This window comes from Dipteris shenzhenensis, chromosome 29 (genome assembly GCF_047967505.1).
Source record: "Dipteris shenzhenensis isolate YYH24624 ecotype China chromosome 29, Dip_SZ_1.0, whole genome shotgun sequence".
NCBI classification, from domain to species: domain Eukaryota; kingdom Viridiplantae; phylum Streptophyta; class Polypodiopsida; order Gleicheniales; family Dipteridaceae; genus Dipteris; species Dipteris shenzhenensis.
This window is the reverse complement of record NC_141624.1, coordinates 2,155,900-2,227,988: the sequence shown is the minus strand read 5'-3', so window position 1 is coordinate 2,227,988 and position 72,089 is coordinate 2,155,900. Positions and strand designations below refer to the sequence as shown.

Below are 72,089 nucleotides of genomic sequence, written 5' to 3'. Positions count from 1 at the left end.
TGAGAGAGAGGGAGAGCTAGAAGAGACACCCACAAGTTTTTGTGGGTGAATAACACCCTAATCTTCTATGTCATCCATATATATATGTGTCTGAGTATTGCACATAATTGGAGTTAAGGTACAGTCGCTTGTAACCCCCATAGTGAAGGCAATGGCTGTACATCACATCAAAATGTAGGTGGGGGGGAGTGGATTAGTGAGGTCGAGATGGTACTGGATAGAGGTAGCCCTAAGTATATTAAAGTGAAAGTGGAAGGTTTCTTAGATTATGCGAGGCTCTAGGTCATGTGTGCTTAGGTCACCGGAGGCAACTAGACCGTCTCGTACTCCACTTCCTTTGGGCTATTGAGCTCGATCTCCTCCGTCTGCTGTGTTCTTGCCACTGTGAGATGGTAGTACAATTGGTTGTACTTTTCCAACAGTTCTAATGTGTTCTACCCATTGAGATGCGGCCTTGGAGTTTTCTTGCTGATTCCAATACTCTTCTTGCTCTGCGATGGTTGAGAGAGGTGGAACTAGACTTGGTGTTGGCCGGGCATGGCAAAGTGCCACCCCATAGTGATTTTCTAGCTAGTTGGGCTTTATGAGATGCTTGAAAAAGGGCATAAAGAGCATGGGGTTGCATATTTTCCACAGTGGTTTGTGACATTGAAGGTACATCTCTTTGTAGAAATAATCTACCTAGTTGGTGTGAAACTGCATCAGATCAAGGAGGCAGAGAAGCAAGTTTGCCACATGACCGCATTGTGACGGTCGAACATGTCAACATTTGTCAAAAATCGGAGCACCCTGGCTAGCTTTACGAAATCTTTTTCCTTGATTTAATCAAAAGGGATGCCTCCCTTGTGGCACCAATTGTCCCAATCCACCAGCGGGGTAGATTTTTCTCGAGGTGCCATACTTTGGCAAAGGGCTCAGTCATTACTAGAAACCTAAAAACAACCCTAATGACATCGATACTTAGCTTGAAGTGATGTGTTGATTTGTCAAAAAACTAACTTTGGTCGTGTATTTATAGTTTTCCACAAACTGACTAACCAAATTCAGGTCAAGGTAGCATGACTGATGATCAACGAGGGACATGAGCCAAATAGCTTCCAGGTATGGCTTCACCTCTAGATTGTGGCATGCCTGAAAGACAGATATGTTGGGGTAAAGGGCAGTGTGCCCACCCACTTGTACAGTGCCCATGTATACTCATATATATATGATAGAGGAATAAGCTGGAGTAGCTTTTGCTCCACCACTTTTGGTGTCTCCTTATCCCGTTGTGTGTGCTCTCCTCTCCCACAACTGGTATCAGAGCCCATGGCGTTCGATCTACGAGGAGCTCGGTGAGAGGAGAACGAGAACTGCTTCGAGAGATCTACTGGGAGCTTGGAGATGGGTGTGGCATTGTATGCGTTGCCTGTTGCATGAAGATGGAGGTAGCTCAGCTTGGTGCTTAGTCAGCTGGCACCTGGGATATGCAATTGCGTTGGGCATTGTGGAGAGGACAACTGCAAATGCGCATTGCTTTGGTGGGCTAGAAGTTCAAGGCTGTTCGAATATTGTTTGCTCGTTGCTGGCTGACCAATGGTGGCTTTGGATGCATCGTGCATTGAGGTCATTCCAGCCATGAAGATGTCAACTGAAGGTGCAAATCATGAAGGCCTCTTGTGGTCGCTGCTGGGAGTATGTCGCTATAGTCCCGTCGCTACAGAAAACTCTATGGTTGTGGCGTTGAGCATTGGATCAGCCAATTTATTTGGAGACCTGATTGGTCTGGACAACACTATATTTTTTTGTCATTTGGGTTGCCTATTGCACTATACTGCTCTTTGGTTGTGACCTATTGTGCCACAGATATGGCATCTACAGCTAGTAGTGCCCTCTTTGATATTGAGAGGTTGGATGGATCAAACTTTCAGTATTGGAAAGAGCAGATTTATGATGTGTTAGTGCAGAAGAGGCAACATAAGCCCATTCAATGCAAAGGTGTCAAGCCTAATAGCATTAAACAGAGTGATTGGGATGACATGGATGAGCAAGCATGCTCTATCATTCAGTCATCACTCTCGAAGTCAGTCTACTTGCAGGTACAGGATGGTGTACAGGGTATATATTGCCATGCATATGAGTTCTATACTCGTATATGCCGGATGTATGACCATGATAGTGTTATGTTACATCATGATGGGCTGAAATGTCCTGATGGGCTGAAATACAGCCTTGATATGCACTCCAAAGGTCGACCAATTGGTAGAAACAGGTCATGTTCAAGGGGGAATTCCAGGAGCAAGTCTAGCTCTCGGACTTGTGTTAGATGTTTCTATTGTGGAAAGTATGGCAACATGAAAAAGTATTGCTGGAAATGGCTGAGAAAATACAAGAAGAAGAGCAAGGTTGAGAATGACAGGAAGAAGGAGAAGAAGCATGTTGAGCTTCAAGGCGTGGATGCCAGGGTTTCCACTAACAGTAGCAGTGATGAAGGCATTCTTTTGTCTATGTCTGACACCTCCTTCTTGGCCACTGATGTACCCATTCTTGGTGATTGGATGTTAGATCCATGTGCTTCATGTCATATGACCCCTCATAGGTCATGGTTCAGTGCATATCAGGAATGCATTGTGGAGAGTGGTTTGATGGGCATTGATCATTCTATGGATGTCTATGGTTATGGGGATGTCCACCTTGTTATGCCTAGTGGCTCTATTCTTGTTCTACAGAGGGTTAGACATATACCAGGACTTGCTACGAGCAAGATCAGTACTGGACAGTTGGTTGAGGCAGGTTATCATGTCTCTTTGGGTGATCATGCATGGAAGATTGCTAAAGGCAATCTGGTTATGGCTAGGGGATCACGGGTTGGATTCTCTGATGCATTGCATGTATTAGGTGTCCAGGATAAGATGCTTATGATTAGTAAGCAGCCATTAGCTAGTTTATGGTATGCCAGACTTGGACATATGTCTACTGCAGGTATGGAAGCCCTTATAACATTGAGATACATTCCTGTTATGGATGTCTCTCAAATTTTATGTCATGATTATGATGATGGTCAGCAGTCAGGATCCTCCTTTGTGAGGAAGACAGTCAGTGAGAGGTATCTTGAGCCATTGCAGTTGGTTCATAGTGCAGTTTGTGGGCCTATGCCTACCGTTTCACTGGGTGGCGCCTCTTACTTTGTGACATTTATTGATGCTGCTACAAAGTACATATGGGTATATCCGATTCGGCAGAAGCATGATGTATATGATACATTTCAGCGCTTCTTGGGTAATGCTGAAAATCAGTCAGGAAAGAAGCTATTGAGCTTGATGACTGATGGTGATGCAGAGTTTACCTCTTCTAGATTTCAGCATCTATGTGATACACTTGGTATCAGGAGGGTGTTGACCACTCCTCATCTTTCTGCTCACAATGCCTTAGCAGAAGGCATAAATCGGATTCTATTGGACAAGATTGGTAGCATGCTACGGTATGCAGGTCTTACCGAATGATATTGGGCTGAGGCATGTAAGACAGCTGCATACTTGCTTAACAGGTCACCCAGGAGATCTCTGAATGGTAGAGTGCCATTTGACTTCTTGACAGGCAGGGCACCATGTTATGAGCATTTACGTGTGTTTGGCTGCGAGGCTTATGCTCATGGTTCCCGATCGAGGAGGTGTATCTTCCTTGGATACAGTGAGTCTAGTAGGGACTACAGGTTATGGGATTCTTCAACTAGAGAGTTGATACGCAGCCATAATGTCTATTTTAGAGAGGATGCTATGTTTAGACAGCCCAGGACTGTGGATAGCAGGAGAGTGGTGTTCCAGGAGGGTGTAAGTGCACTGATACCTCCGAATTCTATGCAGGGACAGCCCATATCCCTTGGAGTGGGAGGTTTTTCCCACGGTGAGCAGGTTATAAAGTTGGGACAGCCACGATTACTTCCTGATTTTGGTCAGAGACGGTCAGATGTCTCTAGTATTCCACAGGTTTATACTCCTATGGAGATTGTTGATGCATCTTCTATGGACAGTTACAGTTTACTCCCAGGATGCAGAGTGCCTCTTGCAGATGAGGATGAGGCTATGCATGGTGAGGAGGATACCTTGGCTAATGATGCCCGGTATGATCCATTGGCTGGTTATGCCAGGACAGATGTGGTTTCTGCAGTTATTGACTCGGGTCATATTGCGCATGGGCAGGAATCATTGATATGTTTGCTTCGTAAGTGCCTTCATGGCCAGAGGCAATCCCCTCGAGCTTGGCTTCATAGGTTTGATACCGTTATGAGAGCTCAGGATGTGATGCGCAATGAGACAGGTTATGGTCTTAGTATTCAGGAGGTTGCTATCCTTCTGAGGTTACTTGCCATATGGTTCCTTATGGACAGGGATGCTTTGCAGTGGGAGCTGCATGGTCTTGATGATGTTTGTCAGATACTTGGTTGTTTCAGTATGGAGAGGGGGAAGTTACTGAGTACTCCATTGCCTGTATTGGCTCCATACTTGAAACACAGTAGGTTTGACGATCACAGATCAGTTGAGCAGCAAGTTATGGTTGATATGGCAGCCATAGTACTTCATGCATCCATGACTGTGTTGAGACTTGGTTCTCACATGTTTGCCATTGGGGCTACACTTCCAGTTCTTGCTTTCGTTGCAATGGGAGTTGGTAGCATGATTATGGTAGATTTTGGCAGTAGGGAAGCGGTTGTGGACATCAGGTCCTTATGCTTCCAGGAGCAGCATGCAGGTGATGCAGGTTGGGTAGACCAGCAGAGGTCTATTGTAGGTTATGTGCTTATGGTCACAGGTGGTATAGAGACATTTTCTCTGCACAGTGACAGTTCGAGTGCTATGGACTTAGCACAGGAGCACGTGGTGGTGAGAGTTCACTCTCCCAGTGAGATCTGGCATGAGATCTTGGTTGACAGGCATCTACAGCTTGTCATTTTCTATCCTGCAAACCTGATGTTTGCTAGCAGCTTATCCTCTATGCACTTTGCACATTGTAAAGTGCCGATGGGCATAGGATGACGGTCTGGTCATCTTGTTTTTCAGCCTATGGCTGATTGTATTATATGTGTACCATACTCCCTTAAAGGCACACTGCCTTTAAGTGGGAGGTTGTTGGGGTAAAGGGCAGTGTGCCCACCCACTTGTACAGTGCCCATGTATACTCATATATATATGATAGAGGAATAAGCTGGAGTAGCTTTTGCTCCACCACTTTTGGTGTCTCCTTATCCCGTTGTGTGTGCTCTCCTCTCCCACAAGATAGTTGATAGGAGAGGTGAAAGTCAAGTTTTGGCTTGTAGTGGAAAGAGGAGTGGATGGACAAGCCTTGCATTGCATCAAGTCATTGGTGTCCCAAGGGGGACACATTTGTTGTTGTGATAGAATGCTCTATGCAAAGGGGAGCCGGTGGAATCCATTTCCTTCTCTTTACTGGTTTGGAGGTGGAAGTTTGTTTGGAATCTTGAGGATGGGGATGGGGTTCGTTTTTTGCTATTACCTTCTCATCATCGGTAATGGGACCCGAGAGGTAGAGAGATAGAGGGAGTGATTGATGGGGTGAGGAGGGGAGAGGTGGGAGGAGTTGGGGTGGAGAGGTTGGTGGATGGGGTGGCAAGGCTAGGTGTCTCTGCGTGGGAGAGGATGGAATCCATGGGACAAATGAATAATAGATTGGAAATAGGTCATTGAGGGATTTGTCTGAGCTTTCTGAGCTTGAACTCATGCAGATGGGGCAAGCTAAGGGGGCTAGAAGTTAGTTTGGAGGATGTGGAAATTTTTGGGGAAATGTTGGCAGAGTTTTGTTAAAAATGTTAACGTAGCAAATTTTTTCCCAGGGGGTCCCCTTATATAGAAAAGTAATGTAGTGTGCACTGCATTAACTATCTCATCATGCACTATGCTAATATCCTATGTGTTGCATTACTGGAAGCGCTAACTTAGTGGTGTGAATTTGGGAATTTGGGAATTTTCATATAGTTTGGGAATTCTACACATGGTTAAGATCTAGCCATATGGTTAAATGTTAACCTACTCATTGGAAATGGAATCCACCCTAAAAACTATATTAGGAATGCTCCCAGGTCCAACTTTGAAATAAGTGGCCAAGATTTGGCAACATGGTCATATCTTAACCCATTATTTGAAAGTGGGACTTGGGAGATTCCCAAATTATCTAATATAGTGTTATTAAATAAAAGTTGACAAAATATGAAGAGGGGAGAGGAGGAGTGGAGATGAGGAGAGAGGGCATAGCTAGAGAGCACACCACAAATGACTAACTGTACACTAGATTAAGTTTTAAAAATAGAATATATACAAACCCATTTAGGGTTAGGGTTAGGGGATCTAACCCTTTCCTTTATAGCACTCTATAAGGTTAGTGCTATGCACATATGATCACATGATGGTGCTATGCACACGTGATCACATGATGTTGGGCGTGAACTCTCAACACCTTCCCTCAAGATCAACATCATGAAGTAGGCCTTCCCTCAAGATGATGATTCTGGGGAATCAAAGAAGGACTGTCATTACATTCCATCACACCCCTTTAATGGGAATGTCCTTCCTCTGGGTCAAACCAAGAGCTAGTCAGTGTTTCTCGAATAGCTCTTTACTGAGTGGTTTGGTAAAGATGTCTGCAACATTCTCTTTGCTATCACAATGCTGCAGTATGATGTCACCAAGTAACACTCTTTCTCTGATGAAGTGCTCTCTGAAATCAATGTGCTTTGTCCTGGAGTGATATATTGGATTCTTGGCCAATGCTTGAGCCGATTGATTATCATAGTATATTGTTGTTGGCTTTGACTCATCAAAGTAGTCTGTTTCTAACAATAGTCTTCTGAGTCATATAGCCTCAAATGCACCTATAGTGAGTGCTCTATATTCTGCTTCAGTCAAAGACAAAGAAACAGTTGGCTATTTGTTTTGACAACCATGATATAGCACCTTAACCAAGGAAAAATGCATGTCCCTGTGTCGATCTCCTGGTCTCATGATCTCCGACATAGTCACTGTCACAGTATCCATGCAACCATGGATGACATCCTCTGTATTCTATACCAAACTCTCTTATACCTCTGATGTATCTCAAGACTCTTTTGGCTGCATTCCAGTGAGACTGTTTTGGATTTGCCATAAATTGTGCTAGTGAGCTTACTACATAACAAATATCTGGCCCAGTGATAGTCAGATATATAAGGGATCCGATGACCTGCCTATAGTACTTGTCATTGATTGTAGGCTTTTCTGAATCTTTAGTAAGTTTCAAACTGTGTTCCATGGGTGTGGCTGCAATCTTGCAATATGCCATATGAAACTTCTTCAGGAGACTGCCAACATACTTGAGCTGACTCATGAATGTGCTATTTGAATCTCTCCAGAATTCAATTCCAAGACAGTAGTGCATAAGTCCAAGATCTTTCATGTCGAACTTTGCAGATAAGCCTTGTTTTAATTTTTTGATGAAGCTATCCTTGCTTCCTGTCACAATCAGGTCATCTATGTACAAAAGTGAGACCATATTGCTGTGCAAATCCTTTTGCAACTAGTCTAGATTTGTATCTTTGAATACTGCCATCTGGATTGTACTTCACTTTGTATACCCATTTTTTTGCTATGGCCTTCTTTCCTGGTGGAAGATCGCATAATTCCCAAGTATTATTCTTATACAAAGCATCCATTTCTTCATTCATAGCAGTTTGCCATTCTGGCTTGTCTACTACGTCTTCGAAGTACACTGGATCTTTTGTAGCCATGATGGTAGTCATAAGAGCATAGTTGGTGGTTTCCACCTGAATTGCTTTGCCTTTTTGAGCATATGTCAATCTGGCTGGAGGTCTGCTTTCCCTAGTAGACCATCTGAGCTGCTGTGGCTCTACTTGGGGTGTTGTTGGCAAGTCTTGCTCTTCTTCATCAACTTGTTCTGTAGATGACTGTGAAGTCGATGCTTTTCCATTCTAATTCCTCTTACATCTCTGGAGATAATGACTTTGTGATTGATGGGATCATATAATTTATATGCTTTTCTTTCTTCACTGTAGCCAACCATGATGCATTTGCATGACTTCGCATCCAATTTTCTGTGATGATCATCATGTATGTGAGCATATGCTATGCAACCAAATATGCGGAGATGCCCAATGTGTGGCTTGTGTGCAGTGAATGCTTCATAAGGAGTCATACCCTGTATCGGTTCGTCGGTAGGAAGCCGATTAAGCAAGTAGTTTGTTGTAGCTATTGCTTCTGCCCAATATTGATTTGGAAGATGCTTTTCGCTAAGCATTGCTCTAGCACTATCTGCTAAAGTCCCATTCTTCCTTTCAGCTCTTGCATTCTGCTGAGGAGTATCTGCACATGTGAATTGTCTTCGAATCCTGTGATTTTTGCAAAAGTTCATGAATGCTAAAGACATGTATTCACCTCCTCTATCTGATCTCATGACCTTGATCTTTCTGCCCATCTGGTTTTCTACCATGGCTTTAATTCTTGAAACCTAGAAAACACTTCAGATTTCTCTTTTAGAAAGTAGACCCAACAATATATGGTATAGTCGTCGATGAAAGTCAAGTAATAAGGTGAACCATTGATGCTGTGGATCTGGGCATAACACCATACATCTGTATGAATTAAATCAAGAATACCTTGTGCACGAGAGGTACTTCTACCAAAGTTGGTTCACATTTGTTTGCCAAAGCAGCATGCTTCGCAAACTTTTCGAAGAAACTGTAGCTTTGCAATCCCAATTGCCATATTCTGATTCTTGAGATCTAACAAGTATTTGAAGTTGACATGACCATATCTCTTGTGCCATTTTGCAGATAGTGGCATCTGTTGCGATTGAGCTAACATGGCATGCTTATCTGGTACTGTAGCTAGCATTCTCTATAAGCATCCTTCCTTGACACCTTTTGCTTACGGTTGTGGAGGAAATCACCGGATCGTAGAGTGCCCTCATCATGGTAGCCCAGCTACTTTCCAACCACTCTACAGAGATTGTGGCATAGGACAAGCGTGCATGGATTGTCCCATGAAAAATAAGATCCCAGAACAAACAAAGGTTAAGCCTGACGTCCCCATTGGCATCATTGGGGTGGACCATCAAAGTCTAGGTCCGGCAAGTGTAAAGTCACAACCTGTCAATGTAATTACACGCCAACAGAAAGAGGCCACCAAGGACCCTAACATTCCAATCCAACCAAAGCGACTTCTGAAAAAGAAAGCACAAGTGCCTCCACCTCCGCCAAGCAATGAGCAGCTGAGCTCATCCACATCAACTCCCGAGCCTCAAATAAAAGAATCTCCATATCCGAATGCAGAGGTGGAGAAGGCTCGTTTTCAGGTACTTCAACAATGGGTCCAAAATGAACAAGCTCAATTTGAGGCTGAGAAATAAGCTCAAGACCCAATCCATGACTTGCCCCCACAAAGTAATGATACTATACTCGAGCCTTTATTCCAACAACAGACTCCACAACAAAATGTACCACCATGTCAACTTGAAGGAGCCGCACTCTCTAGCATCCTGAGTTGCCCTATATCAATTCCCATCGAAATCCTCTTATGAAATTGTCCCAATCTCTTGGAGAGTTTCAAAGGATGGGTTGAACTTGCAAATCCCCCTCCACCTATGAATGACATTGAAGATATCCCTGTGCGGGTGGGTGAGAGAGATGACATACGCAACATTACTATGCCTTTTATCCACAAGGCATATAATGAAGTCCAAGCCATAGTGGATGGTGGAGCAGGTGTAAATGTCCTATCCAAGGAGCTCTACGAAGAATGGGGTCTCCCACCAATGCAAAAGGCTGATTTTAACATACGCCTTGCCGATGATTCACGGGCTAAACCCTTGGGAATAGTAAATGGCATGTCCACAAAGATCGCAGGAGTCCGCTTTTTCCTTCAATTCACAATCTTGGATCTCCCCAAAAACCGTAGTCGGTTAGGCTCAATTGGGTGACCAACCCAGTCCGCCCAAAACAGTCGACTGGGGGTCGTAGGCCACCGACCATACGATAGAACCGGTGCGTAAAACAGAGCAACTGACCTATGGTCGCCGTTCAGCCCAGAGCCATCCGGGATCATCTGAGGCTCCAAATGGGCCCCGCAACCCGAGAGTGGGCTGCCCCGAAAAATGCTCCGTCTACCCTTAGTGCACAATCAGTCAGGGGATGCCTTCCCGCACTTGCATGTAGCCTAGTTGGCGGTGTGCCAACTCTATCTAAATCCATCCAGCCATCAGGCCACACATGGCCCCCATCTGGTGTCCAAACCAGGACCTACCAGATAACCGAGCTACTCAAATGCCTTCTCCTCATATGGGGGGCTTACAAGTAGAGTTAGCTGGTTCCCGAGTAGTTACATGAGAGTGGAGCATTGATATCTAACAATGATACCTTTACATTGGTCAAAATGGTGCACTTACCTTTGTTGCTTAATTGTAGATCAAAGTAACTCCCATGGCTCTCTTGGCTTCCTATTGTTTGATCTTTGTATTTGGTGCTATCCCTTTTTTCTTTGCTTTATCTTGTGCCTCCGTTTTTGGTTTCATTCTTCTTTGGTCACCATGTCCTAGTGCTCCGAGTGCTCATTTAAGGCTTTTAGTTGATTGAGTTGATCACCTATTTGATGAGGTTCTCTAATCGTTGAGTTCGAAATCTCACAACATGCTTTGCATTATGACCACCATCATACAAATGTGAACTAAATGGAATACTTTTTCGAACATAAAAATTTGAGACTTTTTCAAAATTCATAGTAGTTAAACACACTATTGCACACTATTACTATGAAAAAAAAAGCATGCAAAAGCAAGGCCTAAACTTAAGAGTACTTTTACATCAATTTTTAAAATTGTCAACATTTACATAGTTTTGAAAAACACAATGCATAGTCCTTATGGTTTGCCAACATTAGTCAAAGAAATTGAACAATTTTTTGGTACAATGAGATTCCAAAAAAGTTAAACTTTTTGGTATAGCTAGACAACCAAAAAGTATACATGCACTCTCTCATTATATGAGTGTATGCCCTTCTATATCAACACAAGAGTTTAATCATGATCAAGGTCATTGCCATCGTTGGATGAAAAAAAAGGTTGATAATCTATCCTCCTTGGTACTATCACCAAAAAGATTCTTTTCATCCTTGTGTGTCAATCTAAAGGAGGAGCCAACAAGAGGTGTGGCATGAGGTAACCTTCGCAAAGAGGATATCTATCATCTTATTCTTTAGGCATCCATCATTTGTAAGTTGAGAACCATATACAAATATGTTTACTTCTTCACAAGAACACCCAATCGTGGTGGTTGGTTCTTAGACCATAAAAAATATTTCTACTTCTTCAAGAGTAAGAATACCCAATCATGGCTCTGGTTCTTAGACTCCTTCTTGCCCTTTACGTTTTTGGGCATGCAAATAATTCAAGAACATATTTTCCTTCCAATGAATTAGTATGTGAATTCCTAAACCATTGCACAACAATGAAATTTAATTGCCCTTGTACATACTTTTGAATTTCTACCACTTTTGGAATCCAAAATGGATCTGTGAGAGAGTCCTTTAGACAAGAGTTGAAATCATGGATCCAACCTTCAAATCTTGTATGAAACTTGCCCACATTTTAGTAACCTCTTCTTGTCTTTGGCGAGATTTTCATGCACAGTGTTATATCTCTCGCGCATGTATATTGATTAAGCTTCTACCTCAAGTGATAGAGGTTTGCACAAAGGAGGAGAAGATGTTGCCCATACAAAGGGAGTGCACAAAGTAGTAGGATTACTCTTGGACCACTCAAGGATGAGGGCTTGGTCTTCAAAGAAAGTATCCACAACACTCCGATATCTTCACTTCTAGAGTATATTTTTTCCTTCTCAATCAATCTTTTCCTAGGCATGCACCTTTAATAGTCAAAATCCTATCCTTGAGATTGTGCTTGCTTCACCTCAATATCCATCACTAGAGGTTCTTGCACTAAATATTAAATTTCACAAACTAGAACCAAGGATAAAAATGTGTGTGAGCCATTTATGGGCACCCAATCTACCATATAGATACGTTCCTTGATCTTCTTTCATCTTTAAGAGAAATTGATGCTGAAAAGCTCGTCATTCGATTTCTTGAAAACATTCCTCACCTTCTTCACCTTGAATAATTCTCCTAAAATCATAAGAATCTTTTAGTGATACACCTCAGACCATGGAGCGCAAGGTTTTCACAAGATTTATCATCTCTATCAATGTGAATGCATCATTTCTTCCAGGCTTCTTGAAGACTGTAGTGAACATTTGATCTATTTGATCATGAGTATTACAAACTTTGATCTTATCAAAGCAATTGTCTTATCCACAAGCATACATATCTACCAATAATAATTCATCATTTCTTCCAAGCTTCTTGGAGACTATATTGAACATTTGATCTATTTGATCGTGAGTATGACCAAGAACATGGAATTCAACTTTGATCTCATCAAAAATTGCCTTATCCAGAAGCACACACACGTACACAAGAACTCTTTGATTTCTATTTTTAGTTACTGTATTGTTGAACTAGATACATAGCATTCTTGGACGAGGGCCTAGGGCCTTCCCACGATGTGATGATACATTGAGCTATGATCATTGTGCAAATTTGGAAATTTTAAAATGCCTTACCTTGGAGCTTTCTTTGATACAAAGGGCATCTCACAAGATGCATTTGCACAAATATTTCTTACTTCACACATTTTGGAACTCTCGCAAACTGTGGCGAGTAGGTTTTCATTTGATACATACCATCCATAAATATCCCAAGGTACTTATCCATATCCTTCAAGCACTTTCTTCTATGCTTCATCAACTTTGAGTGTTCTTTTGCTTGTTGCTTCTTATGGTGCTTAAGAGCAGTATTTATTTGAGATGTTATGTCAAAACACATAGAAATTATTAAGCATACTGAAAAGCTTTTAGAGAATCCACATGTACATGTAAAACAATTGGTACTTGATTTGCTTGATGCTTCTTTTCCTTCGTTGCTGACTCTTGATGTTCGAAAATATACTATGTACTCCCTTTCTTACTTTTTGGGTATCTTCACATTATTAAAGAAGTTTTTCTACAATCTACTAGCATGACTATATCTAGATAACTTCCACCAAATTCTAACATATCCTCCTTGTATAATGTATAAACCTCAAATCTTGTGTAGTCATCCATCCATTGCACTTTCCCTATTAGGAGCATCACTTCTTGATTCATGGCAAAGTGGCTTTCCATCCAAGATATGGCCATATGTCCAATAAGACCTAGAAGATGTGGATTCCTAATGCACCTTATTCTCTTTTGCACATGTGCTAGCCAAGCTATGAATGTTTTCAAAGGCTGATCTACAAATCTACATACTCCCTAAATGAGACTCTAACTTCTCATTCATCCAAGGGATAATTGTTGCATTCAAGTAATAATCTTATTCCTCAGGCGTCAAACCAGGTTCAGTGTCCTCACAACTCTTAACTTTCTCATGCCTTTTCTCTTAAACAATTCTGAACACAATGCATGGTAGTGCATATTTCCATTAGCTGAGCCTCAAATATTAAGAATTCCATCCTCCTCCCTTAATTCATGAATCTTTTGTCAATGTGCAACATTTTGTTTCCTAGGTTCTTTGATTGAGTAGGTACATTGATACATTCATTGCTCCATTTTTTATTATCTCTATTTTCCCATAGGAGGTCAAGGAACGTGTGCAAATTGACATAATCACATGTGAAAATGTTCCATTCATAGCCCAAGTGGAAGTAGATCATACATTAGACTTGCCTTTGCAGCTTCAAAGCTCATGCATTGCATTGCATAAATCCCTCTAAATTACTGAAGTTCATATGAGGATACCAAAAGATCCACTGGCATGCTAATAGGTTCATAAAGGCTCTTGGAGAGTGATGAAGCTTACACTAAGAGATGACATCGAGAAAGATGCACTCACAGGATCACTTCCTACTATGCGTCTGTACATAGTAGGGTCTTCCAGAAGCTCACCTGCATCTGTGCTCAGCTTCACATTCTGCTCCAAAGGAACTGAAATAGGCTTACAGCCTGTCATCCCATATTTGTGAATAGCATGTCCAATCCATACTACCTCTGCAAGAGCTGTATCCCACTTGGTGATCTAATCACCTCAATGCCCAAGAAATAACGCAGCTCTCCCAAATCCTTCATCTCAAACTTCTGCCTCAATAGCATTTTCACATGAAGGATATCTTCATCACTATCACCTGTGATGATCAAATCATCAACATAAATGACCAGCAGCATAATCCCTTTCTCTGTTTTTCTCACATAGAGTGAGAAATCTGCCTTGGAAATCTGAAAGCCAATAGTGACAAGATATTGTCCTATCTTGTCAGACCATGCTCTAGGTGCTTGCTTCAAGCCATACAAGGCTTTCTTCAACCTGCAAACAAACTCAGGATGAGTAGCATGAACATAACCTGCTGGCTGCTCCATAAAGACCTCTTCTTGCAAATCACCATGCAAGAAGGCATTCTTTACATCCATCTGATGTAAAGACCATCCCTTTGATGCAGCCATAGCAATGGCTGCTCTTACGGTTGCCATCCTTGCAACCGAGCTGAAAGTTTCTTCATAATCAATGCCATATGTCTGTGCATACCCCTTGACAACTAATCTTGCCTTGTATCTATTCACAGAACCATCTGCATTGTGCTTGATCTTATAAACCCACTTACAACCAATTGCATTCTTGCCTTTAGGCAAAGGCACCAATTCCCATGTAGCATTAGCATCCAAGGCATCCATTTCTTCATCCATGGCTTTCTCCCATTTTTCATTTCCCATGGCTTGCTCAAAAGAAGTGGGTTCTGGTTCTTGTATCACTTTGACCATATAGGCATAGTGAATGGCTGTAAATCCATCATATTTCAGCCTATCCATAGGACACCTAACCCTGGTAGACCTGCACAAAATAGGCTCACTTCCAGGTGCTCTCAAAACATCCCTGGTCTTCCTTACTCCAGGTGTAACAATAGAAGGAATACCCAACTCATCATCAATGCTCTGTTCTGAGCCACTGGATTCACCATCCACATAAGAGTGACCTGCATTCACATCAAACATGGGCTGATCTACCTTCTCTTTTCCTTTTCGTGATACCTGCACACCACTCTCTGCATTGCTTTGAGGAGATTCTCCTGATCTCAATCTGCCTGTCCATGGCGAAGTATGTGAACCACTGCTAGAGGACACTCCAGGTCCACTGATGTTTTGTGATTGCTGTTGTGAATTCTGTGCAGCATTACCATTCTGTGCATCTACATCAATCATCACATTTACTGGTTTATACCAGCTGCTCATCTCATCAAACACAACATCTCTGCTCACTGTAAACTTACGAGTAGAAGGGTTATAGCATCTATACCCTTTCTACTGCAGAGAATAACCAATAAAGATGCACTTCTCAGCTTTTGGATCCAACTTGGACCTCAACTCATCTGGCACATGGACATAGGCAATGCAACCAAAAATTTTCAAATGAGAAATATCTGGTTTCCTACCAGTATACATCTCTTCTAGCGTCATGCCATGTATTGCTGTAGTGGGAGTCCTGTTCATTATATATACTGCTGTAGCAACTGCTTCAGCCCAATAAAAATCTGGTAGATCTTTTTCATTTAGCATAGCCCGAGATACCTCTCCAATATGCCTGTTTTTCCTCAATTCCATTTTGCTGTGGGGTATGACTGCATGAATATTGCTGCTTTATACCATGCTCCTGCAAGAACCTTGCAAACTCATTTGAGAGGTACTCTCCCCCTCCATCTGACCTTAGGCATTTTATTTGCAGGCCTGTTTCTTTTTCAACCATAGCTTTGAAAGCTTTGAAGTGCCCAAACACTTCACTTTTCTTTTTCATAAAATACACCCAAAGTTTTCTGCTGAAGTCATCAATAAATGTGACAAAATAGTGACAGCCACCAATAGATGCAGCTTTAGTAGTCCACACATCAGAGTGGATTAATTCCAATGGCTTTTTACTCTCTTGAGCATGCCTAGGAAAAGGTTTCCTTGCCTGTTTCCCAAATTGACAGGCTTCACAAACCTTGTGCATTTCTGCAACCTTGAATTTAGGCAATCTTGCAACAATATTTTGGGCTTGCATTGATTTAAGTCGCTGTATATTAACATGACCAATGCGTTTGTGCCAGATATCAATATCTGCAACTACACCGGTCCCATGTGCAAACATTACTGCACTCAATTCAGGCATGTCCGCATCCAACGTAAACATCTTGCCCTTCTTCTTTCCTTTTGCTATCAAGCGACCATTATTTTTCATATCCTCAACAAAGCATCCATGAGGATTAAATCTGACCTCCTGCAAGCCCTGCTCAACCATCTGACCAACAGAAACCAGGTTCTTGGTGATGTTCGGGACATGAAATACATCAGACAAGTATTTCTTTTTCCCATCCTGCATAGACAAAGGAATTTTGCCAATCTGCACAATAGGATGTGCAGTATCATCACCAATCTCCACAAATCCTGGTTTTTCCATTTTCCTTGCATCCTGCATCCATTCAGCATGACCTGTCATGTGGTTTAACGCACCTGAGTCAACATACCACACATCATTGCTTTCTTCTGCACTTGTTACAGAATTTGTCATATGCTGCACCATAAACAAATGCTCATTTCTGTCATCACCCTGTCTACTAGAGGATGCATAATTGCCTTCATTCTGCTTTTTATAGCAGTCCTTAGCCATATGACCCATTTTGCCACAATAGTAGCATTCAATATTGCTGTTTGCATTTTGGCCTCTCTGCCATCCACCACGGCATCTTTGGCTCCCCCTGCCTCTAGAGTTACCACGTCCTCCTGCATAGGACTAGTTTTCTTGCGTTTGCTGCATATTCTGATTTCTACCACGGCCTGCAAATCGGCCTCCTCTACCTCTGCCTCTACCTCTGCCAGCATTTGAGTAGAAGACAGTTTCTTTTGAAGTTCCTGCTGAAGAAGATGCACCCCCATTTCTCTGCTCTTCAGAAATTAGAAGAGCAATCAACTCCTCAAAATCTGGAAATTTTTCACGGACGGCAATGGATGTCCGGAATTGTGCATAATCCTTTCCTAGACCATTCAAGGTCACAGAAACCAAATCGTCATCATCCACTGGCGACCCAATGGAAGCAAGTGCATCCGCAATTTTCTTCACCTTCATGTGGTAGTCATTGATGCTCATGTTTTCTCTCTGCACATTGTTCCTGCTTGAGCTGCATTTTCCTGGCTTGCGTATTTGTGCTGTACATTTTTGCCAAAGTATCCCATGCCTCCTTTGGCGTATTTGCATCCTGAATATGCACAATCATGGAGTCCGAAATACTGATAGACAGCCAGTACAACAGATCAAAGTGGCAAAGGAACACGAGTTGCTAGACAATGCGGGGTACCCCAAGGGAAAGCATCCATACCCATGAGGTTTTTGTGGCTAGCAACTCAGTTTATGGCCTTCGGATTCACCGATCTATTCAAGTACGTGGGCATGCTAGAGTTATGGCCTTCGGACCAGGGTCGACCAAGCAACATCGAGTATCTTACATTGTCCTCCATTTGGAGGATGACAAAATTGACTTAGAGGACCATTCCTTGAATACGGATTAATTGATTCCGAAGGATGCAGACTGGTTAAATATGCCTTTGATCTCTGCCATTTTGACTTGAAATGGTGTAGGTTCCAAATGGAATAGAGATCGGATAATTCCGAAGGATGCCTCTGTTAAGTATGTGGGCATGCTAGAGTTTTTCTATGACCAAGCTCCAAAGAGCATGAGGGCGTGGGGATTTTGCAAAGCTGGGATTATTTCTAAGCAGCGTGCTTTTACTAGCTACTGGCTGTGCTGAATGTGCTCAACTTGGGGCTTTGCCTCCTGTGCGCACACTGGTACACATACAAACCCACGAGCAAAATAGGCACAATGGATAGTCATCTAATCACCAAGCAGCCAAAACACTTCCTTCACAAGATCTTCTTTCAACAACGTATCACTCTTCTCTTTGGCGCAGACCAGCTTACTGAGATTATGGCCTCTGCTGATCCTTTCCTTCTCCCTATGCTTGAGTACAACATCACTTGGGATGTTACCATCTTCATTCTCATCTAAGGGAGGAAAGTATGGTGTGGTCTCTTGGTATAAAAGCTTCTTTTTAATGTCCCTTTCCCAGATGTCACATCTTTTGGTGGAGACGCCGGGCACGTTTGGTATTGGATTCATCCCACCTTACTAAATGGTCTCAGGTATACTTTGATTGCATGTTATGCCTAGTATAGACATGTGTTTTTTAATGTAATAAAGAAGATGCCTGAAAGAACTCCGTTAGAAGAGATTGCAACCCGTTTAAGAGAACTAGAAGATTGTGAAGGTGATGCTCAAGCTATTCACACGGTCATTATGATCATATCCTTTATGTTTACACTTTTGAATATGTTGGTGAATCGACAACGCCGACAGCAGACACAATGATAGATTCATGCACTGGCAGCTTGGTGTGAAGAAGAGTTGAGTCTTTGGGTAGTTTTTGACTATAACAGTGGAGTGGTGACTCTCAATGCTTTCAACTTCTTTTGCTATGCAAATGATGAAGAGTACAATATCTTGAAGCTGTTATGTGCACTTCCAATTATGAGAAGGTGATTCTTGAATGCATGTATATACAATGTTTTCATGGTGCTGGTTGGTCACTTATTTTTGAAGATTTTATTGAGGATCACATTGTGGAGGGTTTTCAACAAGTGGTTATGCATAATAAGTTGATCTTGGTATAGTAAGGCTCTGTGGGATCTTGTTTGGGATATTATTTGGATCTTGGTGTTTCCCTTTTGTATTTCATCATGGTGAAGATTCCAGTCTTTCGAGGGACCCAAGGGGAAGACCCGGAGTCTTATCTTCGGGATTTTGTTCGAGGATGCCGGCTTTCTTGATGGTCCACGAAGGATCGAGCAGAGATTTTTCCTAATTTTCTTGAAGGTGTAGCCTTGAGTTGGCATGAGGCCTTGCCGTACTCTACCAAGGAGGACTAGGACCAAGTGGTGGTGGCTGCAATGAAGCAAAGATTTGGGACAGTGGAGTCGCCAAATGTTTGATGTTGTAGTTGGACCGGTTCTATCAAGGAGAGGGTGAGATGGTCTCTGCGTTGGCAATCTGATATGAAACTTTATGGACAAAGTATGAAAGGGTAGCTTTGCGAGCTGTGGCATCTGCATCATCAGCCCCTCAAAGTCTCGTAGGGATGGAGCACTTAAAGATGAGCAAATTTGTTATGGCTTTAGAGCCTCGTCTTCGCTCAAAAGTAATGAGTAAATATCCAACAACATACGTGGAGGCACTTCGCATTGCGACCAAGAAAGAAGCTTCTCTAAAGATTGAATCCTCTTTTGTGTCTTCAATAGCTTCAACTTCTAAGGTGGAGGTAATGGGCACTCCTCAGGTACCAAAGTCCTCTGAGTTAGATCATAATATCTCCCAATTGATGGCAGAGTTTGCTGATTTGAAATTGCATTTAGTTAATGCACAACCTAGAGCACCAAAGAGTGAAGATACGCCTTGAGATAAGAGTGGGGTCACTTGCTATGAATGTAATGAAAAAGGTCACTATCGCCCCGAGTGTCCTAGATTGAGAAAGAAATAAGAAAAGCAAGTATCCTTGTTAGAATCTTCTTCAGGGGATGAGGAAAGAGAGGTAATGATGGCTAAACAGGGGCGTGGTAAAGCAAAAGAAGAAGAAGAAAGCAAGGAAGAAGTAGATGAGGAACATCAGAAAGAGGAACACCGTATTAGGAAAAAGAGGGCATCTAGAAGGAGAATTAGCCAGTCAGACTTTCCTTTAGGACAAGGCATTGGAAGCTATGACTTGTTGTCCGACCTTAAAGAAAAGGAAGCTCATATCACCTTTGGTCAATTACTTGCTTTGTCTCCAAAACTACAGAAAGGACGGGAAAAGCTAGCAAGCACAAGAGTGTCAAAGAAGAAAAAGAAGAAAGGTGTCATTCCTATTGTTAAAAAGGTAGATATAGATGTTAGTGATGATGTGTACCTGTGGTTGATGTGATCATTGATGGTCAAGTGATTTCTAATGTTTACATTGATGGAGGTGCATCGATTAATATCATGAGTAAAAAGACCATGATAGATGCTGATTTAAAATACTCTAGTACTACCTCTCCTTATCGCATCAAATTAGTTGACAACACTAGGGTAAAGACCTTGGGAGTTGTGAAGAATCTAGAAGTGGATGTATGTGGAATTTCTGTGCCGACTACTTTTCAAGTGACCCCTACCAAGCCAGATGCACGTGCCTATCCATTGATTTTGGGAAGGCCTTGGCTACACAAGGTGAAGGCTATTCAAAGTGGGATACTAGAGATTTGATTTTGCAGGGAAATGATAAGAAGGTGCGCTACAACATCAGAAGTCGCAAAAATGAAGTTGTCAAGGAGGAGTCTTCACAACATCAGAGAGTTCGAGGTCTGACTTTTAACCGATGAAGAAGAAGAGACAGGGTGTAGCTCCGAGGAGTCCAACTCAGAGGTGAGGTGGAAGGAGTAGCCTTTGGTCTTTGTCTTTGTGCATCGGGATGAGTCAGGAGGGAACAAGGTGGTGGTACAATAAGATCCTGTAGAGACACTTCATGTGGAGGATGTGGAGCACACTAAACGACACCAACGCAATGAAGAGCTTCTTGGTGATTCTCTATCAGGTAGTGAGAAGCTCCAGTACTTGGATATGTTAGATGATTTTCCATGACACTTTGCAACAAGCTATTCACATCGACCAATCTCTCTTGTGGAGCACAAGCCTTGAGTTGAAGCCAGAAAGCAAGCCGGTTGTGCAACGCTTAAGGCGATTGGGAGTGATCCAAGTTAAGGAACTAAAGAAAGAGGTAACACAACTACGTGAGGTGAGATTCATCTTTCCTGTTGATGATTCAGAATGGATATCTCTTGTAGTTGTCACACCAAAGAAAGGAAATAAGTGGCGGGTTTGTGTGGACTTTCATCCTTTGAATGCATGCACTAAGAGGGATCATTTTCCTTTGCCATTCCAAGATGAAATACTAGACCAAGTAGCAGGGCATGAGATGTATTCTATATGTGATGGGTATTCTGGGTACTTTCAAATTCGTATTCGGGAGGAAGATCAAAAGAAAACATCATTTGTTACACCTTGGGGAGTTTTTTCTTACAGAGTGATGCCTTTTGGGTTGACCAATGCACCAGCTACATTTCAAAGGTTCATGAGTCAAGTGCTTAAGCCTTACTTGGGAAAGTTCATAAGGGTATTTTTGGATGATTTTTGCATTTATTCTCAATGCATAGATCACATGGAGAAGTTAAAGATGGCCTTAGCTAGGATTGATGAAGCAAAAGGGTGTCTAAATCCTAGCAAGTGTCAATTGGCTCAAACAAAAGTAGTCTTGTTGGGGCATATTGTGTCTCAAGAAGGCTTGCAAATGGATCCTGACAAGGTTCAAGCAATCAGGGCATTGCCAAGTCCTGAGAGTGTCATTGGCGTTCGTAGAATTCTAGGAAAAGGCAAGTATTATCAACGATTTTGTGATGATTTCACAGAGATAGTGCATCCCATGAACTTGTTGACAAGAAAAGGAGTTTCTTTCCAATGGGGTGTGGAGCAACAGGAGTCTTTTCAGCAACTTAAGGAGGCCGTGAGTAAGGGCCCAATATTGAAGCCCCCTGATTGGTCTCAAGACTTTTATGTAAATCCAAGTGTATCTTTGCATTCAGTTGGTGCTATATTGCTACAAAAAGGAGAGGCAGGTAGAATGCAACCCATCTATTATGCCAGCTGACAGCTTATAGAGGTGGAAACAAGGTATGAAGAAATGGAGCAGTAAGCCCTCTCTTTGGTGTTTTCAGTCAGAAAGTTTTGCTCATATTTATTACCTCGGCCATTTTTCTTCCTTACCTCTTAGTCTGTATTAGCATATCTAGTTCGCAAGCCTAATCCTGGGGGGATATTTGCAAAATGGTTGTCAGAGCTTCAAGAGTTCTCTTTCTCTTTTGTCATCACTGAAAATACCACTAGGTCCACTATGGCAGATTTGCTCACAGCATGGCAAGATCTAAGAAAAGAAAAGAAATATAAGGACATTAATGATGAAAGGGAGACACCACCAACAGCTTTTGTCTTGTATTTTGATGGGAATTTTAGTCCTTCACGCCAACAAGGAGCCAAGGGATGGTCTTGATGAATTCTGAAAGTCAAGAAGTATGGGCAAGAGGACAAGAGCTTCCAAGTATCATAATTAACAATGCAGCTGAGTATAATTCTTTGATTCTTGGTTTGGAGGGTTGTCTTCAAAGTCAAGTTAAAGCATTGGAAGTAAGAGGAGATTCTCAGCTTATTATAAAGCAAATGCAAGGGCATTACAAGACAAGAAGTCCTCATTTGAAGGAGCTTAATCAAAAGGCTATGGCACTATGTAGTCAATTTGATTTTTGCAAGTTTGTTCATATAAATAGAAAAGAAAATGAAAGGGCATATGAGTTAGCTACTCAAGCCATTGTAGTACAAGACCGGGGTGAGGTTTCTTTGGTAGACGCTGGATGGCCAGAACTGCAAGATGTTCAGTAATATATGGAAGAAGGCATGTTTCCTCGAGGGTTAACTCCACAATAGAAGCAGAGATTGGTAAGGAAGGCTTGTCCCTATACTATTGTTGATGACATTATTTATAAATTGGGAAAAGATAAGGTGCTCCGTCGGGTGGTCCATCCCATGGAGACTAGGAGAATCCTAGAAATGTGTCATGAATGCTCCGGTCATTTTGCTTCAGCGAGCACAGCTAGGAGAATTCTTAATGCAGGTTACTTTTGGCCACACCTCCATAAGGATGTATAAATGGTGTCGAAGTTGTAAAGTATGCTAAAAGTTTGGAAGGCGACAGTTGATTCCTGGGCCCTTGAAGCCTATTCTAGCATATGGACCATTTGAGAGGTGGGGGTTGGACTTTGTGGGACCACTCCCTCGCTCATCTCAGGGCAAGCATTATTTATTGGTGGCCATAGATTATGCGACTTGGTGGGCAAAGGCCAAGGCCACAAATAATAGCAAGGCAAGCACAGTTGCAAAATTTCTCTTTAATCAAAATTTTTCACCCTTTCGTTGTCCTTTGGAAATTCCCACTGATGGAGGAACCTCTTTTAGAAATGAACTAATTGAAGATGTGGTGCATAAGCTAAAGATAAATCATAGCATGTCCACGCCATACTATCCCCAATGTAATGGCTTGGCTGAGAAAACAAATGGATTGTTGTGCAATTCAATGGGAAAGCTTGTAGACACTAAGAAAAGGCATTGGGATACACACTTGGCAGAAGTTTTATGGGCTTACAGAACCACACACAAGCTAGCTATTGGGTTTACACCATTCCAATTAGTATATGGAATAGAAGCCATTTTACCCATTGAATTGGAGATACATAGTCTTCGCACTGCTATTGCAAGAAAAGAAGGAGAGGACAATGCCTATGCTCAACGCTTAGTACAGCTAGAAGCCTTGGATGAATGCAGATTACAGGCCTTACAAAACTTGGAAGCTTCTCAAAAAAGGCACAAGGCTCGTTTTGACACCAAATTACAGAAGAAGAAAGATATTGCAGAAGGAGATTTGGTCATGAGATTTGATAGTTGTTTGGACAAGCGGCTAGACAAAAAGTTTATCGGCCGATGGGAGGGACCATATCGAATTAAAAAGAAGTTCACGAATGAAACCTATCAGCTTGAGAATGTTGATGGCATGGTGATACTCGGATGCACCAATGAGTATCGCCTTAAATTCTTCTATGTTCGACCACCTTGAGGGCCAGCAGACCCTCTCTGTCATTAGAGAGGATCTCCTGGGGGGGGGAAGATGTGACGCCAAATTTTGATATTTTTTATTTGGCATTGGTATTGTTTTCTTCTATGTTTGATAAGAGTCTGAGTATCAGGTGATAGCCTAGCGGCTCTCACTTATTTCTATTTTCTAAGATATTGTATGGGATTGAGAGGATGAGTGGAATGGATCATTGTAAATACCATAGGTATGAATTATAAATACCTTGGTATGGGGTGAGAGTTATTTGTGTATGGGATATTATGGGATTTTTGGAAAATAGGAAGAGTGAGTCATATAAAGAGGTGGGCTCATGTCCATGTGTTCCAATAATATAAGAGAGGCCACATGCCAAGCATGTGAAAGGCATGTGGAGGAGTGTGGAGTCAAGAGGAATCGTTCTAGAATTCCTATGTGGAATAAGGAGGATGTGGACATATGAAAAAGAGAGGGTCCCTATGGGCTCCATGTGAGGAGACTCTTGATTTTCTTAATATTTTAAGAGTCTTGAGCATCTTTTGATGGAACACATGACAAGAGTAGCCAAAAAGGACATGGATGGTGACATATGGGCTTATGTGATTGATGGGGAAAAGAATCTACAGGCAGCAATTGTAAATGGGTGAAGGAGGGTGACAAAATCTCTATAAAAGGAGCCATCCTCTCCCTTGTTCATCATCTCTTCCACCATTAGGCCTCATGTTGCTGTAGCTCTAGTCTCCTCAAGCCTCTTTCATGAGCCTCCTCTCCCTCTTGTAGATATTCTCTTATGTAGACTCTTGAATCCATATCTCTCTAGTTCATTCTCAATCTATGAGTAGTCTTGGAGCTTCCGCTCCCTCTTGTACGTATGAAATTTCTTCTTCTCCCTTGTGTTTGTAGTATTTTGAGTTGCATTGGAGTGGAGTCTCACTCTATTGGTAATGAAGGTAACTTCAGGTTCTCTCTCTTGAATGTCTCTTTCCTTTTTCTATTGTTTTCTCTTTCAAAGTGCTCAAAAGTGTTGTCTATTCGGCCACTCATTGCGCATACATGGTTTATCTATTTCCCAAGCCACAAAGGGAGCTCTTCCTTCCCTCATAGGCGACCTCTATGGGACTTGGATCGTTGATGAAGTCTAAGCATGGAGATGGCAACAGTAGAAGGAGTATGTGTTTTTTTTTTTACAGTTTGACCCCCTGTTAGTATTTTGCTCATAACTTTTCGCTCGGTGGTCCGATTTGGATGAAACTTATATCAGTGCGAGGTCTCTTCAAGGAGCATCATCTTATGTCTTCAATTATTATATTAGATGTCAAACCAAAAATCTATGACTCTCTATGTGTGACTGTTTCTTTTTCATACAGTTTTTACCCCCATCTAATAGACTGCCCATATCTTTCCGACCGCTTCTCTGTTTCTTATGAAACTTATATCAAAGCAAAGCCCATTTCAAGGCGCATTTGGATATGTGTTTGAATCTTTGATATCATGTCTCTACTGAAAGTTATAGGCCTCTGTGTCTAATGACAATTTGCAGAGTGTTTTGAGCTAATTGTAAAGGTATCTATGAAGGAGGTGTAATGTTTTCTCAGAACCTACCCATCCGACCGAATCAACCCCTTCAAACTCCTCGATATATATCAGTTCATGTCATGTTGAGCCGCAAGATCTTCTTTCAACAACGTATCTCTCTTCTCTTTGGCGCAGATCGGCTTACTGAGATTATGGCCTCCGCTGATCCTTTCCTTCTCCCTATGCTTGAGTATAACATCACTTGGCATGCTACCCTCTTCATTCTCATCTAAGGGAGGAAAGTATGGTGTGGTCTCTTGGTATAAAAGCTTCTTTTTAATGTCCCTTTCCCAGTGATGAATATCTCTATCACTTAGTTCGAAAGCAGCAAGAAGTGAAGAGGTGCATGAAGTTTATTACCCCCAACTTCATGTCACAGTAACCTATAATAACTTTGTGAGTGAGTGTTATACACAATCACAAGAGACTCTCAGTCCTATAACTAATGTTTGGTGTTTATCTTTTTTATGTGTGTTGTGTCCCATAGGCCTCCCGAGGACGTTGATATCTTTTTCTTTCTTTTTCCTCTCTCTCTCTCTCTCTGCCCTGGCCCCCCAAAGATACAGAAGAACATACATACAACACTCCTCAAGGATCAATCATGATTGACTCTGTGATAATAAGCCAGATGCAAGACATAATTTGGAATACCTCGAGTTTGAGGGGGAGACCCTGGAGTCCAATGACAAAGCAATGTCACTGGAATCCAAAGGAACAAAGCTTGCTGCAAAAAAAAAAGAAAAATACCACCCACCCCAAAAGCTCACAGATAAGAAACCAAAATAACACAATGTTATACATGCCAAGCAATGATTAACTGCATGATAGAAATACTGTGGAAAACAGCCCATAAATGCTTCACAAAAAGCAAGGGGAGGAGCAAAGACATGCTTTGCAAAACAACTAGTACAACCAGGAATGTAGAGCAGGAAACAAAGCATGGAAAATAGAAAACACAAGCGAGAAGGAGGGTAAAGCTAGAGCATACAAACAAATGGTACGATGCAAGAAAACAGATTTTCTCAAAAGCAAACAACTTGAGAGCTTCAAGGAGCTTAAAAATAACCCTAGAAAGTTTTTTTGAAAGCTACATGATGGCAGTTATATACAAGAGAAGAAAGCACCATGGGAAGACATGATAAAATTTTCCAAAGACCTCTATGAGAGGGACGGAGAAGAAAAGATCAATCACAATTTCTCATAATGCAATATTAGAAAAAGATGTGGAAAAAGGGCTGAAAAGCTAGCAAATGGAAGGCCGCAGGCACACAAGGCTTAGTGGCTGAATTACTGGAATGGAGTGGGGAAAAGACAAAGAAGGTGCTAACTGAGATCATGAATAAGGCATTAGAGGAGGCTTCCCCCCAGAATGGAAATTAAGCACGATCCATGAAGGAGGGGACAACAAGGTAGCAAAAAAATACATTACGATCATGGTGAGTAGCTTGATGGCCAACTTATATGGAACCATCCTTGAGCAAAAAAATCAGCAAATGGACAGTGGCACAAGGGATATCGTCAACATTGGACCATTGGTTGCCATAAGAGCAACAATGGAGGGAAAAAAGAACAAGAAAGGAGCTCTCCATTGTTGCTTTGTAGATTTCAAGAAGGATTTGACATGGTACCACATAGAAAATTACGAGACAAACTAAAAAAGCTTCAAGTTCCTCTGAACTCAAAGAAGCTACATACAGACGTTACAAGAAGATACGTATTACTAGCCGAACTTGTTGGAATATGAAGCCGAAGTGAGTCTAAAATGAGTGTTCTAGGTGGTCTAGTTGTGGTTTTATAGTCTAGTGAGTCCTAGACATGCCAGGTGTCATATTGGGAGATTTCCCATAGACATTGTGACTTTCTAGAGTCTAGTGGCACACTATATAGTGTTGTACTTGTCTATTGTCTATTAGATCAGTCAACATCAAGCTTTACATCATGTGAGTATTTTGGTTATCATTGCCTAGCACTTGTTCTTTCATTTGCTTTCCATTTTGCCTTTCCATTATGCTTTCCATATTTCCATTCCATTCCTAATTAGCTTGGCATTCTCCCACCACGATGTCTCTTCATATGGTATCAGAGCTAGCTTTTCACTTTTCCCTTCGTCTCACTCTACCTACAGGATGAGAGAAGCTCGCAAATGGAAGCTCCTCTCTCCTCCTAGATAAAGTCTCCATTCCCTTAGCCTCGCCATCAACTATCAACTATCCCTTCCGCTCCAAATGCCTCACCAACAACCAATCCTTTAGTTAGCCCGGAAGCCCCTTCATCGACCATACACTCTTCCGTACTGCAGTACGATCTGCCGTCTGAGCTCTCTGCCCGTCATCTAGCAGACCATGCTACTGCTGCTGCCCACGTAGTTCTGCTCCAAATCTCATAAGCTTGGTCTAGCTGTTCAGCACCACAAGCAACTGCCACTTCAAGAGGAGCCATCGCCATCCTTGGTGGAGTATGACCTCCACGATTTCTACTACAACTTGATTCATCCTTGCTATCTTGTGCCTACAATGTGCGTCACAATTTGCTTGGAGAAGGATTATTTTCGAGGTTGTCATCCCTATTTGCTACACACTATCTCCTGGATACTTTGTGATCGATTACTTTAGGACAAAAATTTGATGAGTTAGCTCCCTAAAATTTTGGGGCTTTTCTATTTCTTGTCTTCCCTTGGCATAATTGAAGCCTTTACTATGTAAATCTTTTTGGGGTTTCCAAAATCCATGTAAAATCATCATTTATTTGTATTTCTTATTTGGGGATTTTACTAACTTAAGCAAAATTAACCCAAATTGAGGCTTCTGTCCAACATCTCGTGATTCTCCGACCGACATTTTGAGAGTCACCATGTGAGTGCTCCATGTAGCTGCCCCATGGACTTCACCAACATCTTTATTGGGGCATTCCTGTGTATTGCTACATTGACATCTTCATCGACACACAAGAATGGGCACTCATGTGCCGCAAATTGCTTGGAGGACATCTCTTACTCAAAGAGATCTATTTTTATTATTCCTACAGCTTGATGTATTTTCGGGTCCTCTACCTTGGGTAGTCCCCCTAAAATGATATGTATTGAGTGTTTGGTTTTCATTGAGTCTAAAGGTCCTCTGCCTTGGATAGTCCTCCTAAAAAGATGTATTGGTTTTCCTATTTTGGTGTGTGGCTTCCTAACATGTCCTGTTATGAAGCCAAGGGAGAGATGTACTGTAAGAGCCATATGTATTGGCTTTGATAGGTCTTGTTAACAAGTTTGGCTGAGTTCCAAGATAGTGGTGTATTCTTAGACCTATGAGCTGGTCATGTAGCCATGCTATAACGTAAGCCTCTGAGCATGTTGAGTCTCACATGAGAGTGCTTGGATCAACCTCTAAACACGCTCAAACTTTAGCGTCTGAGTTACATAGGGTGCACAGTTTGATGACCGTCATTGTCATGTTTTGTTCTTGGTTCCATTCCAGTAGTCTCTCACCTTGCCTTCATAGGGTGGTGTTAGAATATGAAGCCAAAGTGAGTCTAAAATGAGTACTCTAGGTGGTCTAGGTGTGGTTTTATAGTCTAGTGAGTCCTAGACATGCCACGAGTCATATTGGGAGATATCCCATAGACATTATGACTTTCTAGAGTCTAGTGGCACACTATCTAGTGTTGTACTTGTCTATTGTCTATTAGATCAATCAACATCAGGCTTTATATCATGTGAGTATTTTGGTTATCATTGCCTAGCACTTGTTCTTTCATTTGCTTTCCATATTTCCATTCCGTTCCTAGTTAGCTTGGCATTCTCCCACCTCCATGTCTCTTTAGAACTAGCATAGATGGATCGTATTCCATGAAAACATCATCATACACAGTGACATAGGAATCAAGTATGGCTGCCTCCTCTCATGGACTCTTTTCGGCCTCTTCTTAGATAAGTTGGAAGTTTGGATGAAAACAAACAGCAAAGAAGGGAGTCCGTGTTGCTAGCTATGCCCTATTATTGCTCATATATGCGGATGACGTGGTTTTCTTTGCAAAAGATAAGAGGGACATGCAAGCACACTTGGATGCAATGAGCAATATTTGCAACTATTCAGGTATGCAAATCAACATCGCAAAGACAAAGGTAATGGCGAGTGGGACTCAAAACATCATTCCTTCAAATAGAATTCTCATTTGAAGGAAAGCCTTTGGAAGCGATAACCACACACAAATACCTAAGGCTGGATTTTGCAAATAACTACAAGTGGAATGCATGTTTGGAAAGGTCCTAGGAGGTTTAAAGGTTTAAGGCTCTATACAACTTCCAAAATACAAGCAAGAAGGCACACCTATGGAATAGGGAGATGAAAAAATTTCTAGACACTATGCTTGTGCAAACACTAATACTCTATGGGTTGTTGGATTAGGGTTGCTCACCTCCCCACCTGTGAGCCCCCAAATGAGGAGTGCATCAGGGGGGTAGACCATAGGACAATTGGGGCTGCCACATGGACAGCAAAAAGGCTGCCATGTGGGCAGCACAAGGACAGAGATTCCTGGCAGAATAAAGCCACCATGGAGGGAAGATCTGGCAGAGATGTTTCCAGAGGCTGTTGACAGATGGAAGGGGCAGATCTTCGCAGGGTTTGCAGGCAGGAAACAAGGCGATGAGATAGAGGCTGATGTCAGCACAGGTATGGACTGTACGGACAGGTATACAGCGTGTTTGGAGCAATTCTAGTGGCTGGCAGAGGCCTGGCAGGAGGCAGAATCTGCAAAGCAAGAAGACACCTCAGATTGCGGCAGTTTGGGGCCCAACACAAGGGCTGGAACAGCACAAGGCAAGGAGCTGATGTGGGCCTGGTCCAAGCCAGCCAACCAGGCTGTCCTTTGAAGGGAAAGGAGCTGAGCCCCAGTCAGCCCAAATAGGGCTCTGACTAGTCGATTTTTTGAAGGGCCCGATAAAAGAAGGGCCATGAGACCTCATTTTGGTACCACTTGGAGCAGCAACTCACAAGCAGAAAGGAGCAGCAGCAAGGCTTCCCTTGGGCCTACATCTAGGAGATGAAGGAGGCATACAGGGCTGCAGACTTAGCTCAAGAGAAGCTGTCCACCTAGGCTCACTACCCAGGCAGCAAGGTGGAAGGACCACTGGACAGAGTCTACATAAGCTCAGAGGAACACGTGGTCTCAGAGATCTAGGAATGCCAAGCAAATAGTAGGAGAGCTTTGGTAAGATCAGAGGACCACGGTTTGAAGGAACTCTGCATCTCTTTTGTATTATGTCCAGTTTTGGACGGAAATATGTCATTGTGGATTCTATATTCGTCTTGGATGCACTGACTATTTACTGGCTTGCACACACATAGATGGATGTGAAGTACACAAGAGTAGAGAAGTTTGATTGTGTAGTAAAACGCTTCCGCTTGTAATTCTTGGGGACGCACTGTCAGTCTTCCGGAAGCTGCAGGATACCCACGGCAGGGATTCATTTCTAACATGGGTGTCCAACCTGGGGACCCGGGCTTTTCATAGCATACTTGGAAAAGAATAGAAATGGTGCATAAACAATTTCTCATAGGAGAGCTAGGAGTCAAGGCACACACATCCTATCCTATCTTACTAGCTGAGACTTGTATGACACCACTGGAGGGGGAAGCAATATGCCAATTCATGGGGCACCTCAACAAACTTGGGAAGATGGATGCAAGGTGGATATCAAACAAAGCCATGGAGGATATAAAGACCATGGGCTGGTACAGAGATGGGGAGGAATGGATGGCGATATAGAACATAAACCCTGCTGAAATACAAAGACCACGGGCTAGTACAAATATGGAGAGTAATGCATGGAGATACACGTCATAAAGGCTGCTGATATACCAAAAGACTAAAGTGAAATCAGAGTACTAGTCATGCACAAAATGCTACAGAAATTATGGCTAAACCCAAGAACAAAAATGCAGTTTTACAACCAAGAGATTAACGCGAGGACAGGTATGAAATGCAGAAATATCTTGGGCCAAATATCTCAATGTTTATATGACATTTAATCTGCAAAATAAGAACCAGATCGCATGATCTAGAGGAGGAGAGGGGCATGCCCAGGATCCCAAGAGAGGCAAGGATATGCAAAATCTGTCCTACAGGGAAGGTAGAAGATGAGCAACACGTGCTTCTGAGCTGCCGACCGCATAATATGCACACATCACAGAAAGCACAATGGCAGCACTGGTAACCTCTGGAAAAGCCAGGCCAAAATCTTGAAAGCTATCTAAAAGAAAACCTGGAGCACCACAGCAAAGTCCTCAGGCTAGGACACCAAGGAAAACTCACGACACAGAAATAATGGTCATCTTTCCAATAGATCCTGAAGGATCTCAAGAGGACTTTAAAACAATCATCTCATCTCTCTCTGTTTGTCTCTGTGTGTGTGTGTGTGTGTGTGTGTGTAGAAAAGACTACGGCTTTCCCAAGTTGTGAGGAGCATCCCTAGCCTCTTGCTTCTCCTATTAGATTATGAAGCCAAGTTGAGTCGGTTTGGTGTGGTCCTAGTGTGAGTTCTAGCTGATATTCTTCTTTTGCAAGAGTTGGTTGAAGTGGGGAGAGAGGTGTGGAGGTGATTCACAGAGATTCCGTGCTAGCCCTCGTGCTCCCACGCTACAGCTGCTTGTTTCTCCCTCAGTTTGACACCCTCGAGGTTCCTTTTGACGTCCGTTTTCTGTCCCGTACGCTCTGTCAGAAAATCCGAAAAAAAAAAATTCGTACTGTCAAAAATCCGTATGGTTTCGCCCGTACAGTCAGAAAAATCCGTACAATTTTGTACAGTTTTGTCCGTACAATCGCGGAAGTCCGTGCAGTTTGCTTGCCAGGAAAAAAAAATTTCAAAAATCCGTACGGTCAAAAAATCCGTACGATTTTGTCCGTACAGCCAGAAAATCCCGTACAATTTGTCCGTACAGTCCGTACAGTTTTGTCCGTACAGTGGGAGAAGTCCGTACAGTTTACCTGTCAAAAAAAAAAAAATTCGTACTGTCCAAAATCCGTACGATTTCGTCCGTACAGCTAGGAAAACACCATACAATTTTGTACCTGCTGTGCTTTCCTCCTTGTAAAGCGTTGCTGCTTCCAAGTTTTTTCCTGAACTCGAATGGCGGATTATTCCTATGAGAAAACCTCTCACAAAGACAAGTCGGTTTCCAACAAGAAACAAAAAAAGGTAATGGATTCAGATGATTCCCTTCATGACTGTGCTGAGGCTCAGCTTGTTTATGAGGTTATGCATGAAGGGTTTGAAGACACTCGTAAAGGTTGGAAAGATCCACTTCCCACCACTGGCATTATGGTGGAAGTGGATGATATATTTGATCCAGTTAAGGAGTATGCAAAGCATGCCATTATAATTTTCTTCCCAGGACAGATGCATGCTGCTGCAGATGTTGGGAATTGGTTGACTCGAACCCTGGGTGGTTCTTATGTCAAAAAAGTTCATTATGCAGCGAGGGGCTTTTTTGAGATCATCATGGCTGATGAGGAGCACCGTCAGGTTTTGCTGGAGCACTCTCCTCTTTTCCATGGCCAGCAAATGATCCATGTTCTGCCTTGGTCTTCCACCCGGGATTACCAGGCATTGATTCGGCATCGTTGCCCTGTTTGGGTAGAAGTCGTGGATTTTCCTCAATGCTTGTCTTCTCTACTACCTAAAATTGCAGCTTCGCTCGGTAAGGTGGTATGTCCACCACGACCCAATGGAAATTGGAATCGCTTCTGCATTTTGTGGGATACAAATCATCCCACTCCAGCTTCATATTCGGTCACTGTGAATAATGTTTCCATAGAGAGTGCCTTTTACAAGCTCAAGTGGGGGCTGTTTGCAGGTGCTTGCTTTGAATGCAAGCAATTTGGGCACATGGCTTCACAATGCCCTTCCCGAGCTCCATGGATGCCAGTGCAAGCTGAAATGGTTCAGCCTTTGAATAAAAATGCAAATGCCTCTTCTGTGGTCAAAAACAAAGGGGTCAAACAGTTTTTCTCTGTTCAAGACAAAGGCAAAGCCCCGGCTGTCTCACATGGTAATGCTTCTTTTCATGTGCCTTTGTCCTCTCCACCTCAGGGGAAGGGGGAAAATTTTCTGACTAATGGATGGCAAACTCCTCACAAAGTGATCTCCCCCGGCGACCTTTGCCTTCTCGGACTTGGAGTGGTGCATCCTCTCATGGGAAAACACCTGCTGAAAACTCTGGTGTTGGCTTGACCTGGGCTGTTGTGACTACAAATCGGACCCTGTTTCCTGAAGAAGAAGTTGCTGCACTTTTGTCCTCTCCTCAGGCTGATGCTTCATCCCAAGGTAGAGGCCCGGACATTGAGGTGGAAATGCAGACGTAGACAGCCCGTTAGTTGCTGTACATACCTATCCCATAACTGTAAATATGCTTGATCATCTGAAGTGTGTTACTCTCAATGTACAGGGAATGTGTGATGGTCGCAAATGGAAACTGGTCCGGATGTATATCAGGCAATTGCAGCCTGATATAATTGCTTTGCAAGAGCATAATCAGCATATGTATGCTGGTCAAATAGGCCATTTTGCTGGTTATGATATCTTCTATGCTGGAGAGCACTCCTTTTCTGGTGTGGCTTTTTTGGTAAAGCACGACCTTCAACCTGTTGTGGCTCTCAATGATCGCCATGGTAGATGGATTATTGTTCAATGCCTTGTTCAAGGGGAAATTTTTGAATTTGCATCAGTTTATGCCCCCCAGTCTTCTCGAGATAGAGATTTGATCTGGGCTGCCATGCATACTTATCCATGGCGACAACATGCCTTCATTTGTGGTGACTTTAATAATGCCCCTCAATCGGGTGACAACACCTCAGGCCACACTCATATGTTGGCTTCTGAAACACAGGCATGGTCTGATTTTTTGCTTCAGTTTCGCCTGGTTGATCTTTGGAAGGAATTACAGCCCATGCTTCCGAGTTATACCTTTCAGCATAATGCTCAATCTTCTTATCGGGCACGCTTAGACAGATGGTATCAAATTGATCCACAGCATTGTGATGCCTTTACTTGTCAAATTTGGGTTGATCATGCTTTCACACATTCGGATCATGCTCCTCTTTGGTTGAGGCTTTCCTTACATGAATTTCCCACTGACAGATTGCCTTGCCGAAGGCCTTTGCTGATTAATAATAGTTATCTGGAGCATGCTGACTTTAAAGCCTTGGTCTCTGATGCTATTCAGCCTCTCTCTCGTTAGATACGTATTGGTTTGAATTATGCCTAGCAAGCTTTTGTTGCTCGGATGCAAGCAGTTATTCGAGATTATGGCAAATCCTATATGCAAGCCACAAGGGAGACTGTAGCACATGCCAAATTTACATGTCAGAGTTTGACTGAGCTTGCTCATCTTCGCCCTTTGTCTTCAGAGGAAAGCATGCTTTTATGTCAGGCTCAATTCTCTCTTCAATCTAATGATCGCAGAAAGCTTGCTAAATGGGAAACTCGATCCAGACAACGGGCATTTTTGGAGAAAGGCTGCTCTTCCAAGCAATTTTTTAAGAGTTTACACTACAAAAGACAGACTGCCAATATCTGTCGGATCCGGATGCCTGATGGTTCTTGGTCAACATCTCGTTCAGAGCTTGCTGATTTATGTGTGCAGCACTTCTCCACTCATTTTGGGCATCTGGATACTCTCTCCTCGGGTCGTGTCTGCACGTCAGCTTCTTTTGCAGCATGTTCATCCAATTCTGTCTGATGCTCAGGCTTTGGAACTTGAACATCCCTTCACTGAAAGAAAATTATCTGATGCACTGAGATCCTGTGGCAGATGGAAATCTCCAGGATGGGATGGTCTCACTGTTGAATTTTTTCTTGCATTCTGGGATCTTCTTAAATTCACCTTGCTGCAAATGGTAAATACAGCATGGCAAAATCAGCAGATGCCTTTGTCATGGAAAAAGGGTCTTCTCAAGCTGATTCCAAAAAAGCAGCTATGTGATTCACTGGGTGATTGGAGGCCAATCACACTCATGCCAGTCATTTACAAGATCGTTGCCAAAATGGTGGTTGATCGGATTAAAGGTTATTTGCATGATGGGTTGCATCCATCCCAATATGGCTTTGTTCCACGTCGCCATATCACAGATAACATTGCCAATGCTTATATTGGGATTGAATATGCCAAATACACGCAGCAGGATGTTCTACTCTTGCAGGTAGATATTGCAAAAGCCTTTGACACAGTTCAATGGGATTTCATCTCGCAAACTATGCGAGCTTTGGGGTTTGGACAAAAAATGCAGCAGGTTATTTACTGGCTTTACAGAGATAGCAATGCGGCTTGCATTATCTCTGGGGATATCTTTGATGAGTGGACTCTTCGTTGTTCAGTCCGCCAGGGATGCCCTACTGTATGCCATTGCTACTCATCCTATGCTGCAATATATTGATCACCTTGTGGCTACAGGATCACTTCATGGCTTGGAATTGGATGCTAATCGCAGCATGGTTGCTCAAGATTATGCTGATGATTCTTTCTTTACCTCGAAGAATACGCCCCATGATCTTGGTACCTTGATGCAAGCCCTCTCTATTTATGGTTTGGCAGCTGGTCTTCATGTTAATTTTCAGAAGTCTAAGCTGCTCCCTTTGCATTCCAAAGACTGGCATAGTCTATTATGGCCTGGGGATATCATTCCACCCACTCAGTTTGTTCGTCATCTTGGTTACCCTTTGGGGTGGGAACTCACTCGCCGACAACAAACTGAATGGGTTTTGGCTAAGCTTCGGAAAAAGCTTGAGTATTGGAAACTGGCAACCTGGCCTTTGCACGTTCGTCTTCGAATAGTGCAATCCATCCTTGTGGCATATATTCAATTTTACTTGCCATTGATCATGTTCACTTAGGCAGATCTTGCATCTTTCATGTCTGTCTTTATGGAACTCTTCTGGCAATCCAAACATGGCAGAAAAAGTCTCAGGCTGCTTTCGATGCATCACATTTGTTCTCCCAAGATGCATGGTAGATTGAACATCACGGATATTCATGTGCATATTCTTGCCCACAAGGGGAAAATGTTGCTGCAATTTCTGCAAGGTGATCAGCCTTGGGCTCTTATGATTAGGACTCTGGTCACTCATATCAGTATTTCTGCGTTTGGTCATTGGCAACTCGATCACTCAGATTTCTTTTTTGGCTGCACTGATGGCACTTTGCCTGGATGCCCTTTTGTCTCCCACTTGCTTCTTGACTGGAAGCATGTTCTTTCTCATCTAGAATGGAATGGACGGCAATCTTTGCTTGGGAATTCTTTGAGAGCTGAAAGCATTCACTGGTCGAAAGTCTTTCAGCCTCCCTTGGCTTTACAGGAACCTCTTCCTACTTTGTCTCGTTTAAAGGCATCACCTCGGTTGCTGATGTTATAGATGATGCTGGTACTGTGCTCCCCTTTTCTCTAGCAGCCACTACATATGGATTGGGCTCTCATTATCGTCCTTTGTGGCGACAAATTACTTCTATGCTTTCGCCCTTTGTTCCAATTCCTCCTTTGGAACTCCAGGACCGACTAGAAGATTAGACTTTGACTTCTCCAGGGTCCTCTTCTCGTCCTTTGAGGCTATCTCAGATTACTGTACCTGCATTGTATAAAATCCTTTTGCCTCAACCTTGGGTTTCAGAGAGAGGTGATTCTGTTTGGCGAATGCATCGCCCAGCCAAGTGGTGGAGGAAAAGATTACAGCAACTTTGAGCCTATAAAGTACCGCTTCGGCAACAGGTTTTCTTTTGGCGAGTTCTTTTGGGAGTGTTTCCATCTATGATCTGGACAACTATTAGCTCATCGACACATTGCTCTTGCACTTTGCCATAGGTGTTCTGCTTCTTCGGAGACTGTGCCTCACTTGTTTTGGCATTGTCCGTGCTCTCGTGAGTTTTTTGATCTGCTTCGACAGCACCTGCGAGCGAGATTCCCACCTGTTCCATTTGGGAAGTTCTTCTAGCTATTTGGGTTTCATCCATCCAGACTGGAGTTTCATCTTTTCTTCGTTTGGGTTCGCTACTGGGCACTATGGACTTTATGGACATATAAGAATTGTAAAGTCTTTGGTAATCCTACTTTCTCTCTGTTTGGCTTTTTTAGGCGTTCTCTGCAGCAATCTTTCTTTGATTGCTTGCAGACCCACTGCATAGATCATGAAGTCTTTTTGGCATATACTGAAATTTTCAGTTGATGTAATTGTAGAACCTTTCTTTGAGGTTACTACTCATATAATATAATCAATCAATGATTTCACCCCAAAAAAAGTGTGTGTGTGTGTGTGTGTGTGTGAAAGAGAAGATTATTAAAAAAGAATTTTATTAGCACTGTTGCTCTTTCTGACAAGAGAAAGATCTAGAATTTGATGCACAGAAAGTTCACTCTAATTTGCTGAATCTCATTATTACAAGTCTGACTGTGACAACACAACTCAGAATAAGGCCTCTGATGTGCTCACATCAGCATTCATATTGGCATGATGTACCAGCATACTACGCAAAAGCAGACCATGTATGACTCGAAATAAAGCCTCTGACATTCCAACAGACATTAAACATATAGACAGCAGATCAATTGAAAATAAGATATGGAAGGCCTTTGGTCTGCCAAAAAAAGCACGACCGCTCTCCTTCGATGATTGCACTCAAAGCTCCTGTTGCATCTTCTTAGCCTCCTCCTGAATGGATTGAAAAAGAGCTGTCGATAGATATCGCTCTCCAAAGCTAGGAAAAACCACCTGAGAAAGAACAGTATGTTATCACCATCTCATTATAAGGTTCAGTTGAAATGGGCATATTTGACTAAAGACACATTGAAGAATTACCACAATAAGCTTCCTGGCATTCTCTGGCCTCTTTACAACCCGAATAGCTGCAACTGCGGCTGCTCCAGATGAAATGCCCACCTACACTTGACAAAAAATAATGTTGACTGCTATCAAACAACAACGAGGGCAACATAAGGACACGGGATCTAACAGAGTATGGTGAAGCTTACAAGACAGACAACAATGTTGTTGCAAACACAACAAAACAAGGAAACCTTTCATACATACAGCATGCCACTTACCAACAAGCCTTCTCGAAGAGCAAGGTCCTTTGCCATCTCAATTGCTTCATTACTTGAAACCTGTAACAAAAGAACTGTTAAGCCTGAGTACAAAAGATCATAATTTACATAGTAGCAGCAACATCCAAGGCACCCTGGCTCAAGCTCTCTCTATACTCCTTTCAAAAAAGTGATACTCTAGCATGCCATGGAGACTGCGGCACTTAGACAACCTGGAAGACAATCGTCCTTTTTTATGCAAGAGCCATTAAGGATAGAAATCAGAAAACAAATCAATCAATCTATCTATCCATACATCCCCCCCCCCCTTCTCTCTCTCTATGTACACACACACACACACACACATAGACTCATCCTCTAAAAACACAAGACATAGTGCAGTTTCAATCTCATGGTAGTCGCTCAGAAGGTTGGAAACCATGAACTCATTTACGCATAGTAGGGACTAGCAACTATGACATCCCCACCGCCATCATCAGCGCCCAACAGTAGGGACTAGCAACTAGGACATCCCCGTCGCCATAATCAACGCCCAACATAAACTCAATTACGCATGGTAGGGAGTAGCAACTATGACATCCCCACCGCCATCATCAGCGCCCAACAGTTGATGTAGATCATAGTATAAACATATGCTCTCACACATACAAATCCACACACCCATACATACTTGAGCATCCATTATAGAAAGGTCTCCGTACCGAGTTTCTGTCAGCACTCCGGAGGTGAAGGGTAGACTCAGCCATGACAAAGGCTAGCACTAAAGGAGAACGCTAATAAAAAAGTAGTCCACGTTCTTCTCATTCAAGCTACAGCTATTTTTGAAGACTATACAATTTCAATTAAATCTCTCCCAAACAAGCATCTAATATTGTAAGACTACTATTGACATCCACTCCCAGCATGCCCTTTCTTTGAAAAACTATTGGGGGTCTTGAATCTTGGGATTAATGAGCACATGCTCAGCCTAACGAATACAGAATAAGCAGATCTCACACGCTTCAATAGTCAAACAGGGAGCCAATAAACTGGAAGGCCATTCTACTAGGAGATTCTGCAAAGACAAAACAGGACACTTGGTCACCCTTTAGAGCACATGCACTTTGGTTTATATGGATTACCACGAATAATCTCCAATTTAATCAAGTTGTATTGCAAGCTGACCTACTGTTTGTGAACTGGCTAAACAGGACCAGAAGAAAATCATAGAAATGATACACAATTTCAAAGCAGAGGCTGCCCTCTTCAATGCGGACCTGCAAGAACACACTCAAAGCTGTTTTGGGATTGACAACTCTACACCTTTTGAAATCCCTGTTGAGATCACTGAGTTTCTTAAACAAGTACCCTCCACAACTGTTAAAGAGGAGGTAGACTCACCATGTGAAGCCCAAGCAGATGACACTGACAGCTCTGGGGACTCAGAGAGCTTCAACTACTCTGACTATTTCAATGATGACAATACAGATGACTCCTATGTTCCTCTCTTTTGATTCTGCTGCTACTATGTTGACTCCACGACTATTTCTCAGAAATGTTTTGATGATGAAACTCTCCCCTTGGGGGCTGGTTGTTCTTTGCCAAAGAACATGTAAATATTTATGTTGATGATGATGATATTTTAATATAACACAAACTTTTTTCTGCCCTTTAAAAAACATAAAGGTTCCATTGGGCTGAAATTCTGTCCGGCGTCGGAGCCTCTACCATAAAACCACTGCATGGGCAGAGAATGCATCCTGGCTTTCCGATTAGTCCCCATGCTGGGGTATAGGCTGCTTGCCTTTGTTGGGTAATGCATGCGCAACCACCTGGCCAATCTGCTAAGAGATTTGCTAAGCAATCTGCTATCCCAACTATAGAAATGTACCTTGGAGAAAGGAGTAGAATGCCTCAAGGAATTGAGCATGCATAGCTCGAGAGGTAGGAGAGCAAGGCTGAGTGGTACAAACATCTGCACCATCCATTGTAGAAGGCATGTGCTCATGATGAGCAACCTCATCACTGTCATGGCGTGACCCTTCAACATGAGTGACACGCTTGGGTGCATGGTGAATTGTCACTAGAAATAGAAATCCAATTTTCTGCCCTACAAGAAAGCCCAATTTGACAGAAACGGCTGCCCCAAAATGTGAGTACAAATGTAGGGCAAAGAAAGGAAGCCGACTAAGACCTCCCCGTTTGTAAGCCCCCTCATGAGGAGAGCATGGGGGGGTGAACCTAGGTCCTGAGAGATGGCCAGATGGGTAGGGATAAGAGAAAGAAAAAAGTGGAGAAGTGGCTGCCACATGGACAGCAGCAAGGCTGTCATATGGGCAGCACATCAAGAGACTCACCTGGAGCTCTAGAGGCTGCATCAGATGGAGTTGATGTGCAGAAGACATGGCGGGGATGCTCCGGGTAGCAGGCAGCTACATGGCGAGATGATGGGGCAGGCACGGGGCCTGCAACAGCCCTAGAACAGTGCAGCAGGGACCTGGCCAGTGGCGCAATGCCATGTGGCAGGTCATAGCCCTGCATATGGGCCTGCAACAGGCTTTATATATAGACAAGCCCCCAGTCAGCTGTGGGGGGCTGGAAAGTCGGCCCAATAGGGCAGCCATAGGGGCTGCGCCCCTGCAAGAAAAAAAGGGCCAAAGGCCCCGGTTTTGTGAGCCAGTGGGGTGGTTTTGTGGGAGACAGAGTTGGCCAACAAGGGGGTCGGTTCATCCCCCTGTTGGTCCGGTTGATGTTGGGGCAGCCTAGCCCTATAAAAAGGAGGGACAATAGGCCCCATTTTGGCATCCAGCAAGTAGCCAACAATTGAGCAGGAAGGAGCAGTAAGAAGACCTCTACTTGGGCCTACATCCAAGAGGTGGAGAAGGGTCAAGGGAGCTACAGACTTAGCTCAGGAGAGGCTGAAGCCTAGGCTGTATTCCATGGCAGTAAGGTGCTAAGATCTGGATGGAGAGTCTACATGAGCTCGAGGTGGAGCACACAGGCTCAGAGATCTAGAGGTGCCAGGCATATAGTAGGAGGATCTTTTGGTATTGTATCCTGTCCAGTTTGTGGATCGACGGAAATATAAAGCATTGCTTCTATATTTGTCTCTAAGCACAATCTATTTGCTAGTCTGCATATACACATGAATTTTGTAAGGTACATACTTGATGAAGTTCGATTCCATAGTGAAACACTTCAGCGTGTAATTCCAAGGCTAACTATGAGTCTTCTATTGTGGGATACCCTCAGTGTGAGAGTTCACATTTCTGACAAAAACCTGCTGTACTGAGCACCTGCTATAGTGTGTAGAACCACTGAAATTGTCGATGGAGAAGCTCGAGAGGAAGGTTGAGGAAGAGGCTTCGAATGGAGCCCGAATGAGCCCAAACGGGGTTGTGGAAGTCCTTGAGAAGAGGCTAGAAAAAGGCCCTCTTTTCCCTCTCTTTTTTTTTTTGGGGCCCGGGGGGGGATCTTAAGTCACCTATAACAGTTAGGATAGCCCTAACCTAAGACTTAGTTTGCCTAACCTAACCCAACCAAAACTTAACCTAACCCCAATTAGGTTAACCCTAGCTAGTCCTAATTAACCTAACACCGTTTGCTTTGTTGTTTCTCATTTTCTTCGCTTTCTCCTTTGCCTTGCCTTCTATTTCTCCTTTGATTTTGTCCTTTGCCTTGCCTTCTTGTTTCTCCTTTGATTTTCTCCTTTGCCTTAATTTTTTGTTTCTCTTTTTCTTTTCTTTGCTCCTTTTCCTTTTTTCTTGTTTCTCACTAGTTCTTATGACAAAATGGTGTGTTTTTAACTTTTGTAGGCATCCATAGGGAACCCTAATCTCTCTCTTTTCCTAGCATCCGAACTCCAGGTAAGGAGCTCTTCTCTTCCTCTCTTTTTAATTCATGCTATGTTTCATATTGGCCATTTGCAAAGCCTTAAGCATATGCAAACCTAACCTAACCCAAGTTAGCTTAACCAAATCTAACTAATTGCACCTAACCTAACCTAGCTAACCTTGGTTAATCTAACCTCTGAATCAATACTTTGTAGGCTAAGGTTTGCAAGGTAGAGGCAACGCATCACCGGTGGCAACGTGGGCGATAGAAAACCATGAAGCGGAAATGATCACAGGCAGCGACAGTTGAAATGAGCGGTGAGAATTTTCGACGACACGGATCGACGGATCAGTCAGACATTGCTATTTCCGGTTCAGCTCGTGGGGAGGCTCGGCTTACTCCAATGGTAGATGCGCTCCTCTTCCCCTGTCATGCTTGCATCTCTGACAATCAACTATCTTCCATTTACTCATTATCATTCCAAAACAGAGCTTGCTCTTTTCGGGCAGCCTCAATGGAAGGCCCAGGATTGATTTTGAAGATCATCTGGTCGTCGTGTGCTGAGCTCGAGGTCCCTTGCGTACCATATAATACACAATTTGCTCTAGCTAAAGGATCTCCTCCAGCTCATCCACTTCTAGGTTGGGAAGTTGTAGGCTCTGGCCGTTAATATTTCTTCAGAAGACTCACATGAAAGGCATTATGAATCTTCCAATGCTCTGGCAATTGCACTCTGTATGCCACCTCATCAATTTCATCTGTGACCCTGAAAGGGCCATAGTACCTAGTAGACAGCTTGGCATACACTTTCTCTTTTCCCTTAAGCTTGTGAAGCTTGGCTTTCTCAAATTCTAAAAGTACCCAATGGCCTCTCCTGAGGTCTAGTTTCCTTCTACGCTTATCTGCAGCTTTCTTTTGTTTCTCATGAGACCTTTATATTTCTGTCCGCACTTGGCTGAATGCCGTTTGGAGGTCTCTGACATACTGATTAGCTGCAAATATCTCATCTTTGGTCCTCAAGATTAGTGGCAAAATCACCTTTGCATATATGACCTCAAACGAGGCTTTCCCTGTGGAGGTATGAACTGTATTATTGGATGCAAACTCCACAAGTGGAAGATACTTTTTCCAATCTGATTTTTTATCAACGATGTAGCATTTTAAAAGGTCTAGCACAGTTCAATTTGCTACTTCACTTTGAACATCTGTCTGGGAATAGAAAGAAGAAGAAAAGTTCAGATCATCCCCATATTATGACATAAGGCTCTCCAAAATAGGAGGGTCTTGGTCACTAACAATGGATTTAGGCATGCCGTGGTGCTTGAAAATCTAAGCTAAGGAAAACTTTAGCCATATGAACTGCCTTGATTGTCTTCCGTACTGGAATGAAATGGGCCTGCTTGCTGAATCTGCCTATAACAGTCCATACACCATCATTTCCAGTGTTTGATCATGGCAAATAAAAAATGAAGTCCATTGCTATAGTGCTTGAGGCATAGGAAGGGCATTAGTAGGCCAAGCTCTTCCGTCTATCATACTTGACATGAGACATTCTGTAACAAACTGGTGTATATCCTTATGCATAGCTGGCCAATAAAAACACCTCTACAAAGCTTGAGTAGTAGCTGCAGTTCCTCTATGCCCAGCATATGGATGGCATTCCTCCAAAATCTTTTGCCTCACTGCTTCATAGTGAGTCTGACCCACACTTGAAGATAGCTGGTTGTAGACTTCTGTCTCGCCATTTGATTGCGGATGAAAGATGCTAGAGAAACTAAGTTTGGTACCAAAGTTGTCGAACAGGACTCTCCAAAAGTGACTAGTGAATTTGGAATCCCTGTCAGATACAATGATACGAGGCATGCCACACATGGGATACCACCATCTGAGAAAAAGATGAGCTATGTCTTGTGCGTCGATGGTACCCTTGCATGGAATAAGCATGACAAATTTGCTAAACCTATCCAGAATGGTCAGACACATGGTGTTACTGGTACCGATGGCTGGTGGAAGATCCGTAACAAAGTCCATGCTAATCTACTCAAAAGGATGATCTGGAATCTCAAGGGGTGGAGTAATCCTACTTGCTTCCCTTGGGATACCTTCACTTGCTGGCACACCTGGCAATGAGATACATACTAATAAACATCTCACTGCGTAAATGTGGCCACCAAAACTTTGCTGACGTGGAATAGTCTTACTAGCTCGGGTCCTTGACCCTTGTGCATGAGCTCAAAGTTCTAAGCAAGCTCGTATGCACACTCATAATCCCGTGGCCAAAAACTAGAGACGTACCACTGGATGTCGGAGAACGCAGTCCATGGAGGAACTTGCTCATCTTCAGAGCTTCCTCTAGCTACAACTGTACAAACACCTGAGTGAACTTGTTGGCATAATGGTTCACCGTCTCAGTGTCCCCCTGACGTAGCTCGAAGAACTGACGTACCATGGATAAAGCAATAGAAGTGTTTTGGTTTGCACAGTTATGTCGAAATTCTTTCTCAGTTCTTTGACTATTCATGAGCTTTAGCTTTGAATATACAATTGTTTTTGAGTGCATGCATTATTGAGTGAGGCATAGAGCCAATAGTGGTATCATAGCAACACAGTCGAGCGTTTTAACATAGATTCTTTGTGATAATAATCATTGTGGTTCATGCATGTCTAGGAAGGCTATTCAAAAGTGGTCAAGTATCCCGGTTGTGAGAAGACGCAGAAGCAATCAAGGTCATAGGAAGCGATCCTCCCTCAACATCCTGGCTGAGGTGTGCTTTCAAGTTCTCAATCCCGCAAGGTTGTGATGATGGGCACGTCAAAGAGAGACAAGCATGGTGCCATATTGGTGACTTTCAATGGCAAGAACTTTGCGTCGTGGCAGTTGGCTACATGTCTGCTCTTCATGCAAAAAAGTTTATGGCATATAGTTCCTGGTACGGAGAAGAAACCGAAGGAAAGGTCTCATGATGCTGACAAGATTCCTATATCGGAGCAGAAAGATGAAGGCAATAGGTTACATGGAAAGAGCTCTAGGACCTGAGTACTTCCACCACCTCAACATGAAAGCAACTGCAGCTGAGAACTGGCAAACACTGAAGACTCTCTTTGGAGTTCATATGAAGCACTCGAAAAGCAAGATCTTTTTGACCTTCAGATAAGATATTGAAGCTCCTTGTGAGCATATTGTTGGGTCGCTCTTTGTGAGCGCTAGTTGAGAATGTTTTCGAGTAGTTGTCTTCCACAGCTCCCTCATTTCGGCTGACGGGGAGACTATTGGAGTGAGTTAGTGCTCATCCTCATGAGTTCATCTACTTAGTTAGGATAAGTGGTGTGGATAGACGTGGTGTAGGTCCACATGGCTTCCTTGCATGCAATAGATGTTCGGATAACTATGGTCAAGGGCTTGCTCTATGGTGCATGTGTGCATCTAGGGGGATCACATGTGTGTGTGTGTGTGTGTGTGTGTGTGTGTGTGTGTGTGTGTGTGTGTGTGTTGTAGAGGCACATCTAGTGCTATGATGTGTCTAGTGTGTGACCTAAGTGATGATGTAAGCCAAAGGCCCCCACATGGGAGGTTCTTTTAATTTAGGTCAGTCCCACTGATGTAGGGGCTGATTGCCACTGATTTAGGGGATGCCTACACCATCCTCTCTTTCTATAAAATGGAGGTCATTCCTTCATCCTAATACATGGATTTTGCCTCACTTGTGCTCTCACTCTTTGTGCCATGATGCATCTCTTCTATCCCACACTCTTCTACATTTGGTATCAGAGCAAGGTCGATCCTACCTAGCTCCTAGAGTCACCTAGAGCCCAAGATTTCATCTTCTTCATCACCTTCATTTTGTTTGAGCTCTCTTATGGCCTGACCATTGGAGGCGCCATATCTCAACATCCGACCGTTAATGTTTAGAACGCTTCATGCTGTAGCTTTATCTAGTTAAGGCGCATGTCTTCACCGTTGGGATCTGCACAATTAGGCTTCTGCTGCCCGTGCTGACACTCAGACTGCTCGTGGAAATTTCACACAATTCAGCCTGCTGGAGCCATATCTCGTCAATTCCTCTGAGGGCGTGCTGGGCGACACTCTTGGGAAGGTGCTGATGAATTTTGGTGGACAATGGTCCACAGAATGCTGAGAACAAAGCAAAAGACCAGTCGAAAAAGGCGGGATTCCAGGCGAGATTCCCACAAACAATGCAGCCTGTTTTTTCACCTATCCTCTCCTGAAGATCTTCTCTGATGTTAGGCCTTTCATTTGTCTCTGAAAGCCCCTTGAATGACCTTCTCTACAGCCTCAATTGCACCCTCAAGCTTCAGATTGTTCGATTTGGGGGAAACAGTCAAAATATGGTCAAACTTTGACCATCCCACAGGTTTGACCAGTCAAAAATTTTATTCTATATCTATTTAGCTGGCTGCACTTATAGATCTATGTTTGACTAAGTATTGACTCCGAAATGGACTCCACAAGTGTCATGGTACTTGTCATTTATGGTGATGATGTTTACATTGTCTATGTTTGAGCGCCATTTGCAAAGGGATAGTTATCATTTTGAAGATAGGTGACTTGTGTTGAGAGATACTGGTTGTAAGAGAGTAGACACTGCTTGACAAAGGTAAGACCCTCTCATGGCTACTTATAAAATTGACAAGTTCAATGGCCAAGGATTCCATACTTGGCAGATGAAGATAAAGTTTATGCTTATGAAGGAAAATCTATGGGACTTAGTCAAGGAAGGAACTCAAACCTCTCAAGAAGGTGAATCAACTACAACAAAAGGTAAAGAAAAAGCCACTGACTCTACTTCTACACCTGCAGATGCAAAGAAAATTGAGAAAGCCTATGCCATCATTGCATTAGGTTTGGGTGATGACGATGTACACCACATTTCAGATTTGGAATCCCCTCTTGAAGCATGGCACAAGATAGACATATTGTTTGGTGCTAGCTCTCATACTTCCAAATTAAATCTGAAAATTAAGTTCTTTGAACTTAAAATTCAGGGAGATAATATTGCTGCCCATGTCAACACTATGAGAAGTATTATGACACAACTAGCTTTAATTAATTCCCCTGTCACTGAGGATGATGCTATGGCAATGCTTTTAAAGAGCATGGCCTCAGGATTTTGACTATGTGGTTACTACTTTGAACAATCTTCCTCAACCCTCATTAGAAGGCATCATTAGTGCCTTACAAGAAGAGGAAAGAAAGAACACTTCAAGAATGGTCAAAATGCATACAGAGGCACTTGCAGTGAGGTTTTCAAAGAGCAAGTACAAGGCTTGTAAACACTACGGGAAAAACAATCACCTTGAGAAGGATTGTTATAGAATCAACCCTTGCTCATATTGTGGAAAGCATAATCACTCTGAAAAGTTTTACAATGAGAAGAAGAAGACTATGTCAAATCTGGTTGAAGAGAGAACTCCATCAGCAAAAGAAGCATCCAACTTTGTAGTAGAAGACAAGGACTTTGCCTTTTGAGCAACTTGTCTTTGAATTTTTGTTTATCATCACTTGGTCAAATTTTGAGGTTCTCTACCTGAAGTAGTACTCCAAAAAGAATGTCATATGTTTTGTCTTTTGTAAATCACCTCTGGTCACCATATGATGTAGGCCATGTGATGTGTTTGGTCTATCTCAGTTTTGTAAACCTTGACCCTTGGGCACCTTTGCTAGCATGAGATCCTAGACATAGCTTTATCCTTGACCACCGTGAGATGGCCATGAGTGACCACCATGAGATGGCATGAGAAACTATGAGACTAGATGTATCCTTGACATTGCAAGAGGCAAACCCTTGAGGGGAGGTATGTTGGAATAACTATGGTCAAGGGCTTGCTCTATGGTGCATGTGTGCATCTAGGGGAGTCACATGTGTGTGTGTGTTTTGTAGAGGCACATCTAGTGCTATGATGTGTCTAGTGTGTGACCTAAGTGATGATATAAGCCAAAGACCCCCACATGGGAGGTTCCTTTGATTTAGGCCAGTCCCACTGATGTAGGGGCTGATTGCCACTGATTTAGGGGAGGTGCCTACACCATCCTCTCTTTCTATAAAATGGGGGTCATTCCTTCATCCTAATACATGGATTTTGTCTTGCTTGTGCTCTTACTCTTTGTGCCATGATGCATCTCTTCTATCCCACACTCTTCTACAATAGACTACATAGGTGGAGGAGACAACAAGCCGACTTCATTCTCACGCTCTCCAGGCGATTCCATGAGAGTCAACCTCCACAATTTCAGGGAGGACATGCAACTCTTAGCCTCTCCACAATTGAGGTTGACGGTTTAGGAGCTGCTAGCTAGCACGAGAAGAGGCAGTCTCTCTTGGCGGTTTGCATGATGCCTTAAGCTTTGGAGCAGGTCGTCTTTTAGTATGTGGGTGTGTAGATGATTGTGTGAGAGCCTTTGTGGCTATTTCATATGTTTTGTAATAAGCAACAAGCTCGGTCGAGATGCGCTCTGATTGATAAAGCAATATGAGTGTTTTGGTGTGCACTGTCATGTCGAAATTCTTTCTCAGTTCTTTGTCTCTTCATGAGCTTTAGCTTTGAATATACAATTGTTTAAGTGCATGCATTATTGAGTGAGGTAAGAGCCAACAAGCGGGCAATAAGAGTGTCTCCCTTTCCTCCCTCGTTGGTCGGAGTAGAGAAATGAGGAGTTGCCAATCCCCGTTCTTTCTTTTCCTCTCGAGCGGTATATTCTCTGAGCTCCCTGGGCATCGCGGTCAGGGAGTTCCTTGGCTTCCCGAGCCTCGTGTTCCTCGAGTTCCTAAGATTCCCGAGCCTCGTGGTCCCGGAGTTCCTAAGCTTCCCGAGACTCGAGGTCCCAAAGTTCCTTGGCTTCTTGAACCTCGCGGTCCCGGAGTTCCAAACCTCTCGATCACATTCCTCTTTGCCTCCCGAGCTGCTCTATCGCGCTCTTTGGTGGCCTGCTCACGATCGTCCTGCATTTACTAGAGCTGAGCCATGCAGTTGAAGAGAGTCTCAGACTATTGTTGCTGCATCTGCATCATAGTCTGCATCATGGCCATCATGGCAGACATTGAGGTATCTGCAAGGTTCTGTGTTGGTAGGGGTTGGGAAAAGGATCCCTCCTCCCCACTTGCCTTGGAATAGTCCCTAATACTCAAGGTGTTCTTACCGGATCTTGTCTGGACCATAAAAGAGTGGGGCTATCCTAAACTTACCCTCCCTATCTCAGGAAAGAAAATCTGAAGCTCTGATACCAATGTAGCAAGGAGATAGAATAACTCACTCTCTCTCCTGCTCAATACTAACTGAACTGAATAATGATGCACTCAAACACAGGTAATGCTGTGGAGTGAGTGTGAGAATCAAAGGGAGAGAATATAGAAGGAAATGAATAATGAACAATGTTTGGCCTAGACGGCTGAATACAATTCTAGAATAGATAAGAACTGTATGGAGGGGAATCCCTCACTACAAAAGAGAGAACTAACAGAACTACTGTAGACTAACTGAAGGCTGGAGGGGCTGCTGGTCTGCTGCAGTCTTCTCTGGCCTGATCTGAACTCAACTGCTGCTACTAGACTAAGAGCTACAGCTGCTTGAGGAGATAAGAAATGAGGGGAAGGGGGCTGCATTTTATAGGCCCCCTTTGGCCATAGAACCAACCGACTGGCTGAACCCTGCTCCACCAACCCCTGCAGTCTGTTGACTGACCTGCTGGATGCACCGACTTGCCACATGGTTGCTGACGTCATTGGTGACATGGTGCCTATTATTGACGTCATCGTCGTTGACCTGGTCTGTCTGCTGCCTGTGTGGCAGTCCCTGCTGACGTGTCTGCTATGTGGCAGGTGAGGTGGCTACTGCGTAGCAGCTGACATGGTTGCTATGATGGCTGCCTGCATGGTAGTCCAGAATGTCCACGGGCTGCGGATGCCTGTGACACTGGCTGTCCCTGCCAAATGCAAGCTGACCATGCATAATTTGGAAAACTCGGAAAAGCTTTCTATACCAAATGCGGCATCAAACTACCGGATAAACTGCATAGCCTTCTTAGTGTGACCACACTGGCCATTGAAAGTGACAAATTTTACAGATTTGCCGCTTCTTTGAATTCTTTAGGCTTAAAGGCCTATGCTGCAGCTCGCTTATGCTTAAGCACCCCTTTCGTTTTAACCTTGGCACGGGTGTAGATGAAGATGAAGACGTAGAACTGGAAGAAGAGGAAGGACTTGAGGATCTATGATGATGCCTGGTCCTCCTCTTCTTGGAATGAGATCTCTCTTCATAGTCGTCTCTTTTCCTCTTTTTCTTGCGCTCATGGCAGCTTCTTACCCTTCCTAGATGCATAATCTGAGGAACTAGAAGGGGTTGAGCTTAGAGATATTTTCCTGCTTATCTCTTTCCTGCCTGCTTCAGAACGAGTCTTCTCATGTTCATAGTCACAAGAAACGTTTCGTCCATTACGTCATTTCGTCGTTTCGACAAGTTTTGTTTCGTTTCGTTTCAACTTTTCAGATGAAACGGATAGGTTTCGAATTGATACTCAATATATACCCTTACAGGGGCGAATAAGATATGTTATATTTAAGTTAGGTAAACAAAGAGAGATGCAAGTCAAGACACTAAAAAAGGAATTCAAAACACAAACATATTTTTAAATTTATTTAAATTCAATCTCCTTTCTCAAGTTCGGATAGGTTTCAAGATGATACTGAATGTATATAAGGATATGTTATATTCAAGTTTAGAGTGAACAAAAAGAAATACAAGATAAGATACCTAAAAAGGAAATTCAAAACACGCACATTCTTCAAATGTTTTTAAATTCAAGTGTTCAATCTCCTTTCTCAAGTTTCAGCTTTAGGACATTTAGTATTTATGGAGTCAAAACTTAATAGCATATGGATTCTAGAAAAAATAGGGCAAAAACGAATATTTTGATTTGGGTGAAACAAAGGTTTCGTTGAGAGTGTTTCGTCCGGTTTCGAAAGGTTTCGTCTGTTTCACGTTTCGAGGTTTCGAACAAGACGAAACGGGTTTTCATGTGACTATGCGAGTCATGTTCTTTCTCACCACTAAGGTTCTCCAATCTGCAAAACAGCGGGTCCTTCCTTGCTTCTGAATATATCTTTCTTTCTCTCTCTCTCTCTCCTCCTATTCTATCCCCTTTCCTATGCCTGCCCCATCCTCCTCTTCTACACATGGCGGTTCACATCTCTGGTTAACACTTCAAGCAAAAGATACCTTATCGCTAGACAACCCCATCCTCCTCAGGAGTTATCACAATTAAAAGATATAACCTCAATAAGACTAGTATAAATCAAATCTCATGATTTAAGGACATTACTGTGTGCATACACCTGGAGGTACTATGAGGAGGTTATGGCTCTTGGCATCAAGTATCATAAGCGGTATAATGATCTGTCCAATGATAACCCTTCATCCTAGTGGGAAATGATGGGACTTCTGTTTGAAACACAGAAATCAGGGTAATAATTTTGCACAAGGAAACTGGTCAGAGGAGGTTTATAATACGCCCCAAAAAAACTTCTCAGAAACACATTGACAGATTAAGAGGAGCAATTCAGTGACAGTGCACCTACAATGGAAAGCGTTACTAACTTGTAGAACCTCGTCCAACATTTCCACATCCAAAATGCCAGGAATAAAGCCAGCACCAATTCCCTGAATTTTGTGAGGACCTGTACAAGAATTTAAGGTGTCTTGCCTCAGTAGAATTTAAATATCCCTTACAAGTTTTAAGAGACAATTATGCATGCCTAATTTTCAGTTGGCAAGGAGTTTCACCTGGCTTCCCTCCAGATAGCACACTGCTTTCCAATGGCTCTACACCATAAACCTGCATAAACATATGATGCTGAGAGTGAGACATTACAAAAAATTTCATTAGCCTGTACAGTGACCCACAGAAAAAGTATTCCCAGCCATTATTGTGCATAGGGATGTCCAGCACGTGTCCACGTCATACAGGTACCTTGATATTGGGGTTTTTGCTCTTCAAAAACTGACCGGCACCCGTAATTGTTCCACCAGTACCAATACCAGCGACCAGAATGTCCACCTTACCAGCTGTACCTTCCCAGATCTCTGGCCCAGTCGTTTCAAAATGCACCTGTTGAAAGCATCAGAAATTCAATTGTAAGCCAACCAAACTTTCGAGTATGAGCAGTATGGCAAATGGGGAAGCAACCACATGGCAGAAACATGCTCACCTTTGGATTTGCAGGGTTTTCAAACTGTTGGAGCATGTAAGAATTGGGAGTTTTAGCCAATATCTCTTCTGCTTTTTGAACAGCTCCCTTCATGCCTCTGGCTGGATCTGTTAGAACAAGCTCCGCTCCAAAGGCTCGTAACAACTGGCGCCGCTCCAGACTCATAGATGCAGGCATTGTGAGAATCAACTTGTAACCTTTAGATGCAGCAATAAACGCCAGACCTATACCAGTGTTCCCACTAGTAGGCTCAACAAGAACACTCTGCAAAAAGGAAAAGATGGAAGTTTATCGTCATGATATGAAGAATAGCCAAGAGCAATCTGTTTAAACAGTCAGTGATGCCGACGACCATGGTTGCTATTTCATTTGAAAAGTTGGAAGAAACGGTCTTCACATCACTGAGACAAAAAACGATGTGTCAAAAATCACCTCAGGCGTAATAGCTCCCTTTGCTTCGGCATCTTCAATCATACTCAAACCAATTCTGCAAGTTAGCCAGGCGTAAGATAAATCTGCCATTGACAATAATGGACCATAAATGAGTCAACAGTCCCCACAAAAAAACAGACAGGTTGAGACTGTGGTAGGACTCCACGTCATAACCCAGGAAAGATTAAGAGCTGCTTCGAAAGAAACGAGAGATCCTACCTGTCTTTTACGCTACGACAAGGTTCCATGGTTTCCAGCTTGGCAGCAATACGGCCCATGCTCCCCTTCGTCACCACCTTATTCAGGTATACCATGGGAGTCTTACCTATTAGCTGCACAACATCATCCCAATCATGAACTATAAAGACCCAATCAATGGCTATAAAGACCATAATTGTACAAGATATAGCCAACCACGTTTCTGCCCGACGGGGATCCATTAAGAAACAATAGTTCTTGCAATATGAATGTATTAGTAGGAAACATGAAGGACAACTCCCCTCGTTTATAATACCTGAGCTTAATGATGAAGGTTTTTTGGCCTTCAAATAGAAACCCATCGGCGTCATACTTTTTACACAAGCTCACAGTTGCTATACAGGCGATCCTTTTTAGCAGCGCAATACAAAAATTGCTTATTTGGCTGAACAATCTACATAAATTAGATAAATAAGAAGCTCTTAAAGCAGAGATCTCCACTGTGGGAAGAAGGCCCCTGAGACGAGACGAAGAGGTGGTTGGCAGAAAAGGGAGCGGACCTGGGTGATATCCTTGACAATATTGACGCCTTCGAAGGCCATTTGGGTTCGGATGAGATAGAGCAAAAGGGAGGCGGAGGGGGAGGGAAGCTAAGGAGAGAGGAAGGGAGGTGGGGGGAGGAAGAAGGGGGGGTGAAGGAGAGGGAAGAGGAGGAAGCGACGGCCATAGCCACGGCCTCTAGTAGTGCTTAGCAAGGAAGGTCGGCACAATTTTCAAATTCTTAAGGAGACTTTGCACATTTTTAAACTGAATTATAGCTTACAAAATCTCTTTTACTCAACATTTTAGCAAGTTTCATTGTATATAGTTTGCAGGTTTTCTCTCCGAACACTTAAGTCTAGACGTGTCTAGCCTAGGACATCGCCCCGACAAAAGACCACACGGCACCCTGCCCGTAGCCTATGCTACCGTGGTAGCAAGGTCAAACACTGAACAAATTCAACCTTATTTCCAACGAGCATGCACTAACCAAGAACCCACGCATGGGGTTTCATGAGAATGCTGTGTTTGGTTACTTGAAATCCCTAGTAACAGATCTAGTGTGGTGATCATCAAAAAAGACTCTCTGGTTCATTTGTTTTTTTAAACAGCTTCATTTCTCACGCCCTTAGATATATTTTCTTTTCCTTTTGTTTATTATGTGCACTCTCTCTCTCTCTCTCTCTCTCTCTCTCTCTCTCTCTCTCTCTCTCTCTCTCTCCACTCCCCATTGGATAAACTTGCCAGCATCAAACCATTGACATCTATGCATGTTCACATCCCAATGACAAAGAAGTCATGTAAAGTTCTTAAACTTTCTTAGCTTTCTCTTACACATGCTCTCAAGAAAGTCTTATTCCAAACAAAAAATCCAATTCCACTCTCGAGGTAAGATCCATCCGCCCTAGCCCCCCCCCCCTTCTCTCTCTCTCTCTCTCTCTCTCTCTCTCTCTCTCTCTCTCTCTCTCTCCACATCTAGATCCCATGTATCTCCACTCCCATTAACTAACTCCCAATTAGAGAAACATGCAAGCATCAATCCTTGACATCCACACTTGTTCAAATCCCAATGGCATGAAAAATGTTGGATAAGTAACAAATGAAAGAGTTCATAGAACATGGTCCAACTTTCTTAGCTTTCTCTCACACATGTTTTCAAAAAAGTATTCTCCAAATAAAGAATTTCCATTCCGAATGGATGTAGCTGGCACAACAAATTACTCTCTTCCATTGCAATGCATGCACACCCAAATGATTACACTTGGTTTAGGAAGCATGCCAATTAGTAGAATACAAAGACATAAATCAATACAATGCATCAATGAATCCTCAAATTACATATAGCTTGGTATATAAATAGGACAAAAGTAATAGTGACCTACCTTTAAGGAGGTTGCTCACAATTTGCAATAATGACCTAATAAACAATACTTAGACCCATAATCCATTCAACAACGTGGTTATTCACATATGGCTTATATGTGTGCATCAATTATGCAATAATATTCATACCAAGTTTTTATATCTCGTTCAAGAATAAGGGCTTCGGGCCAAGTGCACTTGGTGAAAGGTTACTTAGATGAATGCAGTGAAGGGATGGCACAACGCTCAGGAGATGACAAACTAACCATGACAAGCTCACCCTAGTGATAGACAAAAGGGCTAGACATTGCACCATGCAATCTCCAATTCAGGGAACGGTACATCCTCGCATGGATGACTTTCTTGACTAGATGCCTCCCGGTTTCTCATTCTTCAACGAGAAAGGGAGTCATGCAGGAGTTGGTTTGGTTCCAGTGAAGTTTCCAACCTTGATTGCTAAATAGCAAGAAGCTTCTTCTTCTAGCAGAAGGCTCACAAGAGAGAAAATGAAAGTGAGTCTCAAAGGAGGGATTGACATTGTGAAAACTTGCATTCTCAGTAGCCTAGAGCAAGTTAAGCCGAAGCGGTGCAGAGGAGTTGGTCAAAATCATGTCCAAACAAAAAGGCAAAGAGGGGATCATTCTGTATCCCAGAAGCAGAGGGTGGTTTGAAAGAGCCCCTAAAGAGCCATTAGAGAGGGAGGAGAGCCATTAAAGAGGGAGAGCAACCATCCAAACAGTTGCACTGATGCAAAAGATGGAGAGTACCTATCGGGTGAGCTATCAATTGTCTGCATCCACACTACTTTCCTTGAGGAAACAGTTAAGTGGTTGAGTACACACGTACTTGTCAGGTACAATCATGGTCCTCGACCTCTTGTTACATTTCTTAAGAGATTGGTTTGAACAAATTGGCTCAAAAAAGGCTTGGTGATAGTGAACATTCATTTGATGAGAATCGGATTCTTAGTCTTTCTTTTTTATAATCCTAGCATGGCAAATATGGTTATGTGGAATGGAACATGGACAATAAAAAACTATCCCCTATCATCACTGTCTTTATGTGCTCTATTAGGTCTATTCTTAGGGGTATAATAAGAATGCTTTGTCTACCATAGAGGGAACCCCAAGTGTATGTGTTGATGGATCATGTAGTACACCCTCATGGAGCTTTTGTGTTGAAAGACAAGAGGGGAGCAAGTATGAGTCAAAATAATTCCTATAAGAATATCCCAAATTCTTGCTCCCTCTATAGGCATCCAATGGCTGGTTTTATTTAGACCTACCTTAAGAGATATAGCAAAATGAACTATAGTAGTAAGGGTGAGAGGGAGAAGGAAGTTGAGAAGCCAAAGGTTCAAAAAAATGATGCTAAGTAGGACCCCAAGCAGCCACCCAAAGAAGGGTAGAGGATATGCAAGCTGAATGACAACAGCAAGAAAATGTCTATAGTGATCAAGGAAGTGCAAGTAAGGACGGGAGGAACATGTGCTAGTGCCTAAGGTGACAAAATCTCCAAGATCAAAATCTTGACTCAGACTCCTAAGAGGGTTGGTTTGAGGTATAGTGCAATACATAAAGTTTTGAGGAGCAGCTTGAAAGAGTAGATAGGGGGCTCCCAGGGATTGATGATGAGGAACCCTTTACTCAAATTAAAGTGTTGAGGCTGCCACTATAAGAATTGAATGGTGTGGAGAGCAAAGAGACAAATAAGACAACACAGGGTTTTAGTTTATCCCCAAGGCAAGGCCCTTACCAGTCAAAAAGAAACCAAAAGAATAGTTAATTTATTGGACAAACCAAAACAAATTTCTCTTTTTTGGGTTTGAATGTACAAGGCTATCAATTGACTTTAGGTTTGCTCGTTTAAGGAGATGGATCATGGTCTTCAAATTTACAACTAGATTTTCTAGGACTATAGGAAGTTAAGGTTGGGGGATTATCAATTGCATTGTCAATAACAAAAGATTGACAAGGAGGGCATTTGGTTCATCACAGATCATGATGCAGGCAAAGGTGGGGTAGCTTTGGGTATTAGCAAAATTTTGGTTGATTATATAGGTAGATGCCTTATTTGGCAAACATGATCATGTAGGTGTTGAATTCAGACATGCCAAGTTGATGTGTGACATATTCTCCTTGTATGGTCCCAATGCTATTAAAGAGAGAACCTTCCTAGGGATTTTTCTCTCTTTTGGGAGACTATCTCTTGATGAGTGACTTCAACATAGTAGATCACAATGTGGACATATGGGACAAGGGAAACGTGGTGATTAGCAGTGAACTGGATCTTCATCTTAATTTGTGGATGTGTTACTTTGAGCAATAGCTGAGTAGGGGTACACCTTAGGTAAGCCAAGCTTGACAAATTTTATCTACCAAAAAATTGGGGGGATGAAACTATCAAATGGGATTTTGGAAGCCATAATTACCCTCCTCTGGGAGGGGATGGTGTTGGTAGAGGTGGAAGGGCATGACATATGCTGTCTGATAGTGGATCTTAACAAAGTTTATGAGGGGGGTTTATTTCTAGGCCATATAAGACATGGAGGTTGGAGTTAAGTGGACTGACCTTAAATCCTTTCAACTTGAAGAGGTCCATTAGGAAAGGATCCTCTTTGTTCCCTTTACTTTTTGGAGTGGCAATAGATTCATTGGGTGGCTAATTTAGGATAAAGTAGATAGAGGGGAGGTAGAGGACATCCCAAGGTGGACAATGAGATGCAAGTCTTTTTCCTAGCAGTTTGCAAATGACACCGACACCATGCCTCACAATGATGAGGAATCAATGGAAAGCCTCTAGTTCTATAACCATAGCAAAACGTGGATATATGGTACCAAAGGATCGATTCCCAAGACGCTGAGGGAGCATGGTTGTAAGGATATCAAAGAAGGGGTTTCCTTTAGACTCCTTGAAATCCCTATGGGTTGAAAGGTAGGTGGGAGTGGGTCCTTTATAAAGTTAACAAAAAAATAAAATGTTATAAGGACTCCAAACTTCCTCGGCAAGAAATCATTTTTTGCACCCCTTAGTTAAACACTTTGTCTTTTGTTGGTCCCCTTCTAAGGCAAGCATTAACAAGTTGAACTCAACATTCAAAACATTTCTATGGGGAGGGCATGAGGACCATGGGAACATCCAAAGGTAAGTTGGGAGGTGTGCACACGACCCAAACGTGAAAGTGGTCTAGGAATTATCAACCTAGGTTGGTTTGCTACCAGGTTTATGTGGCAACTGGACAATCGACAGAATGTACATGATGAATTGGTGCAATCACACAGTTAGCTCCAACACATCCACACTAAGCTACAACGAGATCATGGCAACCTATAGTGTCAGGTGGAGAAACTATGTGTGACCAACTCCAGACTCTAGACTTCCAAGGTGACAATGGTAGCCAAAGCTACTTGGCTATAGATAGCCCTACAAATGGAAACCAGCATAGGTTGACCAACAAACCCTACGGGAGGCACAAAATCAGGCAGTGATGCTTAAAGTAGACAACACATGACTTTGCCAGCATGTGGAGGAAGTGGAGAGTCTAGGGCCAAGAGTACATGGCTAGAAGAGAATTTGGTGCATTATTCTTAGTTGCAATCTCTTATTTGACTCATGAAGGCACCTGACGAGCACCCAAAGAAGATGCCCAGATGAATGGAGTCCAATGACAATCACTCAGTAGCAAGCCAAGAAGGATCCCGCCATCTCTCTCAACCTCTCCCTCAGGTTTGGCCAGGTGATTCAAAAGCCTGCTGCCTTGAGATCCAAAGGTATAGCAGCTGCTTTGAGACAAATCTAAAGCCACTACCTAAGATGACATAGCTTAGGCTTATTACTATTAGATCGTCCTAGCCAAGGGATTTCTGAGCCAAATATTGAAGTGGTGTTTTGTGAAAAGGGCGTACAGGTTCCTTCCCTGACTCGTTTTGCAGGCCTAGAGCCAGTAGGATGCGATATAGGGACTCATACTCCCTTGGTGGTTGTTTTTTACGAGGCAGTACAGGTGTTTCCTTCACCATTTTTTGACACACCCACTCAAACTTCACCTAAGCAGGTTTTTGAGGTAGAGCCAACTGTGGAGGGATAGAATGTGATCTCCATTAGCACCCATAACAACTAAATTTTTGTGTTGAGTACCCAGTTAACACCGATTTCCTATTTGCTTAGGTTGTATGACATATCAGCTCGGTAGACTCTAGTTCCCCTCTAGCCTTGCTTGAGCCTCTCCATGGTGTAACACTCGGGCCAGTAGGTAGTCACTCCCAAATTTTTTATCTATGACTGTACTTGTCAAAAATTTTGATCTTTTTGTCCAAGACCAAGCAGCCCACTAGCATAATATACATGTATAGCGGCTCAGATCAGTGCATTGCCACACCCCACTATGCCGACTCTTTTGAATTACTATGTAGCATTACTTAGGGAGGTAGAGAAACTCCTCGGTAGCTACATTACGAAGGTAGTTTCCATGCGCAACAGTATATAGGAATCATGCAAGGACCCACAGACCAAGTGGCAGGGAGATTCATGCCCACAAAATGTTATGTGACTCATTTTGACAATGCCTTTTGCATCACCAATCCATTCGAGGACCTACTTGAGCTCTGGTCTATGGATTGGCTATAAATTATAGATCCTAAGAGGCCTCCCATCAACATCAGCTCTTTGCATCCTTGGACTCCTCTTGATCCGACATGGATGATTAGTCCTTTGGATCCTTCATCTCCCAGGCCATCTTTCTCCCACGCTCCTCCAAACGATGTCCCTAGCCCTTCCTCTCCTGCTCCTCCACGATGAAGGCATGACCACACACGATGATCTCATGGTTTTAGTCCCCTTATGTCTAACAACTGCACATCCCTTCTTTAAGTTCTAGTTTGGATTTAAGAATTTTTGCAATGTAGTTTTTGAACTATTGTTGAATTCCTTTAAGATCAATGAAATTTCTTCAAAGGGACCACGTTCCTAGGTCCTTTGTTCGGGATCGCTCGCCCTAGGATACTACATCAATCATATACCAATAGACATCATTATAGTGTTTGCTATCCTCAATGCATATGCCTCAAACATATATGGCATGGTGCTCATGGCAATACTATGTCTTTCCTCCCAAAGTTGCCAGCTCTAATACTATCGGTAGTATATTTAAAGGATTACAAAACCATTATTGTAAATATTATGGAGCTAGCAAAAAAAGTGAAAAACACTATCAAGCTTCCTTGTAATGAGTTTTACTCTAATTACTACATGGATTCCCATTTGATTATTCTATTATCAATGCTCAATGTCAAGTTTCAATTATTGTTTTTCATTGATTTATAGTTTGCACTGCAAGAGTAATGGTCTAAAAATGGCCGCCATTTGTAATTATCGAATATTTTGGGAGTCTTATAGGGTAGTTTTATAGGGCCACCCTTTCTCTATATAGAGAAGATTATAAGGTTTCTCTTTCTCCATGAAGGACATTCTTAGAAGGGCTAACCTTTTTTCCACACACGAGGATCTAAAGAGACATTACTAAGGTCAAAGCACACCTTAATGAGCTATGTGTGTGTTCATGCAATTGACTCGTGCATTTGGAGAACATGAGGGATCTAAAACTATTATTTTTTGTTGACCTATGAATATGTCATCAACGAGTCAATGAACAAACAAGGAGTTGGCAACAATGAGCATCTCCAAGACCTTCCATCCACATAGCTTTCATAGAAGAAGATGATGCCACATGGACGATAAGTCCACATGGCATCTTAATACGATACCTAATAGAATAGGCTATAAGTTTAGCACCATCGAGTACAGTTTGTTGAAATGTGGCAAGTGGCACATCAAAACACACTCTGTGTAGTCTCAACGGTGACTCACATGTCGTGGGGATCTTGAAGTAATTTCGATGGAGCCTCCACTCCAAGATACTCCTTGTGAGAGAAAAGCAAAGCATGAGCCATCCACAAGTGTCACTCAAGCGGCTCTCCGATTGTTGCAATGTGTTTCCATGAGAGAAAGAGGGAAAGGGGAGATGGGAGAAGAGAGGGAGAAGGGGAGGAGAAGAGGGGAATGAATGGGGATGGAGTAGCAAATACAAAGGCAATACAAAGAAAACATGAGAACACCCAAAACACTCTTGGGAGAGAAGAGAGAGCTTGTATTCCAAACTTGTGCATACAACAATGAAGACCAAAGTCAACCATTTGGCCTTTTATACACGTCACTTTTTGAAGGGAGGACCAACCCTATTCCTTATACCACTCTCTCTCATCTCTCTTTTGTTACAACCACTTGGGTTCATATGGCACCAATGCATATGCTAATTCTCTCAAAATCCTCTTTGTCTTCAAATGGCTCTTGTGTTATCCATATACGGGATCCAAATGGCTCTTGTGTTATCCTTACCAATTTGGATGATCCTGATGAACTGCCTCAGTCCTAAGCCATTTGAGACTCAAAACCTATAGGACTAGATCGATCCTGAGCCATTTGTGACTCAAAACCCATAGGGCTAGATCTGACAATGTGCTCCATGGTTGTTAACATGCCCCCCTTCCTATTGCTGGGATGTCCTTGAATTAGCCGTGTTGAAGTAGGTGAGGGGAGAGGACTGTTTGGAGGACTTAGCGGTCCAATTGCCAAAAGGTGATTTGTGTGAAATAAGCCCGATACTTCTAGAAGTGGGTGGCATGCATGTCCTTGAATGTTTGAATTTGATGGCCATGGAGGTTACGGACCCAAAGATAGAGACGTAAGTCCTAGAATTAGGAGGGACCGATGTTGGGGTGTTGAAGACAATCTGGGTGTTGAGGTTATGTAGTTTGTCTCAATGGGTTGACTGTGGGCAGGGAGATCGTGGAGCAACAAAAGGATAAGGCAGTTGAAGTGTATGACTACAACCACTGTGGGATCAAGAATAGAGCCATAGGTATCGTTGAATGATTGGAGGCAAAAGAAAAATCCCTCGAGTCATTTCCTTGGGGAAGTTGTAGATAATATTGGGATCCTTTTGTCGAAGCTCTCGTAATTGAGCCCAAGTCCATCGTCTTTCCATGGGCATGTAGAGGGGATCCTAAGGGGATGGATCCCTCGCTCGAGGTGTGACCTGCGATAGTAGCACCAAAATTGCTCCTTTTACAAAAAGGAGGATGTGCCAATGGGGTTGGAGGCTGGCATCCGAGTTGATAAGGGGAATGGGCATGTCTGGGGCTGAGTGGTAACTACCACATGTGCGCTTTAGGTGGGTTCAACAGTCGTTGAAGGGCTAAGTGATAAACTGAGTGAGTAGGCAAACTTCCATCATCTCATGCAGATCAAGACGAGAGCTTTCTAGTTGGGCCTTCCAGTGTGATACATGAGGGCGCTGTCGGGTAAGTCCTGGAAGGATTGCAGGTTGGGCTGCCATTGGACATCTTTGGGCAATGAGGAGGGAGGTATTGAAGGGACATCATCATCGACATTGGGCATAGGGTCCTTCTCTACATTTCCTATCGGCAAAGGGTCGATGGGTGTATGGACAAAATTGGCTCGCTATTGGAGTGTATTGAGAGCCTCATCTGGAAGGTTGACAGGAGCATTGGAGGAAAGAATTGGGAGGTCCCATACTATACGATGCTAGTGTTGGAGGCGTTAGAGGAGTATTTACGTCAGTTGGTGTGGGAAAGAGGAGGCGGGACAGGGTTGACGGGTTGTTGAGGGGGTTGGGTAGGATCTGAAGGGGGTGGCTGTGGAATTTTGACGGGGGAGGCGGTGTAGTTAAAGACAGCACTAGCTTCCTGCCCTTCCTCCTCGGTGACATCTTCAGGGTATGCTACATGAATTGTTTCAAAATTGCTGATTGCAAATGTGGGTGGGTGCATTAGAATACCAAGGACTTGTGAGCTGTTGGTGCATGTTGGTATATGCCTACTATACAGACTCTCCTAGACCTGGACTTGATGATTGCGCACCTTGGGGGGGGTCGATTATGTGGAATGCAATGGAGTTGAATGCCGAACAAGAGCATACCTTGTTAATGGCCAAGTAGAGCATGTGTTGAGTGCATGATCTTGGTTGCCAAGCGTGTATCGGTGCTACGGCATTCACTTTGATGGAACTCTCTTGAAATAAGGCACATGGGTTCTTGTGGTACCGAGACCTTGGATTTGACAGGCAAAGTAGGTTTAGGTGACACCGTGGGTGCTCCCCTAAGTGAGGTGACTTCTGATGACATGCGCATAGGCCTGGAGGAAGGTTCTTGTGTAACTACCTTACTTTTAGGGGTCGGGGTTCTTGTGTTGCTTCCTCGATGACCTTGGCAGCTTTCTCATTGAGTTGCACTATATGTGTAATCATGACATCCCTTGGGCTCGCGGAATTATTCATCGGACCGAGCTCGAGGGTAGATTCTTGTGGGAGTGCATCAGGAGTTGACATAGGTTCTTGTGTTTCCACCTTATGAATCCCAGTGAGTTGAGCTCACATATTCAATGTCATTGGAAGCTTTGGAACCCAAACATATTGCTCACCTCGATAGTAGTCCTGGGCTTCTAAGAGCCTTGTCGCAACCCAACGCTTATGAAACTTCTTCCCGTGGAGTGTTGGAATTTGTCTTTGCAGGCGAGACGATTGGAAACCACGAGCTCTGGGATTTTCCTGTGTTGGCGTGGGACAAGAAGGGGTCAGAAACCCTTCCACGGCTTTGGTCTTCTAGGGCTATTGTCCTCTTTTGAAGTGGTGTTGTGCACAAAAGACGGCTTCATGCACCTGTTGTTTGTAGAATTTTTGGGTAGGGCCCTTGGCATTGGGTGTGGAAAGTAGAAGTGGGAGAGTTGTTTGCAAAAAGGGTTTGCCTTTATCGAGATTAGGACTTTGAGCTGCATTTGTATGGATTGCCTTTTGAGGATTGGACCAGGAGGTGCTATAGGCTTCTGGAGCTTTGGAATTGCCTTAGTTTAAAATTTCCTTGCCTCTTGTGGGTGGTGGTACTATGGGGGAAATGGAACATTACAAAGTGGAATTACTGTGGTTCTCTCCCCATACGTGAGAGTTGTGGTTCTAGATCTCCAGTAGAGTTGGCAGTTCACGGCATAGCACCAGGTCCTTCCCAATATCATATGTTCGTCAATCATCTCTATGGGAAGAACATAAAAACAAATCTCTACCATGTGGCAGACCATGATTAGTTTCAAGTCTACATACCCCAATGTACTTAAGAGTTGACCGTTGATTGCCCGAACTAAAGTAACATTAAGGGTTGGGAGTACCTATAGTGCTTCCCATACTTTGCAGGAGATGAAATTATGGCTCGCTCCTGGATCCACAAGCGCCTTGATGCTTGTACTTGGACTATGCAATTGGACACTCAACCTAGCCGGATCTACTATTAGTTCATCAATCGGCCCTAGGTGTTCCACTATTGCCTTAAACAAAGCCATTTGCTTTCGTTGTCTGATTTTTGCATTACATGCCTTGGCTTCTTCGATGGCCTGGCGTTTCATTTAAGGTACCTTGACCTTGAGATACTTTTTCCTATGTATGGCCTAGAGGGTTGGTAGATTGAGGGGACCATAGTATCTTTTCAATTTGCTACCACTAAAGTACCCAATGCCCATCCATCTCAACTCCATCTAGGGTAGCTATTCAGCATGCGCCTCATGAAGTAATCTCCACTATGCGGTAGGGAACCATGCCCTTATATTTAAGTTTGCACTTGGTGTTATGGATGCTATAGAGGAGTGCCAGATCCCCCTCCTCAAGGTCTTTGTTCTTGAGGTTGTAGTCGAACCATTTTTTACGCCTTGCCTTCTCCACTCAAAGGCAATAGGCTGCACACAATCTCATTTCATGTAGTCATCCAAGACCGATTAAGCGCTCCACCAAAGCATGTTTGGTGAGCCTTTCCTTGATCATGGTGCAAAGGCTGGGCACTACATACTCCATTGGCATAACTACTTCCACCCCAAAGGCTAAGCTGAAGGGGGTGTAGTTCGTGGCCACTTTGTAAGACATGTGAAGAGAGAGGGAGAGAAGGAAGGAGTCTCACTTGTAGCTTTCTTACATACACAATGGGAGAATATACACAAAGGTGGAGGCTGAAAACAATTTTCCTCTTCTTAGTTGTGAAAGCCAAAAGAACTCTAAGTACAAAAGAATAGGTGAACCCTATATGTGGGTCTCAAACCAAACTCAGCAACTAAGGTGGCATACTAGCTGAGCCACTAACTAGAGTACATAAAGATAGCTGTCATCCAGTTATTATTCATGGGCGGTGTACCAACTGCATGTGTAGCTAACAAGTTGGTGACATAAATGCACAACGGTCACCCTAGCATATCATGAGTGGAGCTCGATATCTCAACACTCCCCCTCGAGCTCAATCCCAATTCCTGCACACCAAGCAAGTCTCTAAACTTGCATAGCTTCTCTGCACCCAATGCCTTCGTGAATATGTCAGCTACCTGATCCTCTGTGCTGACATAAACTAGATCAATAAAACCTACTAGAACTTCTCCTACACATAGTGATAATGCACCTCAATGTGCTTTGTTTTAGCATGATAGATTGGGTTATTTGCCAAGTGTATATTGCTCATGTTGTCACAATAAATGACAACTGGCCCATCTGTAGATTGATGCATATCATAAAGTAGCTTATGCAACCAATCTACCTCACATGCAGCCATTACTGTACCCCTATACTCAGCCTCTGTGCTCGACAAGGCAGCTGTAGGTTGTTTCTTGCTGCTCCAAGTGACTGCAGCACTCCCAAAAGAGAACATATATCCACTTGTAGATCGTCTATCAGAAATACTACTAGCCCAATCAGCATCAGTGTATCCATGCAACTGTATCTGAACCCTAGTCTCATAAAATAGTCCATACTACAATGTGGACTTCACATACCTCAGTATGCATCTAGCCGCATCCAAATGCGGTTTCTTTAGAGCCTGCATAAACTGACTTACCAACCCAACAGCATAGCTCAAATCGAGCCTGGTAATAGTCATATAAATCAAACTTCCTACTATGCGTCTGTACATAGTAGGGTCTTCCAGAAGCTCACCTACATCTGCACTCAACTTCACATTCTGCTCCAAAGGAACTAAAATAGGCTTACAGCCTGTCATCCCATATTTTGACAGCATGTCCAATCCATACTGCCTCTGCAAGAGCCATATCCCACTTGTGGATTTAATCACCTCAATGCCCAAGAAGTAACACAGCTCTCCCAAATCCTTCATCTCAAACTTTTGCTTCAATAGCATTTTCACATGAAGGATATCTTCATCACTATCACCTATGATGACCAAATCATCAAAATAAATGACAAGCAACATAATGCCTTTCTCTGTTTTTCTCACATAAAGTGAGAAATCTGCCTTGGAAACCTGAAAGCCAATAATGACAAGATACTGTCCTATCTTGTCAGACCATGCTCTGGGTGCTTGCTTCAAGCCATACAAGGCCTTCTTCAACCTGCAAACAAATTCAGGATGAACAACATGAACATAACATGGTGGCTGTTCCATATAGACCTCTTCTTGCAAATCACCATGCAAGAAAGCACTCTTTACATCCATCTGATGTAAAGACCATCCCTTTGATGCAGCCATAGCAATGATTGCTCTTACGGTTGCCATCCTTGCAACCGGACTGAATGTTTCTTCATAATCAACGCCATATGTCTGTGCATACCCCTTGACAACTAATCTTGCCTTGTATCTGTTCACAGAACCATCTGCATTGTGCTTCACCTTATAAACCCACTTGCAACCAATTGCATTCTTGTCTTTAGGCAAAGGCACCAATTCCCATGTAGCATTTGCTTCCAAGGCATCCATTTCTTCATCCATGGCTTTCTCCCATTTTTCTTTTCCCATGGCTTGCTCAAAAGAAGCGGGTTCTGGTTCATGTATCACTTTAACCATATAGGCATAGTGAATGGCTATAAATCCATCATATTTCAGCCTATCCACAGGATACCTAGCTCTGGTAGACTTGCGCAAAATAGGCTCACTACCAGGTGCTCTCAAAACATCCCTTATCTTCCTTACTCCAGGTGTAACAACAGAAGGAATACCCAACTCATCATTAAGGCTCTGTTCTGAGCCACTGGATTCACCATCGACATAAAAGTGACCTTGGGCTGATCTACTTTCTCTTTTCCTTTTCGTGATACTTGCATACCACTATCTGCATTACTTTGAGGAGAACCTCCTGATTTCAATCTGCTTATCCATGGCAAAGTATGTGAACCACTTCTAGAGGACACTACAGGTCCACTAATATTTTGTGATTGCTACTGTGAATTCTGTGCAGCATTAGCATTTTGTGCATCTACATCATCAATCACATTTACTGGTTTATACCAGCTGCTCATCTCATAAAAAACAACATCTCTGCTCACTATAAACTTACGAGTAGAAGGGTTATAGCATCTGTACCCTTTCTGCTGTAGAGAATAACCAATAAAGATGCACTTCTCAACTTTTGGATCCAACTTAGATCTCAACTCATCTAGCACATGAACATAGGCAATGCAACCAAAACTTTCAAATGAGAAATATCTGGTTTCCTACTAGTATACCTCTCCTTTGGCATCATGCCATGTATTGCTACAGTGGGAGTCCTGTTCATTATGTAGACTGCTGTAGCAACTGCTTTAGCCCAATAATAATCTAGCAGGTCTTTTTCATTGAGCATGGCATGAGATACCTCTCCAATATGCCTGTTTTTCCTTTCTACAAGTCCATTTTGCTGTGGGGTATGACTACATGAATATTGCTGCTTTATGCCATGCTCCTACAGGAAACTTGGTACTCTCCCCCTCCATCTGACCTTAGGCATTTTATTTGCAGGCCCGTTTCTTTTTCAACCATAGCTTTAAAAGCTTTGAAATGCCCAAACACTTCACTTTTCTTTTTCATAAAATACACCCAAACGTTTTTGCTGTAGTCATCAATAAAAGTGACAAAATAATGACAGCCTCCAATAGATGCAGCTTTAGTAGTCCACACATCAGAGTGGATTAATTCCAATGGCCTCTTACTCTCTTGAACATGTCTAGGAAATGGTTTCCTTGCATGTTTTCCAAATTGATAGGCTTCACATACCTTATGCATTTCTGCAACCTTGAACGTAGGCAATCCTGCAACAATATTTTGGGCCTGCATTAATTTAAGTCACTGTACATTAACATGACTGTTAGCGCTTTCCTACTATTTTCGTAGGAAGAGCTGGGTATTCTATGTTTGCAGGGTTCCGAGGCTTTTTGTCACCTACAGATATACTGGGATTGTCGGTTGTAGTATATGTGTAGCTCAGGACCTCGAGTCGTGTTCCGGTGAGAGACGTAGGCTTAAGTGTGGTAAGAAAACAAAGTGCATGCATGTGTAAAAGGAACGTAAATCATCTTTGTTGAGGTAATGAAGGCTTTCGCCTTCATTGGGGGTTGTAGGGTTTAGGAGGAGTTTAAAGGTTCAGAAGGAGGTTCTAGGGTTTAGAAGGAGTCCAAGGTTAGAAGGAGGTTCCAGGGTTCAGAAGAAGGTTCCAGGGTTTAGAAGGAGTCCAAGGTTAGAAGGAGGTTCCAGGGTTCAGAAGGAGGTTCCAAGGTTTAGAAGGAGTCTAGGGTTAGAAGGAGGATCCAAGGTTCAGAGTAGAGAACATGGTGGAGAACTCATCTCCCTCATAGATCATGGAGTTTAAGGGTTGAGGAACAAAGGGTTTAGGGGAGCATAGGAGTGGGAGAGGAAGAAGGTGTAAGAGCATGGGTGAAAGAAGAGAGAGGAGGGAGGAGGAGGGGGGAAGAGGAGGAGGGAGGAGGAGGAGGAGGAGGAGGAGGAGGAAGGAGGAGGAGGGATGGGATGGGTTGCAAGGTTGGAGGAGAGGGGAGGAGGAGTTGCAAGGTTAGGACATGCTTTGGACGTGCAGTGCAAGGAAGCATGGACACTTGAGACAAATGCTTGGAATACCAATGTAGACTCAACACAATGCCCCAAAGAGTGTGGTCTTCATTCCATTATGGGGTATTTATACAAGTTGGAGAGCTTCTCTCTCTGCATGTAACACAAAGTTGTAACACAAAGTCGTATCACAAAGTTGTAACACAAAGTTGTATCACAAAGTTGTAGCACAAAGTTGTTACACAAAGTTGTAACACATTCTCTCTCTACATGTAGAAGTTGTAACACAAAGTTATAACACAAAGTTGTTACACAAAGTTGTAACACAAAGTTGTATCACAAAGTCATAACACAAAGTTGTAACACAAAGTTGTGTCACAAAGTCATAACACAAAGTTGTATCACAAAGTCGTAACACAAAGTTGTATCTAGAAGTTGTAACACAAAGTTGTAACACAAAGTTGTATCACAAAGTTGTATCACCTTCCCTTTCTACATAAGTTCATGTTGGCACAGAGTCAACATACTCCCGGATCCATTTTATTACCCATCCTCAGGTTATGGCTTATTTTGATTTCAGAGTTGGGATGCCATGTGCATAATCCAGTGGCTATTTAGCTTGTGGCATGCGAGTCGTTCCTGCTATAATGCTTTTGCACCATATCTGCGTAGTCTATAGTTAAGAAGCTTATCTCCTCTTAAGGAGGTGTAGATGGCTGTGAATTTCAAAGGGGATCTCGTTGCTGAGGTTGCGGACTCTGCCATCGAATCTTCTTGGGAAGAGGTTTGGCGGGCGGGGGTCTCGTTGTTGAGGCTGGCATTTCTTGCTATCTTGCATACATGTTGGATGCGATTGCACCCGGAGCTTGTAGATAGTTAGTATGCAAGTTTGATATTTTTGCATATAGGAGACGGCTGTGATGTTTGGCGGGGGTCTCGTTGTGGAGGCTGCAGACTCTTTTGCCAATTCATTGTGAGCTTTGGCATAGCTTCGTGTACTACTTGTGAATTCATTGCATGCTTTGAGAGTATGGAATGAAAGTGTGTGATACTATTTTTTATGCAATCTATTATGTGCATATGAAAAATCATGTGAGTGCATGTGATGTGTCTAACTATATGCTTATTTGTGGGATTTGATAGGGAAACTAAGACTCAAACATCCCTAATGTGCAAAAAACATGCATATGCAGTGAGTGTGTGTGTAACAATCTAGTGCAAATTATATGTGCAAAAATGTGCATATGCGAGTGAGTGCTTGTGATACAATCTAATCCTAACTAAGGAAGACTTGGTTTCCCAAATCTTTGTTTTTGTTGGGGATGGCTTGCGTGTTGATGTAGTAGTGCTTCAGTCGGCTCCCATTTATTGTTGTGTTGAATTGGACTCTATCCAATGTTTCAAGTAGCACAGCTCCGATGGGATTCATCTTTTGTACTCGATATGGTCCTTGACCTAGATACTTCAGTTTCCCCTTGTGTACTTTGGCATTGTATAACAAGACTAAGTCGCCTTCCTTGATGTCTTTAGCTTTCAGATTCCTGTCAAACCATGCCTTTCTTCTGCGTTTTTCTGTTGTCATGGCATGGTAGGTGACTAGTCTTGTCTCTGTATGCTTTTCCAACTAATAGAGCCTTTCTTTCAAGGACTCATGATCACCCATGCGTTCCTGTACTGCGATGCGTAGACTTGGTATTACAAATTCGAGTGGGACCACGACTTCAAGGCCGTACACCAATTGAAAAGGTGTGTTTCCTGTACTGACCTTGAATGTGGTTCTGTATGCCCATAAGGCTGCATTCAATTTCTCTACCCAATCAGAACGCTGTGGTTCTACTACCTTGGTGAGGATATTGCATATGATTTTGTTTGTGGATTCTGCTAGTCCATTCCCTTGGGGGTAGTAGGGTGTGCTTTTTCTATGGATTACCATGAAGCCAGACAAGAGTTCTTGGATTACCTCATTGACAAAATGTGTGCCTCTATCCGATACAATTTCAATGGGGCATCCGAATCGGGTGATCACATTTTCGTATAAGAATCTTGCTGTGCTTCTAGCATTTGCCTTCCTGACTGCTTTAGCTTTAGCCCATTTTGTAAAGTAATCAGTGGCCACAATGATGTAGCGTGCCTGTGTTCCTTTTGCTGCTAGATGTATGGGACCCACATAGTCAATCCCCCATTTTTCAAATGGTTGTTGTGCAACAATTAGTGTTAGGGGATTGAAGTCTTTGTGTTGTGGTTTAATAGTCTGTTGGCATACATCATAGCCTTTTACATATTCATAGGCATCTGCCCACAGTGTTGGCCACCAGTAGCCTGTGAGGAGAACTTTTCTTGCTGTGGCTTCCCCTTGGAAGTGTCCTCCTGCAATGCCTTCATGGACTTCACTCAGGATTGGCAAGATCTCATGAGGCATTACATATCTTCTTAATATCTGGTCCTTGCCCATCTTGTACAGTTGTCCTGCAATGAGTTGATAGGGTGCAGCCTTTAGAATCAATTTTCTGGCATCTACTGCTTTCATGTCAGCGGGTGGTCTTCCTGCCATCAAGTACCTAATGATATCTCCACACCATTCTGGAACATCATCTATTTGAAATAGTGTGGCATCTAGTAAGTCATCTTCTACTCCAGTGGCTTCTTCTCCTGACTTGACTCGAGACATGTGATCGGCAATGTACTGTTGGGCACCTTTGCGGACCATGATTTTGAAGTTGAATTCTTGCAGCAAGAGGAGCCATCTGGTTATTCTTCCTGTGGTACACGGCTGGTTTACAAGATAAAGCAATGCTTGATGGTCAGTGTAGAAGACAAAATCATTTGCCAGTAGATAGTGCCGAAATTTCTTTACACTATACACCATTGCTAGGGCTTCTCTTTTTGTGGTTGTATAGTTGATCTCTACATCATTGAGTTGACAACTGGTGAAGTAGAAGGGGTAGTCTTTCTTATGTTCACTAGGTTGACAAAGCACACTCCCAATTGCATACTTGGATCCATCAGTATGAACATGAAAATCAATATCCCAATTGGGAGATATAAGGATGGGTGCTGTGATTAGGCGCCACTTTAAAAGCTCAAAGGCTTGGTTGCACTCTTCGGTCCATAAGAACTCCACTAATAATTTGTA

General features: G+C 42.9%; 1 protein-coding gene across 2 annotated transcripts; it reads right to left on the bottom strand.

Moving 5' to 3' along the window:
- Positions 1–37,767: 37,767 nt before the first annotated feature.
- On the bottom strand, positions 37,768–53,876 carry LOC147882302 (cysteine synthase-like). Of its 2 annotated transcripts, XM_087400603.1 has the most exons (10): positions 53,745–53,876; positions 53,206–53,318; positions 52,987–53,041; positions 52,555–52,818; positions 52,317–52,454; positions 52,130–52,181; positions 51,944–52,023; positions 38,522–38,581; positions 38,277–38,357; positions 37,768–38,189 (listed from the first exon to the last, which is right to left on the bottom strand). In XM_087400603.1, exons 1-10 carry the CDS (start codon positions 53,784–53,786, stop codon positions 38,097–38,099), a joined length of 978 nt encoding a protein of 325 aa, XP_087256729.1. In that variant the 5' UTR covers positions 53,787–53,876; the 3' UTR covers positions 37,768–38,096. The 2 variants fall into 2 exon arrangements, with proteins under 2 accessions (XP_087256729.1, XP_087256730.1); XM_087400604.1 differs by lacking the exon at positions 53,745–53,876 and having other exon boundaries at positions 52,987–53,069; positions 53,206–53,290.
- Between the last annotated feature and the right edge of the window lie 18,213 nt (positions 53,877–72,089).

Excerpts from the sequence above, each read along its gene's own strand:
- LOC147882302 (XM_087400603.1), bottom strand. The coding sequence starts at position 53,786 with ATGGCCTTCGAAGGCGTCAATATTGTCAAGGATATCACCCAG. Across the intron at positions 53,319-53,744 it reads TTGTCAAGGATATCACCCAG|CTAATAGGTAAGACTCCCAT; the intron begins GTCCGCTCCCTT and ends GATGTTGTGCAG. Across the intron at positions 52,819-52,986 it reads AGGGAGCTATTACGCCTGAG|AGTGTTCTTGTTGAGCCTAC; the intron begins GTGATTTTTGAC and ends TCCTTTTTGCAG.